Source organism: Ranitomeya variabilis, chromosome 1 (assembly GCF_051348905.1).
Source record: "Ranitomeya variabilis isolate aRanVar5 chromosome 1, aRanVar5.hap1, whole genome shotgun sequence".
NCBI classification, from domain to species: Eukaryota; Metazoa; Chordata; class Amphibia; order Anura; family Dendrobatidae; genus Ranitomeya; species Ranitomeya variabilis.
The window spans coordinates 1047705958-1047778046 of record NC_135232.1 but is presented as its reverse complement, the minus strand read 5'-3'; the positions used below and the strand labels follow the sequence as shown (position 1 = coordinate 1047778046).

At 43.2% G+C, this 72089-nt stretch overlaps 1 protein-coding gene across 5 annotated transcripts; it reads left to right on the top strand.

Annotated features, from left to right (window-relative positions):
- Positions 1 to 31044: 31044 nt before the first annotated feature.
- PDGFRA (platelet derived growth factor receptor alpha) lies at positions 31045 to 66226 on the top strand. 5 transcript variants are annotated; one of them, XM_077279757.1, is made up of 23 exons: positions 31045 to 31180; positions 44987 to 45050; positions 46272 to 46571; positions 46679 to 46945; positions 49053 to 49183; positions 49935 to 50109; positions 50522 to 50711; positions 51716 to 51831; positions 51921 to 52047; positions 52145 to 52338; positions 53070 to 53164; positions 53271 to 53403; positions 53520 to 53624; positions 53857 to 53967; positions 54976 to 55129; positions 55328 to 55494; positions 58528 to 58637; positions 58724 to 58846; positions 59132 to 59243; positions 59811 to 59910; positions 60005 to 60110; positions 61191 to 61426; positions 64474 to 66226. In XM_077279757.1, the coding sequence occupies exons 2-23, from the start codon at positions 44999 to 45001 to the stop codon at positions 64619 to 64621; spliced, it is 3252 nt and encodes a 1083-aa protein (XP_077135872.1). In that variant the 5' UTR covers positions 31045 to 31180; positions 44987 to 44998; the 3' UTR covers positions 64622 to 66226. The 5 variants fall into 5 exon arrangements, with proteins under 5 accessions (XP_077135872.1, XP_077135873.1, XP_077135871.1 ...); XM_077279758.1 differs by lacking the exon at positions 31045 to 31180 and adding an exon at positions 31839 to 31911; XM_077279756.1 differs by lacking the exon at positions 31045 to 31180 and adding an exon at positions 34350 to 34462.
- Positions 66227 to 72089: the final 5863 nt, after the last annotated feature.

Genomic DNA, 72089 nt, shown 5'->3' with positions numbered 1-72089 from the left:
CTAGTCTTCATTCAAAGTGCACCAACAGCTATGTGTTACAATAATTTATTTGAGGAACTAATGGAATGGCCATTTCTCCAAAGTGTTCCAAAACCCATTTTCCAGTATGACAAGGACAGGACGCATGTTACTCGTGCTGCTGTATGCGTGGCCTACGGCTTGTCACGGTCAGCTGCAGCCGCTGATGCGGCCCAGCCCATAGACGCCCCCAAGCTGACCGACCTCAGAAGGCGTTGGGCGCGCATCCCCCGAGGACCCTTTATACTGTCGAGGGGGACCCGGGCCTACCCGAACTAGGGGAGGGCAGAGACCGGGGTTCTGTGGCAGCTGAGCATGTGGGCAAGGAAAGAGACACGTAGGACTTGATTACACCGCACAACTTCAGGTATAGAGAAAGTAAAGTTTACTAAAGTAAAGTCACATAGTACATAAACAAAATATAATGATGTCAGGCTCCCGATTCCACACCTCCCAGAAGGGTACCACCCAGTGGACCCCGAGGCACCAACGGATCACCGAGGCACACAGGCAGGACATCAGGACACAGGCAGGACATCAGGGTACACGAGGTCATCAGGATGCAGGCAAGACTTAAGGACACAGACAAGACGTCAGGACATCAGGGTACATGAGGTCATCAGGACGCAGGCAAGACATCAGGGTACTGACAGGACATCAGGACATCTGGACCCAGGGTCACCGGCAAACATCAGACAAGAGTAGTTTGGTTCTGAACATACGACACAACCTACAGGCACCACCAGTGCTCCAGGCAGCGGTCATCAGGTTCCAGACTGCAGTCGTCAGGCTCCGGGCATCGGACCTAGGAAGGAACTCAAGCGTGATGGTGCAAGCACCGCCGTACTGGACATGGGCCAGACGGGGTTAACACCGCATGGTAGTCAGAGCACAGAATACTAGATGCTCAGCAGAAACATCGGTTACAAGAGACTCAAAGTCACTGGGTGTGAGACTCCAGATGCAGAGGGATTCCAGGAACATAATCACAGCTCAGACAGGTTCACGTACAGGACAGGTACAGGATCAAGGATTCGGACCTGGATATACCACCTCCAGGACAGGCGCCAGAACAGGACAAAACAGGAATCAAGGCAAGGACTTTGGTACCAAAACATAGACAGGAGAAGTTCAGCAACACAAACACACATAGCAAAGTTCAGGAGCTTTGTGAGTAGCTCAGGCCCCGCCCATAGGGCAGGGGAACTTTATATAGGAGCTGCCCCTCAGCAATTGGGTGGGGACAGCATTTCAAGTACACATACTAACCCTGATAAAAGCAGGGGAGGTGTGGCCGCACACGCCCTAGCACAAACAGAAACCATTACAGCACAATCAGTGTAGGAACTGTGGCTTAGGGCATGTGGCTGTGACTGCATGCACTGACACACATGGAAAGTCATGCACCAGCTGCAAATGACCTAACAACCCGCGGACAGCTTCCACAGCGGCAACCAGGGACTGCACAAGCGGATGATCATGCAGCAGAGCAAAGACCAAACCACCCATGTATGGCTACGCAGCAAAGCCGTGAACGGAGAAGGCTCCATACAGGTAACAGCCAACAGTGTTGTGAATTCCGTTCTCGGACTCCCTCCTGTGGTCATGAATGGTACTTTGGTTAGTTCTGCTCTTGGACTCCCTCTGGTGGCTTTGAGCGGAACTGCTGGTCACTGAGGTTGGCTTTGTCAGCTGCTCTCGTTTATTGCTTGCTGGCTTCCCTATTTAACTCCACTCAGATCGTTACTTGATGCCAGCTGTCAATGTTTCAGTATTGGTTCAGATCTCTCTTGGACTTCTCTGAGGACCTGTCTACTCCAGCAGAAGCTAAGTCTTTGCTAGTTCATTTGTTGTTACTGCTTCCTGAATATATTTCTTAGTACTGCTAATTTCTAGTCCAGCTTGCTATCATGATATTCCCTTGCTAGCTGGAAGCTCTGGGGTGCAGAGTGGCACCTCCACACTGTGAGTCGGTGTGGGGAATCTTTTTGCTTACTCTGCGTGGTTTTTTGTAGTCTTTTGTGCTGACCGCATAGTTCCCTGTTCTATCCTCTGACTATTTTAGTGAAGTCTGGCCTCCTTTGCTAAAACCTGTTTCATTCCTGTGTTTGTGACTTTCCTCTTAACTCACAGTCAATATATGTAGGGGGCTGCCTTTACCTTTGGGGAATTTCTCTGAGGCAAGGTTAGGCTTCTATTTCTATCTTTAGGGGTAGTTAGCTCTTAGGCTGTGAAGAGGCGTCTAGGGAGAGTTAGGTACGCTCCACGGCTATTTCTAGTTTGTATGATAGGAGTAGGGTTTGCGGTCAGCAGAGTTCCCACTTCCCAGAGCTTGTTCCGATTACTAGTGTACTCATCAGGTCATTCCGGGTGCTCCTAACCACCAGGTCCATAACAGTACAGCTGGCCAACAAAGTGTTAATGCATCTCAAAAGAGGGATAAGAGAAGTTCTGAACCCATTTTTTTTTCTTTGCAGTGTGTTTTGTCTCTCTTTTCCCCTTAATCTCTGGGTGGTTCAGGACTCAGGTGTAGATATGGATATTCAAGGTCTGTCCTCTTGTGTGGATCATCTCACTGCAAGAGTACAAAGCCTTCAAGATTATGTAGTTCAGAATCCGATGTTAGAGCCTAGAATTCCAATTCCTGATTTGTTTTCTGGGGATAGATCTAAGTTTCTGAATTTCAAAAATAATTGTAAACTGTTTCTTGCTTTGAGACCCCACTCCTCTGGTGACCCCATTCAACAAGTAAAAATTCTTATTTCTTTGTTGCGTGGCGACCCTCAAGACTGGGCATTCTCCCTTGCGCCAGGAGATCCTGCATTGCTTAATGTAGATGCATTTTTTCTGGCGCTTGGATTGCTTTATGACGAACCGAATTCAGTGGATCAGGCAGAGAAAATCTTGCTAGCTTTGTGTCAGGGTCAGGATGAAGCGGAGATATATTGTCAGAAGTTTAGAAAATGGTCTGTGCTTACTCAATGGAATGAGTGTGCCCTGGCAGCAATTTTTAGAAAGGGTCTTTCTGAAGCCCTTAAGGATGTTATGGTGGGATTCCCCACGCCTGCTGGTCTGAATGAATCAATGTCTTTGGCCATCCAAATTGATCGGCGTTTGCGTGAGCGCAAAATTGTGCACCATTTGGCGGTGTCCTGTGAGCAGAGGCCTGAGCTTATGCAATGTGATAGAACTTTGACCAGAACTGAACGGCAAGAACACAGACATCAGAATAGGCTGTGTTTTTACTGTGGTGACCCCACTCATGCTATCTCTGATTGTCCTAAGCGCACTAAGCGGTTCGCTAGGTCTGTCACCATTGGTACTGTACAGCCTAAATTTCTTTTGTCTGTTACTCTGATTTGCTCTTTGTCATCCTACTCGGTTATGGCATTTGTGGATTCAGGCGCTGCCCTGAATTTGATGGACTTGGAGTTTGCCAGGCGCTGTGGTTTTTTCTTGGAGCCTTTGCAGTATCCTATTCCATTAAGGGGAATTGATGCCACGCCGTTGGCCAAGAATAAACCTCAGTACTGGACTCAGTTGACCATGTGCATGGCTCCTGCACATCAGGAAGATATTCGCTTTTTGGTGTTGCATAATTTGCATGATGTGGTCGTGTTGGGTTTGCCATGGCTACAGGTTCATAATCCAGTATTGGATTGGAAATCAATGTCTGTGTCTAGTTGGGGTTGTCAAGGGGTACATGGCGATGTTCCATTGGTGTCAATTTCTGCTTCCACTCCTTCTGAAGTCCCTGAGTTTCTGTTGGATTACCAGGATGTATTTGATGAGCCCAAATCCAGTGTCCTACCCCCTCATAGGGATTGTGATTGTGCTATAAATTTGATTCCTGGTAGTAAGTTTCCTAAGGGCCGACTTTTCAATTTATCTGTGCCAGAGCACGCCGCTATGCGGAGTTATATAAAGGAGTCCTTGGAGAAAGGGCATATTCGCCCGTCTTCATCACCGTTGGGAGCAGGGTTCTTTTTTGTGGCCAAGAAGGATGGTTCTCTGAGACCCTGTATAGATTACCGCCTTCTCAATAAAATCACGGTCAAATTTCAGTACCCTTTGCCTCTGCTGTCTGATTTGTTTGCTCGGATTAAGGGGGCTAGTTGGTTCACCAAGATAGATCTTCGAGGGGCGTATAACCTTGTGCGTATTAAACAGGACGATGAATGGAAAACAGCATTTAATACGCCCGAGGGCCATTTTGAGTACCTGGTAATGCTATTCGGGCTTTCAAATGCTCCATCTGTGTTTCAGTCCTTTATGCATGACATCTTCCGAAAGTATCTGGATAGATTCCTGATTGTATATTTGGATGATATTTTGGTCTTTTCAGATGATTGGGAGTCTCATGTGAAACAGGTCAGAATGGTATTCCAGGTCCTTCGTGCTAATTCCTTGTTTGTGAAGGGGTCCAAATGTCTCTTCGGAGTTCAGAAGGTTTCCTTTTTGGGCTTCATTTTTTCCTCTTCTACTATCGAGATGGACCCTGTTAAAGTTCAGGCATTTATGATTGGACTCAACCTACATCTGTGAAGAGCCTCCAGAAATTCCTGGGCTTTGCTAATTTTTACCGTCGCTTCATCACTAATTTTTCTAGTGTGGTTAAACCTTTGACTGATTTGACAAAGAAAGGTGCTGATGTGGTGAATTGGTCCTCTGTTGTGAATTCCGTTCTCGGGCTCCCTCCTGTGGTCGTGAATGGTACTTTGTTGAGTTCTGTTCGTGGGCTCCCTCTGGTGGCTTTGAGTGATACTGCTGGTCTTTAGCTGGGCTCCAGCTGCCTCGTTTTCCTGCAGTGCTGGTTGCCTATTTAACTCCACCTAGATCTTTACTTGTTGCCAGCTGTCATTGTATTCAGTATTGGTTCAGTTCTCTCTGGGACTTCATGTGTGACCTGTCTCCTCCTGGAGAAGCTAAGTTCATGCTAGTTCATTTTTGCTCATTGCTTTTGGAAAATGTTTCTCAGTATATGATAAGTTCAGTCCAGCTTGCTTATATGCTATTTTCTTGCTAGCTGGAAGCTCTGGGGAGCAGAGTTGCTCCCTCACATCGTGAGTCGGTGTGAGGGTCTTTTGTACTCTCTGCGTGGATATTTTGTAGTATTTTATACTGACCGCACAGTTACCTTGCTATCTTCATACTATTTAGTACTAGTGGGCCTCTTTTGCTAAAACCTGTTTTCATTCCTATGTTTGTATTTTCCTCTTAACTCACCGTCATTATTTGTGGGGGGCTGACTTTACTTTGGGGAAATTTCTCTGAGGCAAGTGAGGCTTTTGTTTCTCTCTAGGGGTAGCTAGCTCTCAGGCTGTGAAGAGGCGTCTAGGGAGAGTTAGGTACGCTCCACGGCTGCCTATAGTGTGTGTGATAGGATCAGGTTTGCGGTCAGTAAAGTTCTTGCGTCCCCAGAGCTTGTCCTATATTTCTGGTTTACCTATCAGGTCATTCCAAGTGTTCCTAACCACCAGCAACATAACAGTACAGCTGGCCCGAAAGTGTTAATGCCTCACAAAAGAGGGATAAGAGAAGTCCTGAGTTCATTTTTTTTTCTCTGCAGTGTGTTTTGCTTCTCTCCTCCCCTTAATCTCTGGGTGGTTCAGGACTCAGCTGCAGATATGAACATTCAAAGTCTGTCCTCTAGTTTGGATCATCTCACTGCAAGGGTACAAAGCATTCAGGATTTTGTAGTTCAGAATCCTATGTTAGAGCCTAGAATACCAATTCCTGATTTGTTTTATGGAGATAGATCTAAGTTTCTGAATTTCAAAAACAATTGCAAATTGTTTCTTGCTCTGAAACCCCGCTCCTCTGGTGACCCTACTCAGCAAGTTAAAATTATTATTTCTTTGTTACGTGGCGACCCTCAAGACTGGGCATTCTCCCTGGTGCCAGGAGATCCTGCATTGCTAAATGTAGATGCATTTTTCTGGCACTTGGATTGCTTTATGAGGAGCCTAATTCAGTAGACCAGGCAGAGAAAACTTTGCTGGCTCTGTCTCAGGGTCAGGATGAAGCGGAGGTTTACTGCCAGAGGTTTAGGAAGTGGTCTGTGCTCACTCAATGGAATGAGTGTGCCCTGGCAGCGATTTTCAGAAAGGGTCTTTCTGAAGCCCTTAAGGATGTTATGGTGGGGTTCCCCACGCCTGCGGGTCTGAATGATTCAATGTCCTTGGCCATTCAGATTGATCGGCGTTTGCGGGAGCGCAAACCTGTGCACCATCTGGCGGTGATCTCTGAGCAGAAGCCTGAGTCTATGCAATGCGATAGGATTCTGACCAGAATTGAACGGCAAAATCACAGACGTCAGAATGGGTTGTTCTTCTACTGTGGTGACTCCACTCATGCTATCTCTGTTTGTCCTAAGCGCACTAAAAGGTTCGCTAGGTCTGTCACCATTGGTACTGTACAGCCTAAATTTATTTTGTCTGTTACTTTGATTTGCTCTCTGTCATCCTACTCAGTTATGGCTTTTGTGGATTCAGGCACTGCCCTGAATTTGATGGATTTGGAATTTGCCAGGCGCTGTGGTTTTTTCTTGGAGCCTTTGCAGTTTCCTATTCCACTAAGGGGAATTGATGCTACGCCATTGGCCAAGAATAAGCCTCAGTACTGGACTCAAGTGACCATGTGCATGACTGCTGCATATCAGGAGGATATTCGCTTTCTGGTGTTACATAATTTGCATGATGTTTATTGTGAATTAGACTTTTTTGGCTCCCTCTTGTGGTCACTAGTGATATGACTCTGGGATTGTCTTTCCTCAGTTTGGCACCCACCTGGGTCGTTAGTCCAGGGGTGTTGCTATATAAACTTCCTGGTTTCTCAGTCCTGTGCCTGGCATCGTTGTAATCAGTTCCTTTCTGTTTGCTCCTGTCTGCTGGTCTTGGATCTTGCAAAATTAAGCTAAGTCCTGCTTCCTTGTTTTTTGGTTATTTGCTTTGCTCTTATTTTTTGTCCAGCTTGTACTAAACGTGATTCCTGATTTTGCTGGAAGCTCTAGGGGGCTGGTGTTCTCCCCCCGGGCCGTTAGACGGTTCGGGGGTTCTTGAATATCCAGCGTGGAAATTTTGATAGGGTTTTTGCTGACCATATAAGTCATCTTACTATATTCTGCTATTAGTTAGTGGGCCTCTCTTTGCTAAATATCTAGTTCATTCTTACGTTTGTCTTTTCTCCTTACCTCACCGTTATTATTTGTTGGGGGCTTGTATGCAACTTTTGGGGTCTTTTCTCTGGAGGCAAGAAAGGTCTATCATTCCCTTCTAGGGTTAGTTAGTTCTCCGGCTGGCGCGAGACGTCTAGAACCAACGTAGGCACGTTCCCCGGCTGCTGCTATTTGTGGTGCTAGGATTAGATATATGGTCAGCCCAGTTACCACTGCCCTATGAGCTGGTTTTTTGTGTTTGCAGACTTGGTATGTACTTTTGAGACCCTCTGCCATTGGGGTCATAACAGTATGCCAGGCCAAGGTTGAATGTTTAATGCATTGCAGAAGTGGGATTACAAGAAAGGAAAGTCTGAGTTTTTTTTTTTTTTTTTTTTCTTTCCTCTCTTTTTTCCTCCCCTTTACCTCTGAGTGGCTTGTGCTTGCTGCAGACATGAATGTCCAGACTTTGATTACAAGTGTGGATCAGCTTGCTGCTCGTGTGCAGGGCATACAAGATTTTGTTACCAGTAGTCCAATGTCTGAACCTAAAATACCTATTCCTGAACTGTTCTCTGGAGACCGATTTAAGTTTAGGAATTTCAGGAATAATTGTAAATTGTTTCTATCTCTGAGACCCCGTTCATCTGGAGACTCAGCTCAGCAAGTAAAAATTGTTATCTCTTTCTTACGGGGCGACCCTCAGGATTGGGCCTTCTCGCTAGCACCAGGAGATCCGGCATTGGCAAATATTGATGCATTTTTTCTGGCACTCGGATTGCTTTACGAGGAACCCAATCTTGAAATTCAGGCAGAAAAAGCCTTGCTGGCTATTTCTCAGGGTCAGGATGAAGCTGAAGTGTATTGCCAAAAATTTCGGAAATGGTCCGTGCTTACTCAGTGGAATGAGTGTGCTCTGGCCGCAAATTTCAGAAATGGCCTTTCTGAAGCCATTAAGAATGTGATGGTGGGTTTCTCCATTCCTACAGGTCTGAATGATTCCATGGCGCTGGCTATTCAAATTGACCGGCATTTGCGGGAGCGCAAAGCCGCGAATCCTCTGGTGGTGTTGTCTGAACAAACACCTGATTTAATGCAATGTGGTAGAATTCAGACTAGAAATGAACGGAAAAATCATAGATGTCAGAATGGGTTGTGTTTTTACTGTGGTGATTCTACACATGTTATATCAGCATGCTCTAAACGCCTAACTAGGGTTGTTAGTCCTGTCGCCATTGGTAATTTGCAACCTAAATTTATTTTGTCTGTGACTTTAATTTGCTCATTGTCCTCCTACCCTGTTATGGCGTTTGTGGATTCAGGTGCTGCCCTGAGTCTTATGGATCTGTCGTTTGCCAGGCGCTGTGGTTTTGTTCTTGAGCCGTTGGTAAATCCAATCCCTCTTAGAGGTATTGATGCTACGCCATTGGCGGAAAATAAACCACAGTTTTGGACACAGGTAACCATGTGCATGACTCCTGAACATCGGGAGGTGATTCGTTTTCTTGTTCTGCATAAAATGCATGATTTGGTCGTTTTGGGTCTGCCATGGTTACAGACCCATAATCCAGTCTTGGATTGGAAGGTAATGTCTGTGTCAAGTTGGGGCTGTCAGGGAATTCATGGTGATTCCCCGCCGGTGTCTATTGCTTCCTCTACTCCTTCGGAAGTTCCTGAGTATTTGTCTGATTACCAGGATGTATTCAGCGAGTCCAGGTCCAGTGCTCTTCCTCCTCATAGGGACTGTGACTGCGCTATAGATTTGATTCCAGGTAGTAAATTTCCTAAGGGAAAATTATTTAATCTGTCTGTACCTGAGCATACCGCAATGCGTTCGTATATCAAGGAATCTCTGGAGAAGGGGCATATCCGTCCATCCTCTTCCCCTCTTGGTGCGGGATTCTTTTTTGTGGCCAAGAAGGACGGATCTTTGAGACCTTGTATTGACTATCGGCTTCTGAATAAAATCACTGTTAAATTTCAGTATCCTTTGCCTCTGTTGTCGGACTTGTTTGCCCGGATTAAAGGTGCCAAGTGGTTCACCAAGATAGATCTTCGTGGTGCGTACAACCTTGTGCGCATTAAGCAAGGAGATGAATGGAAAACTGCATTTAATACGCCCGAAGGTCATTTTGAGTACTTGGTGATGCCTTTCGGGCTCTCTAATGCTCCTTCAGTGTTTCAGTCCTTTATGCATGATATTTTCCGGAAGTATCTGGATAAATTTATGATTGTTTATCTGGATGATATTCTGTTTTTTTCTGATGATTGGGACTCGCATGTAGAGCAGGTCAGGATGGTGTTTCAGGTTTTGCGTGAGAATGCTTTGTTTGTTAAGGGCTCAAAGTGTCTCTTTGGAGTACAGAAGGTTCCCTTTTTGGGTTTTATTTTTTCCCCTTCTGCGGTGGAGATGGACCCAGTCAAGGTCCGAGCTATTCATGATTGGACTCAACCCACGTCAGTTAAGAGTCTTCAGAAGTTCTTGGGTTTTGCTAACTTCTACCGTCGTTTTATCGCTAATTTTTCTAGCGTTGTTAAACCTTTGATGGATATGACCAAGAAAGGTTCTGATGTTGCTAACTGGGCTCCTGCAGCCGTGGAAGCCTTTCAAGAGTTGAAGCGCCGGTTTACTTCGGCGCCTGTTTTGTGCCAGCCTGATGTCTCACTTCCCTTTCAGGTTGAAGTGGATGCTTCTGAGATTGGGGCAGGGGCCGTTTTGTCGCAGAGAGGCCCTGGTTGCTCTGTAATGAGACCATGTGCTTTTTTCTCTAGGAAGTTTTCGCCTGCTGAGCGGAATTATGATGTTGGCAATCGGGAGTTGTTAGCCATGAAGTGGGCATTTGAGGAGTGGCGTCATTGGCTCGAGGGTGCTAAGCATCGTGTGGTGGTCTTGACTGATCACAAAAATCTGATGTATCTCGAGTCTGCTAAACGCCTGAATCCTAGACAGGCCCGCTGGTCATTGTTTTTCTCCCGTTTTGACTTTGTGGTCTCGTATTTACCAGGTTCAAAGAATGTGAAGGCTGATGCTCTTTCAAGGAGCTTTGTGCCTGACTCTCCTGGAGTCGCAGAACCTGTTGGTATTCTCAAAGAGGGAGTTATCCTGTCAGCCATTTCTCTGGATTTGCGACGTGTGTTGCAGAGATTTCAGGCTGGTAGACCTGACTCTTGTCCACCTGACAGACTGTTTGTTCCTGATAAGTGGACCAGCAGAGTCATTTCCGAGGTTCATTCCTCGGTGTTGGCAGGGCATCCGGGAATTTTTGGCACCAGAGATCTGGTGGCTAGGTCCTTTTGGTGGCCTTCCTTGTCACGGGATGTGCGGTCATTTGTGCAGTCCTGTGGGACTTGTGCTCGAGCTAAGCCTTGCTGTTCTCGTGCCAGCGGGTTGCTCTTGCCTTTGCCTGTCCCGAAGAGGCCTTGGACACACATTTCCATGGATTTCATTTCAGATCTTCCGGTGTCTCAGGGCATGTCTGTCATCTGGGTGGTATGTGATCGCTTTTCCAAGATGGTCCATTTGGTATCTTTGCCTAAGCTGCCTTCCTCTTCCGATCTGGTTCCTTTGTTCTTTCAGAATGTGGTTCGTTTACACGGCATTCCTGAGCATATTGTGTCTGACAGAGGATCCCAGTTTGTTTCCAGGTTCTGGCGATCCTTTTGTGCTAAGATGGGCATTGATTTGTCGTTTTCGTCTGCCTTTCATCCTCAGACTAATGGACAAACGGAGCGAACTAATCAGACTCTGGAGGCTTATTTGAGGTGTTTTGTTTCTGCAGATCAGGATGATTGGGTGACCTTCTTGCCGTTGGCTGAGTTTGCCCTTAATAATCGGGCTAGTTCCGCTACTTTGGTTTCGCCATTTTTTTGCAACTCTGGTTTCCATCCTCGTTTTTCCTCGGGACATGTGGAGCCTTCTGACTGTCCTGGGGTAGATTCCGTGGTGGATAGGTTGCAGCGGATCTGGGATCATGTGGTGGACAACTTGAAGTTGTCACAGGAGAAGGCTCAGCGTTTTGCCAACCGCCGCCGCGGTGTGGGTCCCCGACTTCGTGTTGGGGATTTGGTATGGCTGTCTTCTCGATTTGTTCCTATGAAGGTCTCCTCTCCTAAATTTAAGCCTCGCTTCATCGGTCCTTACAAGATATTGGAAATCCTTAATCCTGTGTCCTTTCGCTTGGATCTTCCGGTGTCGTTTGCCATTCACAACGTGTTCCATAGGTCTTTGTTGCGGCGGTACGTTGTACCTGTGGTTCCTTCTGTTGAGCCTCCTGCTCCGGTGTTGGTTGAGGGCGAGTTGGAGTACGTGGTGGAGAAGATCTTGGATTCTCGTCTCTCCAGGCGGAGGCTTCAGTATCTGGTCAAGTGGAAGGGCTATGGTCAGGAGGATAATTCCTGGGTGGTTGCCTCTGATGTGCATGCGGCCGATTTAGTTCGTGCCTTTCACGCTGCTCATCCTGATCGCCCTGGTGGTCTTGGTGAGGGTTCGGTGACCCCTCCTTAAAGGGGGGGTACTGTTGTGAATTAGACTTTTTTGGCTCCCTCTTGTGGTCACTAGTGATATGACTCTGGGATTGTCTTTCCTCAGTTTGGCACCCACCTGGGTCGTTAGTCCAGGGGTGTTGCTATATAAACTTCCTGGTTTCTCAGTCCTGTGCCTGGCATCGTTGTAATCAGTTCCTTTCTGTTTGCTCCTGTCTGCTGGTCTTGGATCTTGCAAAATTAAGCTAAGTCCTGCTTCCTTGTTTTTTGGTTATTTGCTTTGCGCTTATTTTTTGTCCAGCTTGTACTAAATGTGATTCCTGATTTTGCTGGAAGCTCTAGGGGGCTGGTGTTCTCCCCCCGGGCCGTTAGACGGTTCGGGGGTTCTTGAATATCCAGCGTGGAAATTTTGATAGGGTTTTTGCTGACCATATAAGTCATCTTACTATACTCTGCTATTAGTTAGTGGGCCTCTCTTTGCTAAATATCTAGTTCATTCTTACGTTTGTCTTTTCTCCTTACCTCACCGTTATTATTTGTTGGGGGCTTGTATCCAACTTTTGGGGTCTTTTCTCTGGAGGCAAGAAAGGTCTATCTTTCCCTTCTAGGGTTAGTTAGTTCTCCGGCTGGCGCGAGACGTCTAGAACCAACGTAGGCACGTTCCCCGGCTGCTGCTATTTGTGGTGCTAGGATTAGATATATGGTCAGCCCAGTTACCACTGCCCTATGAGCTGTTTTTTTGTGTTTGCAGACTTGGTATGTACTTTTGAGACGCTCTGCCATTGGGGTCATAACAGATGTTGTCGTGTTGGGGTTGCCATGGCTGCAGGTTCATAATCCAGTATTGGATTGGAAATCAATGTCTGTGTCTAGCTGGGGTTGTCAAGGGGTACATGGTGATGTTCCTTTGGTGTCAATTGCCTCTTCTACTCTTTCTGAAGTCCCTGAATTTTTGTCGGATTACCAGGATGTATTTGATGAGCCCAAATCCAGTGCCCTACCTCCTCATAGGGATTGTGATTGTGCTATAAATTTGATTCCTGGTAGTAAGTTCCCTAAGGGTCGACTGTTCAATTTGTCTGTGCCAGAGCATACCGCTATGCGGAGTTATATAAAGGAGTCCTTGGAGAAAGGACATATTCGCCCGTCCTCGTCACCATTGGGAGCAGGGTTCTTTTTTGTGGCCAAGAAGGATGGTTCTTTGAGACCCTGTATTGATTATCGCCTTCTTAATAAAATCACGGTCAAATTTCAGTACCCTTTGCCTCTGCTGTCCGATCTGTTTGCTCGGATTAAGGGGGCTAGTTGGTTCACCAAGATAGATCTTCGAGGAGCGTATAATCTTGTGCGTATAAAGCGGGGCGATGAATGGAAAACAGCATTTAATACGCCCGAAGGCCATTTTGAGTACTTGGTGATGCCATTTGAGCTTTCTAATGCCCCTTCCGTGTTTCAGTCCTTTATGCACGACATCTTCCGAGAGTATCTGGATAGATTCATGATTGTATACCTGGATGATATCCTGGTCTTTTCTGATGATTGGGAATCTCATGTGAAGCAGGTCAGGATGGTATTTCAGGTCCTGCGTGCTAATGCTTTGTTTGTGAAGGGCTCTAAATGTCTCTTCGGAGTCCAGAAGGTATCCTTTTTGGGCTTTATTTTTTCCCCTTTTACTATCGAGATGGATCCAGTTAAAGTCCAGGCCATTTATGATTGGACTCAACCTACATCTGTGAAGAGTCTTCAGAAGTTCCTGGGCTTTGCTAATTTTTACCGTCGCTTCATCACTAATTTTTCTAGTGTGGTTAAGCCTTTGACTGATCTGACCAAAAAGGGTGCTGATGTGACGAATTGGTCTCCTGCGGCCGTTGAGGCCTTTCAGGAGCTGAAATGCCGTTTTTCTTCGGCCCCTGTGTTGCGTCAGCCGGATGTTTCTCTCCCTTTTCAGGTCGAGGTTGATGCTTCTGAGATTGGAGCAGGGGCTGTCTTGTCTCAGAGAAGCTCTGATGGCTCTGTGAAGAAGCCATGTGCCTTCTTTTCTAGAAAGTTTTTGCCTGCTGAGCGTAATTATGATGTTGGCAATCGGGAGTTGTTGGCAATGAAGTGGGCATTTGAGGAGTGGCGACATTGGCTTGAGGGAGCCAAGCATCGTGTGGTGGTCTTGACGGATCACAAAAATCTGACTTATCTCGAGTCTGCCAAGCGATTGAATCCTAGACAGGCTCGATGGTCGCTGTTTTTCTCCCGTTTCGATTTTGTGGTCTCATACCTTCCTGGTTCTAAGAATGTGAAGGCGGATGCCCTTTCTAGGAGTTTTGTGCCTGATTCTCCGGGAGTCCCTGAGCCGGCTGGTATTCTCAAAGAGGAGGTAATTCTGTCTGCCATCTCCCCTGATTTGCGGCGGGTGCTGCAGGAGTTTCAGGCTGATAGACCTGACCGTTGTCCAGCAGAGAAGCTGTTTGTCCCTGATAGATGGACTAGCAGAGTTATTTCTGAGGTTCATTGCTCAGTGTTGGCTGGTCATCCTGGGATTTTTGGGACCAGAGATTTGGTGGCTAGGTCCTTTTGGTGGCCTTCCTTGTCACGGGATGTGCGTTCTTTTGTGCAGTCCTGTGGGACTTGTGCTCGGGCTAAGCCCTGCTGTTCTCGTGCCAGTGGGTTGCTTTTGCCCTTGCCAGTCCCGAAAAGGCCTTGGACGCATGTTTCCATGGATTTTATTTCAGATCTTCCTGTCTCTCAAAGGATGTCTGTCATCTGGGTGGTTTGTGATCGCTTTTCTAAGATGGTCCATTTGGTACCCTTGCCTAAATTGCCTTCCTCCTCTGATTTGGTGCCATTGTTTTTTCAACATGTGGTTCGTTTGCATGGCATTCCGGAGAACATTGTGTCGGACAGAGGTTCCCAGTTTGTCTCTAGGTTTTGGCGGTCCTTTTGTGCTAAGATGGGCATTGATTTGTCTTTTTCTTCGGCTTTCCATCCTCAAACAAATGGCCAAACCGAACGAACCAACCAGACTTTGGAAACCTATCTGAGATGCTTTGTTTCTGCTGATCAGGATGATTGGGTGACCTTCTTGCCATTGGCTGAGTTCGCCCTTAATAATCGGGCTAGTTCGGCTACTTTGGTTTCGCCTTTTTTCTGCAATTCTGGTTTTCATCCTCGTTTTTCTTCGGGGCAGGTTGAGCCTTCTGACTGTCCTGGTGTGGATTCTGTGGTGGACAGGTTGCAGCAAATTTGGACTCACGTAGTGGACAATCTGACGTTGTCCCAGGAGAAGGCTCAACGTTTCGCTAACCGCCGTCGTTGTGTTGGTCCTCGACTTTGTGTTGGGAATTTGGTTTGGTTGTCTTCTCGTTATGTTCCTATGAAGGTTTCTTCTCCTAAGTTTAAGCCTCGTTTCATTGGTCCTTATAAGATTTCTGAAATTCTCAACCCTGTCTCATTTCGTTTGGTCCTTCCAGCTTCTTTTGCCATCCATAATGTGTTCCATAGGTCGTTGTTGCGGAGGTACGTGGCGCCTATGGTTCCCTCCGTTGATCCTCCTGCTCCGGTGTTGGTTGAGGGGGAGTTGGAGTATGTAGTGGAAAAAATTTTGGATTCTTGTATTTCGAGACGGAAGCTTCAGTACCTGGTTAAGTGGAAGGGCTATGGTCAGGAGGATAATTCCTGGGTTGTTGCCTCCGATGTCCACGCTGCCGATTTAGTTCGTGCCTTTCATTTGGCTCGTCTTGATCGGCCTGGGGGACCTGGTGAGGGTTCGGTGACCCCTCCTCAAGGGGGGGGTACTGTTGTGAATTCCGTTCTCGGACTCCCTCCTGTGGTCATGAATGGTACTTTGGTTAGTTCTGCTCTTGGACTCCCTCTGGTGGCTTTGAGCGGAACTGCTGGTCACTGAGGTTGGCTTTGTCAGCTGCTCTCGTTTATTGCTTGCTGGCTTCCCTATTTAACTCCACTCAGATCGTTACTTGATGCCAGCTGTCAATGTTTCAGTATTGGTTCAGATCTCTCTTGGACTTCTCTGAGGACCTGTCTACTCCAGCAGAAGCTAAGTCTTTGCTAGTTCATTTGTTGTTACTGCTTCCTGAATATATTTCTTAGTACTGCTAATTTCTAGTCCAGCTTGCTATCATGATATTCCCTTGCTAGCTGGAAGCTCTGGGGTGCAGAGTGGCACCTCCACACTGTGAGTCGGTGTGGGGAATCTTTTTGCTTACTCTGCGTGGTTTTTTGTAGTCTTTTGTGCTGACTGCATAGTTCCCTGTTCTATCCTCTGACTATTTTAGTGAAGTCTGGCCTCCTTTGCTAAAACCTGTTTCATTCCTGTGTTTGTGACTTTCCTCTTAACTCACAGTCAATATATGTAGGGGGCTGCCTTTACCTTTGGGGAATTTCTCTGAGGCAAGGTTAAGCTTCTATTTCTATCTTTAGGGGTAGTTAGCTCTTAGGCTGTGAAGAGGCGTCTAGGGAGAGTTAGGTACGCTCCACGGCTATTTCTAGTTTGTGTGATAGGAGTAGGGTTTGCGGTCAGCAGAGTTCCCACTTCCCAGAGCTTGTTCCGATTACTAGTTTACTCATCAGGTCATTCCGGGTGCTCCTAACCACCAGGTCCATAACACAACAGTATCCCAGCTCAATTAGGGGGAAAGGAGCAAAGGGTTAAAGCAAAGACATGCATTGTCACGCCGAAAACCAGATACAGACAGAACGGTGTGACAAAGCTATGTGCACATGTTGCGGATTTTGATGCGGATCTGCTGCGTTTTTGGACGCACAGAATTGCATCAAATCCGCAGTGTAGTGCACTACCAATGTTATTCTATGTGAAATGAAGAATTGTTGTGCACATGCTGTGGAAAAATCAACGCAGATTTGCAGCGTTTTATTTTCCGCAGCATGTCAATTGTTTTTGCGGATCTGCAGCATTTCTACACCTATTGACTTCCATTGATTCAGGCACATCCGCAGCAAAACCACAGGTGTAAAAACGATCTGCGGATTTGCTGCGGATGTGGGTGCGAGAAACGCTGCAGATCGGGAGGAGGGAAGTGTGTGGGCAAAGTGTGGGCAGAGACTATGTGCGTGTCTGTGTCTGTAGGTCTGCATGTATATGTGTGTGTGTGGGTCTGTGTGTGTCTCTGTGTGTGTGCGCGTGTGTGTGTTCGTGTCTGTGCAAGCAGCCATTGTCTGATGGGACTACTGCTCCCATCCAGCTATGAATGCTCACAGTGACAGAATTGCCGATGATGGGAAAGTAGTCACATCAGACAATGCATGTGTTCAGTATTAAAAAAAGAAAAAAAAACATACAGAACATACAGAAGACATACAGGATATACATTACAGACTGTACATACAACATATAACATACAGTACATACTCACCAATCACCTAGTCCCCAAAGCCCTCGATCTCCTGTAATAAAAATAATATAATAAACCAACATATATTTACCTTTCCGCTTCAGTCCAGTTAATAACAAGTGTCCCACTACGATCTCCCGTGTAGAACAGTGACATGGGGCAATGGCAGTGCTCTACAGGGCCTCCGCGTTGAACTGACAGGCAGAGGTAATCCCTCTGCCGCTGCCGGGAGAGAGGTCACCCAAGTTCATTCTCTCACCGGCAGCGCTGTGTGAGAAAATTCCCACGCAGCATTGCTGTAAAGTGAGCCTGAACTCAGGTAACCTCTTCAGTGATGCACTGCAGGAGCCATTATCTCCTGTCAGTGCATCATGGGAGGCCCTGTAGAGCAGTGACATGACCCGATGTCACTATTCTATAGGGGAGATGGTCGTGAGACACTCGTTATTAATTGGACTGCGTCAGAACAGGAAGTATACTGTTGGTTTATTATTTTTTATTTTTTTGCAGGTGATCGATGGCTTCGGGGAGTAGGTGGTTGTAAGTATGGTGAAATTAAGACTATTAAAACACTTTTTTCTGGCTGTGTCTTTATTTAACTTTATTTAACTGGGCTTAATGTCACCTTACAATCAAAGGTGACATTAACCCCCTATTACCCCATATGTCACTGCTACAGGGCAGCTGGGAGCTGGTATTTGTAGCCGGGGGGGCAATATCCATGTACCCTCTCTAGGCTATGAATATCAGCCTGCAGCTCTCTGCATAGCCTTTCTGGCTATTAATTATAGGGGGACCCCACGTAATTTTTTTGGGGAGTCCCCTATTGCCAGTAAATACGGCTGTGGACTGATATTCATAGCCTGGGAAGAGCCATGGGTATTAACCCCTTCCTAGGCTAGAAACATTGGCCCCCAGCCATCGGCTTTCCCTCTCTGGTGCAGAAAATTGCATGGTAGCCCACGCCATTTTTTTCCCTTTTTTTTAAATTAAAGATATTGCATGCAGATTTTGTGTGTGTGTCTTTATTTAGCTATTTATGTACCATTTTATTAGGTTCATTTCTAAACATCGATCTTGGTATTATCTATCTATCTATCATCTATCTATCAATCATTTACCTACAGTATAATCTATCTATCATCTATCTATCTATCTATCTATCTATCTATCTATCTATCATCTGTCTGGGGATGTCCAATACCTATGATGTCTTTTATAAATAACTATCTTCAAGCCTTAGCCACTATTGTAATTTGCTCTAATATAACATTCCCTACCTTTCTCCCTAAACAGTTAATCCTTATATCTGTTTTATTTTTCTTTGCTTCTTATGAAGTGATGTTTCGTTTAAGGGAAATATTAAATGGGATGTCCCAGCTGGATGTCCTCCACTGGAACAGAACATCATCAGAGGGCGGTCACTTACCACAGCTTCTGTCACCGCCATCCCCAGATGACTTCCTATTTTTGGGGGGAGGTGTGATGGAGAAGTTACAGCTTCAGTGCAGAGTTGCCAACTTCTTTTATTTTTTCTGGACAGCTTATCGAAAAAATACAGACAGACAATATTTTTTGTGGACACATTGGAAAACTCTAATAAATCATGGGGTCACTTGGGGAATAGTGATCACAAAATAATAAGTTTTCATGTCTCCTTTAATAAGATGTGTAGTAGAGGGGTGACAAGGACACTAAACTTCAGGAGGGCAAATTTTCAACGGATGAGAGAGGATCTTGGTGCAATTAACTGGGACGATATCCTGAGACATAAAAATACACAAAGAAAAAGGAGAGACGTTTATTAGCATCCTGGATCGGACCTGTGCACAGTATATACCGTATGGGAATAAACATACTAGAAATAGGAGGAAACCAATATGGCTAAATAAAGCTGTAAGGGGTGCAATAAGTGACAAAAAGAAAGCATTTAGGGAATTAAAGGAAGTAGGTAGTGATGAGGCATTAAATAAATACAGAAAATTAAATACATTCTGTAAAAAGCAAATCAAGGCAGCAAAAATTGAGACAGAGAGACGCATTGACAGAGAGAGTAAAAATAATCCCAAAATATTCTTTAACTACATAAATAGTAAGAAACTAAAAAATGAAAGTGTTGGCCCCCTTAAAAATAGTCTGGGGGAAATGGTGGATGAGGATGAGGAAAAAGCCAATATGCTAAATGACTTTTTTTCATCAATATTTACACAAGAAAATCCCATGGCAGACAATATGATCAGTGATAAAAATTCCCAATTAAATGTCACCTGCTTAACCCAGCAGGAAGTACGGCGGCGTCTAAAAATCACTAAAATTGATAAATCTCTGGGCCCGGATGGGATACACCCCCGAGTACTGCAGGAATTAAGTACAGTCATTGATAGACCATTATTTTTAATCTTTAAAGAGTCCATAATAACAGGGTCTGTACCACAGGACTGGCGTATAGCAAATGTGGTGCCAATATTCAAAAAGGGGACAAAAACTGAACTCGGAAATTATAGGCCAGTAAGCTTAACCTCTACTGTGGGTAAAATCCTGGAGGGCATTCTAAGGGATGCTATACTGGAGTATCTGAAGAGGAATAACCTCATGACCCAGTATCAGCACGGGTTTACTAGGGACCGTTCATGTCAGAATAATTTGATCAGCTTCTATGAAGAGGTAAGTTCCGGACTGGACCAAGGGAACCCAGTGGACGTAGTGTATATGGACTTTTCAAAAGCTTTTGATACGGTGCCACACAAAAGGTTGATACATAAAATGAGAATAATGGGGATAGGGGAAAATATGTGTAAGTGGGTTGAGAGCTGGCTCAGGGATAGGAAACAAAGGGTGGTTATTAATGGAGCACACTCGGACTGGGTCACGGTTAGCAGTGGGGTACCACAGGGGTCAGTATTGGGCCCTCTTCTTTTTAACATATTTATTAATGACCCTGTAGGGGGCATTCAGAGTAGAATTTCAATATTTGCAGATGACACTAAACTCTGCAGGGTAATCAATACAGGGGAGGACAATTTTATATTACAGGATGATTTATGTAAACTAGAAGCTTGGGCTGATAAATGGCAAATGAGCTTTAATGGGGATAAATGTAAGGTCATGCACTTGGGTAGAAGTAATAAGATGTATAACTATGTGCTTAATTCTAAAACTCTGGGCAAAACCGTCAATGAAAAAGACCTGGGTGTATGGGTGGATGACAAACTCATATTCAGTGGCCAGTGTCACGCAGCTGCTACAAAGGCAAATAAAATAATGGGATGTATTAAAAGAGGCATAGATGCTCATGAGGAGAACATAATTTTACCTCTATACAAGTCACTAGTTCGACCACACTTAGAATACTGTGCACAGTTCTGGTCTCTGGTGTATAAGAAAGACATAGCTGAACTAGAGCGGGTGCAGAGAAGAGCGACCAAGGTTATTAGAGGCCTGGGGGGTCTGCAATACCAAGATAGGTTATTACACTTGGGGTTATTTAGTTTGGAAAAACGAAGACTAAGGGGTGATCTTATTTTAATGTATATGAGGGGACAGTACAAAGACCTTTCTGATGATCTTTTTAATCATAGACCTGAGACAGGGACAAGGGGGCATCCTCTACGTCTGGAGGAAAGAAGGTTTAAGCATAATAGACGCGGATTCTTTACTGTAAGAGCAGTGAGACTATGGAACTCTCTGCCGTATGATGTTATAATGAGTGATTCATTACTTAAATTTAAGAGGGGAGTGGATGCCTTTCTTGAAAAGTATAATGTTACAGGGTATATACACTAGATTCCTTGATAGGGCGTTGAACAAGGGAACTAGTCTGATTGCCGTATGTGGAGTCGGGAAGGAATTTTTTTCCCCAATGTGGAGCTTACTTTTTGCCACATGGTTTTTTTTTGCCTTCCTCTGGATCAACATGTTAGGGCATGTTAGGTTAGACTATGGGTTGAACTAGATGGACTTAAAGTCTTCCTTCAACCTTAATAACTATGTAACTATGTATAGTAACAAAATTGCTTCTAACTCCACTGCCTCTTTCCTTTAAATGAGCTGTCATTAGGGGTTGGTGATAGAGGCAGGGTGAGTGACACTATTGTAGCTCCATAATGGCAAGTTGTTTGAGGGTGGTGATAGAAGCTGTGAGGCACCGCTTCCTAACCTCCTTCTGTCACAGAACCCTGATAACATCTCTTTTCAGAGAAAGAGGTGGTGGTGGTGTCAGAAGCAGAGACTGTGGCAGCAGCAGCTGAAGATGCGGTTACTTCTCCATCACCACACTTTCGAAACAGGACGTCATAAAGGGACTTTGGTGATATAATCTGTGGTAAGTGACTGCAGCGCTGCCCCTGATGATGTCCTGTTCCAGTGGGTGACATTGAGCTGCAGAGAGGTGATTGCAGAGTCCTTCACCTGTGACCTCCTGTTTGAAACACCCCTCAAACGAAACATCACAGGTAGCAAAAAACCACAGATAAAGGATTTTAGCTAGTAGTGAGAATGTTAGGGGATTTTATAATAAATCAAATTATAAATATCTGTCTTTTAGTCCTAACAAATTTTGTAAAGGGCATTATAGGTATTAGACAACCCATTTAAATAGCTTGCAGTCCCACCCAGTCTAAGCAGGGGGCAGCACAAATAGAAATGAACTCCGGAACTCTCAGACGGTACTACACGTACTAGAGAACACAGGACTAATGACATCCAAGGCACAGCGCCGCCTGGCAGAGACAGGAGAGGCAGGCATCAATACAAATGTCACATAAAGGGGTACATTGATAATGGGTAATAAGTATATTTGCACTGGTGATTTACTGTAGCTCTCCTTATACCTGTATGCAGGGGTGGGATTCAAATTTTTAACAACAGGTCCTCTAAGTCGCGGCGGCTGGAATTTTGGCCACGCCTATTTTCAATAACCCCGCCCATACTAATAAGCCACGCCCAGTGGCACGATTCACATGATGCTCCATACTGTACAATGGCCACACATGATGCTCCATACTGTATAAAGGCCACATATGATGCTCCATGCATACTGTATAATGGCCCCCCCTCCCATCATGTATGCATGGCTCATCTCCCCCTCCCTATATGCATAGGTAACTCATCCCCCCCCCCGTATGCGTGGCTCATTTCCCCCTCCCTGTATGCATGGGTGGCTCAGGCACTGGCTCATCTCCCATCCCCCCCCCCCCGTATGCGTGGGCCACGCATACAGGGGGGGGGGATGGGAGATGAGCCAGTGCCTGACCCACCTATGCATACAGGAGGGGGAGATGAGCCACGCATACAGGGGGGGGAATGAGCCACGCACTGGCTCATCTCCCCCCCCCCCGGCGTATGCGTGGCTCATCGCCGGCTCCCCAGTCCCATCTTGTATCATGGCTCCCCGTCCACCGCGGACCTCCTACATGCTCGCCGCCGGCTCCCTTCATCCTCCCTGGCTGCCTGGAATGATTCATGATTCATCCCGCTGCCCCCCCCCCCCATGCGTGGCTCATCGCCGGCTCCCCGACGCTCCCAGTCCCATCTTGTATCATTCATGGGCATGGCTCCCCGTCCTGGCCGTCCACCGTGGACCTCCTCCTCCCCGCCGGCTCCCCCGTCCTCCCTGGCTGGAATGATTCATACTCACCTGAGTCACCTCACAGGCTCACACACCGCGTAGCAGAGGAACGGAATCCTCCACCTCGCTCTGTCCCTGCGCAGCACTGCACCGTCCTCCTCGTCCTGTGTGAGCGCCGCGGTCAGGTGGTAACAGTCATTTAAGATGATGAATATTCATGAATATTCATCACCTTAATGAGGCGGCACCATGTGACCGCTCACACAGGGCGAGCTACAGTCGTGCAGTTGCTGAGAGCAGACCAGCCGGCACCGCTGGAGCAGGTGAGGTGAGTATGAGACAGGGAGCAGGAGGCATAAGCGGCGACGGGGGTGGGGGGGTCATTTTCAATTACCGGAACGCTGGCAGATAGAAATTTTAGTAAACGGCTGCCCCGTACCGGGTCGTACCGGCTGAATCCCACCCCTGCCTGTATGTATACCATACAACTATACCAAACATTTGGTTTTTTTTTTCAAAATAGTAATTCTGGTGACAACTATTGACTGCTGAAAACTACTTTGTACTTACATGGCAAATACAGAGTTTATACAGGAAAAGTTATTGCAGTTCTCCAGAGTGCATACACTATAATTGAGAACTCCAGAGCACAGATTTACAATTGCTACCACACATGAATCCAATTAATGAATATGAATTAAAAAATATCTCTCTCAAAGTTGGGCATGATCAATTATTCTTTCACTTTGATCAGTAGCAGATTTGTTTTATGTGTACAGTAACCATAATGTGCAAATAATCATGTACAGTACATTGATAATATCTCTGTCAAATGAGCATCTGTAAAATGACTGTGTAACATATTGTAAATTCATTGTGACCATTGCATTGTACAGAAATAGACATTTTCCCTCCTGTGATGGTACAACCGGCGTTTTAAAAAAACTTAAGTTAAGCGTGAATATTAGTGTATGAACATCTTTACATGTCAGGAAAGGCAGAATTGTTTATTGGAAACTAATTGCTTATGGCTATGGTGAAAAATGGTACTGAATGTTAACAATGTAACATTTTAAAGTAAGCATCTCCAAGATATATTAGAACCCGCGGTAAATTGACTTTTTGAATTCTAAATTTGCAGGAATCATTAGTGTTTCCATGTTGCATTTGGAGAGCCCCTCAAGTGCCTAAACAGTGGAAACCGCTCATAAGTGACACAATTTTGGAAACTAGACCCCTCAGGGAACTTATCTAGATGTGTGGTAATCGATCACCTTAAACCCTCAGGTGCTTTGCAGAAGTTTATAAAGTTGAACCGTGAAATAATTTTTTTTAAAAATCACATTTTCTACCAAAAATGTTTTTTAGCCCCAAATTTTGCATTTTCACAAGGGTAACAGGAGAAATTTCCCCATACAATTTGTTGTGCAATTTCTCCTGAGTAAGCGCATACTCCATGTGGGGAAAAACCACTGTTTTGACGCAGGGCTTGGAAAGGAAGCAGCGCCATTTGAATTTTTGAATGCAGAATTTGCTGGAATCATTAGCGGATGCCATATTGCATTTGGGGAGCCACTGATGTACCTAAACAGTGTAGACCCCCATAAATGACCCCATTTTGGGAACTAGAACCCTCATGGAACTTATCTAGATGTGTGGTGAGCATGTGGAAGGAACCCCCAGGTGCTTCATAGAAGTTTATTATGTTGATCCACAAAAATAAAAAATCTAATTTTTCCCTTAAAAATGTTTTTTAGCCTCAATTTTATTATTTTTGCAAGGATAACATGCACCATACAATTTGTTATGCAATGTCTTTTGAGTAAAAGGATACCCAATATATGGAGGAAAACTACTGTTTGGGTGCACAGCAGGGCTCAGAAGAGAAGAAGAGCCATTTGACTTTTTGAATGCAAAATTTTCTGAAATCATTAGCAGATGCCACGTAGGGTTTGGAGAGCCCCTAATTTGCCTAAACAGTAGAAACTGCTCACAAGTGATACCATTTTGGAAGTCAAACCCCTCAGGAAATATATCTAGATGTATGCAGATCACTTTGAACCCTCAGGTGTCTTACAGAAGTTTAGAACCTTGAGCTGTGAAAATTAAAAAAAAACATTTTTCACATAAAACTGTTTTTTAGCCCCACATTTTTTTATTTTCACAAGGGTAACAGAAGAAAATTGGCTCCAAGATTTGTTGTGTTGGAAGGCAGATTTTGATGGAATGTTCTGTTGGGTGTCATGTCACGTTTGGAAACCCCCCACAAGTTGCCTTATTCTGGAAACTAGGCCCCTCAAGAAATTTATTTAGATGTGTGGTGAGCACCTTGAACCCACAGGTGCTTCACAGAAGCTTATAACATTGAGACATGAAAATAAAAAATATTTTTTTTTTCCCACAAAAATGTTTTTAGCCCCCAATTTTTCATTTTCACAAGGTTAACATGGGAAACTAGACCTAGACTAGATCTGTTGTGCAATTTCTCTTGAGTACACCAACACTCCACATGTGGTCGACAACTACTTTTGAGGCACAGTGCAAAGCTCAGAAGAGAAAAAGCATCATATTGGGGTTCATATTTTGCTGGCCTGGTTTGAGGGTGCCATGTCACATTGGTAGAGCCCCTGAGGTGACAAAACAGTAGAACCCCCCCATCAGTGATCCCATTTTACAAACTACACCTTTCAATTAATTAATCTACGGGTGCAGTGATCATATTGACACCACAGGTGTGTCACAAAATTTTATATCATTGGGCAGTGAACAAAAAATAATTATATTTTTACCACCAAAATTTAGTTTTAGCCCCAGATTTTACATTTTTCACACTGGGAAATGGGTAAAAATGTACAGTACTGCTTAGCCACATAGCGAGACTGACGGAGCCTAGTTTCCTCCTGGAGCGCAGATTTTGCTTGAATAGTTTGAGGACTCCATACACAGATCCCCTAAGTGCTAAAAGAGCAGAATTCCCCCCTCTAGTGACCCCATTTTGGAAATTATACCAATTTGGGCATTTATCTACAGGTGTATTGAAGATTTTGACTCCATGGGTATTTTTCCAGAAACAAGCAGCAGTGGATGTTGATGAGTGAAAATTGCAAAGTGTCGTTGTAGTGCCCAGTATATTGCAGTTACCAGTAGGTTGTAGTCACCAGTACATTGCAATGCTCAGTACGTTGTGGTGGCCAGCTCTTGCTTCTGGAGACACGCACCTGTAAATTAGGTGGGCTGTCATCGCTACAGAAATGCAAAACATGCGGAAGCTACCGCATTTTTCACCTTGTAAGATGCACTTTTTTCCCCTCAAAGTGGGGGGGGAAAATGGGAAGTGCGTCTTACAAAGAGGACATGCCTTACCGATATTTTGGGTGTAGGCAGCAGACTGGGATGAGGGGGCATCCACGTGTCGTGCCCGGCGGTTGCTGGCTGGTGCTGCACATGTCTCTGGTGCTCAGCGGTGCTGCGTTGGTGTCCGGCGCTGCCCAGGGCTCTGCTTACATTTTGCGACAGGCCAGAGCCCCGGTAATTCCGCAGTTCCCTGTGCGTGTGCGGTGGACTTCGGGAATATGGCTGGGGCGGCACATGCATAGACGGTGATCTTGGGATCAAGATCTCGAGAGATGAGATCTTGGTCCCGAGATCACCATCTAGGAATGCGCCGCCCCCGGCGGCGGCCATATTCCCAGTGTCCACTGCACGTGCACAGGGAACCGAGGAATTACCGGGGTTCTGGCCTGTCGCAAAATGTCGGTAGAGCCCCGGGCAGCGCCGGACACCCAACCAGCACCGATAGGCACTGGAGACACCCACAGCACCGGCCAGCAACTGCCGGGCACCCGGAGACACCCAGCAGCAGCACCGGACATGCACCAGCACCGGACATGCACCTGCACAAGACCCCGCACCAGCGCGCCACACATCGGAGCCCCCCTCATCTTAGCCTGCGGCCTGCAGCATCACCCCACTCCTGCCTCCTCCAGCAGCGACCCTGGGACCACGCTTCACCGCACCCACCACCCCAGGTAAGCAATAAGACGAATGGATTATATGAAGCGCCACCATTTTATTAAAAAAATATTTTTTTCTTATTTTTCACCTCAAAATATGGGGTGCGTCATATAATCCGGAGTGTCTTATAATCCGAAAAATACGGTAAATGTGGTTTAGGCACACTGGGGCTCAAAAGGGAGGGGGACATTTGGATTTGGGAGTGCAGAATTTTCTGAATTTCTTTTCGGGGGCGAGGAGTTATAGCGCTTTTCAAGAGCCTTTGTACTACCAGTATTGTTGAAACCCCCTATATTTCCGTTAACAGATGACGATCCTGAGTGGGAACTTGCTTTTTTTGTGGATTGAATTGAAGCTTTTAATTGGGAACATTTTACATAATGTTTGGGATCACATTTTTATGCGCTTTACGCTGAGCACTTACATCGGGGTTTCCATCTAAATCTCCAAGTGACCTGATTCAAATTAAATCCCCCACGGTATCCATTCACTATAATGCGGCAGCAGAGTTATTCTGGACTCCATCTGGCCCCTGTTCAGCATTAACCTTTTTTTCTGAGGTGGCGGACCATGCTTTTATGCATACCTAAAAAGAAAGCCAGACACTGCTGGATCATAGGCGACCAGACGGTGTCCACAGTGCATCCATCTGCCTCATTATAGAGAATCTTCTGCCGGGGTTCCTTCTGAATCACATATTTCAGAGATTTACATGGAAGGCTTCCGGTCACACCACTCCACTGAAACTGCCCTAACTAAGGTCACCAATGACCTATTAACCGTCAAGAGCAAGCGACACTACTCTATCCTCCTCCTCCTGGACCTGTCCTCTGCCTTTGACACAGTGGACCATTCCCTATTACTACAGACCCTCTCATCCCTTGGCATCACAGACTTGGCCCTATCCTGGATCTCGTCATACCTAACTGACCGGACATTCAGAGTCTCCCATTCACACACCACCTCCTCACCTCGCCCCCTATCTGTCGGAGTCCCGTAAGTTTCAGTTCTAGGGCCCCTGCTCTTCTCCATTTACACCTTTGGCCTGGGACAGCTCATAGAATCTCACGGTTTTCAGTATCATCTCTATGCTGATGACACACAGATCTACATCTCTGGACCAGATATCACCACCCTACTAACCAGAATCCCTCAATGTCTGTCCGCTATTTCATCCTTCTTCTCCGCTAGATTTCTAAAACTTAACATGGACAAAACAGAATTCATTGTCTTCCCCCCATCTCACACGACCCCCCCAACGAACCTATCCATTACAGTAAACGGCTGCCCACTCTCCCCAGTCCCACAAGCTCGCTGTCTCGGGGTAATCCTTGACACTGATCTCTCCTTCAAACTGCATATCCAAGTCCTTTCCACTTCCTGCCGCCTTCAACTCAAAAATATTTCACGGATCCGTACATTCCTAAACCAAGAATCTGCAAAAACCCTAGTCCATGCCCTCATCATCTCCCGCCTCGACTACTGTAACCTCCTGCTCTGTGGCCTCCCCTCTAACACTCTCGCACCCCTCCAATCTATTCTAAACTCAGCTGCCCGACTAATCCACCTGTCCCCCCGCTATTCCCCAGCCTCTCCCCTCTGTCAATCTCTTCACTGGCTCCCATTACCCAGAGACTCCAGTACAAAAGCCTAACCATGACATACAAAGCCATCCACAACCTGTCTCCTCCATACATCTGTGACCTCGTCTCCCGGGACTTACCTACACGCAACCTCCGATCCTCACAAGATCTCCTTCTCTACTCCCCTCTTATCTCCTCTTCCCACAATCGCATACAAGATTTCTCTCGCGTATCACCCCTACTCTGGAACCCTCTACCACAACACATCAGACTCTCACCTACCATCGAAACCTTCAAAAAGAACCTGAAGACCCACCTCTTCTGACAAGCCTACAACCTGCAGTAACCACCGATCGACCAAAACGCTGCACGACCAGGTCTATCCTCGCCTACTGTATCCTCACCCATCCCTTGTAGATTGTGAGCCTTCGCGGGCAGGGTCCTCTCTCCTCCTGTACCAGTTGTGACTTGTATTGTTCAAGATTATTGTACTTGTTTTTATTATGTATACCCCTCCTCACATGTAAAGCGCCATGGAATAAATGGCGCTATAATAATAAATAATAATAATATCTCACAAGGAATCAAAATATCATAAGGGATGATTTCCCTCACATCTCTGTATAAGGTTGTTTTGAAAACATGATCAACATGGGTTGTTCAATTCTGCAAGACGTAGTTAAAATTAGGCCGGTGTCCCACTTGCAACTGCAATGCGAGTCTCTCGCCTCAATACCCGGCACTGCCGCCGAGGCGACTTAGGCATTTTTTTTTTAGCACGCCAAAAATACTCGATTATGACACCTTAACCGAGCATGCTCGGCTCATCACTAACGATAACCTCTGTGCAACAGACTGCACTCGGTTCTCACTTGCAAGAACACCAGGCTTGGAATTGGCACAACATAGTTAGTCTGAAGAAGGGGTACACATCCCAAAATGTGTTAGGAAAAAAGGAATCAGCTAAATTCTCATCATCCATGTGTGATTTTTCCTTATCTGAGCTGGGAGAGAGGCCACTTTGACATTATTTTTTCTTCTTGTACCAGTTCACACGTTGGTGATACTGATATTAGCATGTGGACCACAACATTGTTTACATGAATAAATCAGGATGAGAGGACACTAAGTATAGATAAACCAGTGGCAGTGCGGATCTTGTTATTTGCCACAACTATTTCTGCATCATTAAGTATTATCTGTGGGTTTTCCGTAGTCACTGATAATTACTAAACAGTTAAATTACAACCTTTCTCCAGTATATAGTAATGCCCCGTTCACACAAGCCGCAGTGCCACATTCATGCACATTGTTTAGAAAGAATACGGTATCCTGTTAGCATTCCAAAGTGAAATCTACTCATACATTAGCCTCCAATGATTTCCTGAAAAAGCATATGGAAGCAATAGCGTGTTTCTGCAGTCACCCAAGCTGAAGATATATTAGTGGGGAGTAAGCAAAAAAAAGCTGGAGGCGATATGCTGGCCATCTAGGAAAAACTAAATATATATATTCAGCACATCAATTGTTCACTCAATTCATTGTATTATGTATGTTTATAATAATATCATTCTCCCGGAATTCCAGAAGTTTGCATAATGCAAAAAAAATTAAAACAATAAAATATTATGTATGCAAGAAATGCAACTCCACAACATCATCCCATAGGTAATATTATGCACAGAGCACCACTATGGGTCTGAAACCTTGTTTATGACTTACAGGTTACATCCAACATCATGTATTAAAATGCTGCGTCCAAACTTTACTGATTTTTTTCAAACACATGTTTACAATTATTCTTATTCTGCTTGTACTTTCCTAATTTTGGAGCAATAGCGCCCCCTGCCTATCAAAACAGGAACGTTGGATTTGCATTCAGATTTCAGACTGATGGGTTTGTGCTTCAGCTGCAGTAAATGCAATTCTTCATAGTGATTGGAATCAGGGTCCTAACTATAATTAGTGAAGGGGCTGCAATCGCACCTTGGCCCTGGAGCCTTGAGGGCCCCAAAAGCCCATTCTGATTAAAAAAAAAGACTGTTAGAGACTTGCAATAATTTGGGGCAGCATTGGAGCTGTAAGTTATGCCACTGATAGGAGTTGTAAGGCCACGTTCACACGTTCAGTATTTGGTCAGTATTTTAAATCAGTATCAAAACATGGAGTGGAACAGTCCGAGGAAAAGCATAATAGAAACATATGCACCACTTCTGTATTTATCACCCACTCCTGGTTTTGGCTTACAAATACTGATGTAAAATACTGACCAAATACTGAACATGTGAACGTGGCCTAATAGACTCACTTAGATCATAAATGCAAGGCCACGTTCACACGTTCAGTATTTAGTCAGTATTTTACATCAGTATTTGTAAGCCAAAACCAGGAGTGGGTGATAAATACAGAAGTGGTGCATATGTTTCTATTATACTTTTCCTCGGATTGCTCCTCTCCTGGTTTTGGCTTACAGATACTGATGGAAAATACTGACCAAATACTGAATGTGTGAAAATCGCCTAATAGTTATCAGTTTTTATAGACTTTTTTTTTTTCTTTTCCATAATTTTTTTTTACTATACCTTATCATCACATACTACAAAAAGTAACAAGATTGAGTTTTAACCCTTTGTGGGGGCCGCACCGCCATTGTTTATGGTAAAGCCCCTCCATCCACATAGTACTAAGACATCCACATAGTACTAAGAGCAGCTTGTTTATAGCAAGGCTTTTGTAAAGGGATGTGTTTGTGTAGGAAAGTCAGCTAGTCTACAGGGGGAGTAACTTTTTGTATAAAGAGGAGGTCTTGCTTTTCTGACATCTCTCAGGATGATTTTTTTTTTTTTTTGAAGGATGGGCTATAGCATTGGATCAATTGCAAGACTCTAAACTCCAGTCTATTACAGTGCAATCTAGAGGAAGGTGATCCACAGGATTCTCGGGATTATACTTATTTTACGCACAGTAGATTTCATATTGACATACATCATATACTGAAAAGGTAAGGTAGCTTTTTATCAATATGCACACATTCTAATCATACAGTTTCTCTTTTGCAGTCATACATTTCCTAGACATGATACAATTAACTCCAGGGGTTGTTAGCATGGAACCTTATAATTGACCTACAGCTTTATAGCTAAGTTGTTAACCTTCTGAGGTTCTGACATTAGGTCGAACAATGGGTTAACCTCATTGTCCCTTTACCAAGTGGAAAGTTTAAGACACAAAGGACCAGAAACTTTGGATCTGCTACTTGGAATGGCTGATGGCTGATGCTGCTGAGATGTCTACAGAAAGTCTTCTGTGCAAGAATATCAACTTTCTTACTAGGATCCTCTGGATGTACAATGAGCAATTGCTTTGCTGGAGCTAAGAAGATGATTTCATGCTGGTGAAGGTCTCAGGAAGGACCACATCTGCCTGGGGGTCCTGTGGATGGTTCTTCTTTAAGGCTTGCATGCACATTCTACTTTGGGGCATAAGCGATTTGCGGCTAATGGCAACCACATTGTGAAGGGAAGGCTCCCTGCATAGTTTTTGGAACGTGGATTTCTGGAATTCAGAACTGGATTGCAAATTTAATTTTTTCAATGTTTTGAGGATCGTTTCCAACTTTTTCTTAATATCTCTTGTAAACCATACATCAGGGAAAGCACCAACTATTAGGGGATATAGCAGCATTCTGGGATTCTGTGGTGTGCACTGAGAAACTCCCATCAAAGACCTAAGGTAAGACTGTTCCATTCTGTTTCACCATGGAAAGATATTCCTTTTGTAAAGTTTCCATCCTGATTTCCTCCCAATGACTTTGTGACTTTTCTTCTTTGCGCCCTTGTACTTTGTGCAGCGTCTTTCAGGTCTCCCACCACCATTTGTTTGCATCTTCTTACCATGATTATTCCTTTACAACAATTAGAGGACTAGAAAGGAAGTAACTGGTGCATGTATGGTATTTTCAGATCCCACCAAAGCAATTAACTACAACCTCCTTTTTTTTCCACATTGGGAATCTTTGGTTGCTATCTCCTTTTATCCTGGAGATCATTAATCCCATGCAATGGTGGAGGATGGCTGTTTATATGCATGCAGTAATGAGGTGGCTGATCTGTGGGGAAGGTTTACCAATGGATCAGGCTTTTACAATTGTGCTCGGTTTGGCAGGAACCCTATAGAAATGGGCCAGGCTAGTTGGCTGGTGTGCGCTATGCAGAACATTGTTGGATGTTCCTTCTGTGGGTTAGCATCCAAGTAAGGCTGCCGTCACACTAGCAGTATTTGGTCAGTATTTTACATCAGTATTTGTAAGCCAAAACCAGGAGTGGGTGATAAATACAGAAGTGGTGACGTGTTTCTATTATACTTTTTCTCTAATTGTTCCACTCCTGGTTTTGGCTTACAAACACTGATGTAAAATACTGACCAAATACTGCTAGTGTGACGGCAGCCTTACACTGTGATACTTCATGTAAAGTCCACCAGAGCTAAGAACTTGGAAAGTTGGTGTATCCAGAATATTGTCCTTTAAGAGAAAACAAAGATCATAATGCACTGTTAATAACTAGTCTTTAAAGCTTATTATGGAGATTTGTTTGGGGGTTGGTAATGGTCAATGATGTATCTTCTAGGCTGAAGACTCCCAAGTTATTCCCAAAACTTTCCCTGGAAGAAAAGTCCATAGATGTCATGTTGTCATCACTTTGGTGACTCCTATTACCTCCATCTATTCTCAGCCTAATCTAGAGCTATCCTGTCTTTTCCATTACTCCCAGAGAAGAGGGATAGATAAGATAAGAACATTTTAGGAGCCTCCTTGAGTTCTATATAAAGGTTCCAACAAGAAACAGAACATCTGTCTTCAGCTGAGACCTCTTATGGGACTGTGAGCAGCAGGACACTGCTTCCATTCACACCTCTTACTCCAGATCTATACATTGCCCTACTCTGCTCTTCATATTGTGTTGCCTGTACAGAGTTGTAGCAGAGCTGAGTTTATCACATCCCCCTGCATTTGCTCTAGTTTTACATGATAGTGCAAATAACACTACTGCATTACCATAAGTGACATTACCATAAGTGACTTTTCACCCATCACATACTATGTTAAACAACTTAAGCTCTGCTCCATCTGGATGTGTGTATTGTGCCCAGACACTGGGGATGGGGATGGAATCAGATGAGATGGATAAGACCCTAATTTACTGGGGTGGTCCTATTAAGTCACAATAATTGGTTGGTATTGGACTACACGTAGCAAATTTATAGAAAGAAGTAAGATGGGACCAGAACCACTGGGACAACTGGTTTCATTATATACCTTTTTGGCGGGGAGGGGAAGAATGGAGTACTCAGATTTTGGATAAACTGAGTTTATAACATTTAATATGGAGTCATTTAGAGCCATGAGGATAATGGAAGATGATGGATGAAAGGCAGGGAAATCAGTGTATTCAGTATTATTTTCTGGCAGGGATAATACAATACTTACATCTGATTGTAACAGGGTGAAATAGGATTTATATGGCCACTGATAATAATAATCCTGACCTGGTGCAATCCGTAAAATCACTACAATATTAGATGTTTTTGGGAAACTTTTTGGGGTGTCGCTGATGGAAACTTCTGTGCGTAAACAAATTGATGGCATTAAAGTTGGCTCTGGACATTGCAGCAGACTGATCTAGAAGGAGACGCCAGATCTGGGGTATGGAAAACATTATGAGGGTCCAATTTACTCCCCCTCCTTCCAGATGTGCCACACTACGGAGGGGGAGGGGGCTGCATTCGCCTGTACTGGCTCTACTTACATTTTGGATACTCCAGAAAGGGAGGTTGGGAATAGTTCTTGTTTATACTCCAAGGTGTTTGGAACATTTTATGCCAGGAAATTACCTAGTCTACAGAACAGTGGGTACAATTCTCAACTTAGTTTATTTTGTTTAATAAAGGTTTTTTTTCTCATTATACCCTTGTTGGTAATAACTATAAGAACAATTGAATGAAATGGATAGTGATGAACATTTTGGCTCCAGTTGAGATATACAGTAGTTCTTGATAGAGGGGGGGGGGGAATAAGAAAAACAAATTACCCAACAGTTGTGTGGGCAGCTAACACAATGATAAAGTGAGGCACAGCTATAAGTCAGGGTGGTGCCTGGCGGATGTGCTGGATAACACTGGAGCCAGAGCACAAAAGTTCCCTGGAGAGAACTCTGCGCTAACTTTAACACCCTGCTGATAGCATCCTACTGCAGGGTTATGCCGCCACCTAGTGGTCATGAAGGTGAAGTTTACCTTCTTTGCACTTATTTATTTTTTAATTCTATTTTCCGTTGTTTTTACATATGTATTATAGTCACCTATTACTAGGATTTATTTATATTATCTGAAGCTATATATGGTTTATGTGACATTTTATAAATATTCTTATTTTATATGTAATTGTTTTTATTTACTTATACATTTTTTTCATATGTTTTCAATTTATTCATTTATTCCAAACACTTATTTCTACTTACTGCTACAGGGTTTTTTTTTTCGTGCCCTTTTATTCATTCTATAGTAATGGTTCTTGTAGGGTATTTTGTAGCATTCCCAAGTAAGTAATTTGCAAAAATCTAATAATTCTTGGGTTGGAAGCTTGGGCTCAGGACCCTCACACATTTTGGTATCTGTTGAACTATATGTTAGGGCTTATTCACCCCTCAGTATTTTGCATCCATGTTTGTATGCCAAAACCAGAATTATAACTTAAAGAGAAAAATAATAATTGAAATATTGACACCTGCTCAGCGTTTTGGAGACGCTCCTGGTTTTGGCAAATACTGATGTGTGAATACAGCCTCACTAATGTCTTTATTATCTGTACATGTCACCTCTAAATAGTTTTGGGGGAATATGTTGGCGCTATAGAAATAATAATTATTATTAATTAAAGTGGGAGCCTGAAATTGTTACATGGCGCTGACCTGATTTATTAGGGGTACTTTGACTTCAGCTCTTACCAGCCTGCCAGTAAACAGACACCTGGAGAATGAATCCTGATTCCTCATGTTTTCTCAGCTGGGAGAAACTTCAAGCAGCAGGACAATGTCCAGTTCTTTTCTGCCTCTGCTCAATCCATTTATTTTGTAGCAGCAAGTCCCAGGTGACCGGTTAAGTTCTGATTTTGGGGTCAAATCCTTTTTTTTTTTTTTTCCATGGTGTTCATAAATTAAGGATACAACCGTTACACGTGTAAAATTGGCTTCAAGTGGATGTTTTGCTTTTCATCCAATTAATCAAACTGATGGCAAACGTATCAGATTGCATCAATACTTTTCAGTATTCTGCATATTTGCAGATTTCTAGTGCTGCTATATGTAGCTTTATCAGGAGCGTCTGTGCGTTCTCTCCGTATACAAAAGTCATAGCGTACGGAGAGCGCAGGGACCAACGCCAGCCAATCATGTAGTCAAGGTAGATCAGACATCTGTGCTTTGTGTGTGTGCACCATCTGTGATTTTCAGGGATTCATCACATACCTTTTCGGTTAGGGTCACATGACCGGTTTTCTCAGCCAAGAAAATTGGGCCAATTATGCTAATCATACTCTGATCAGACTAGTGTGATCCAATTTTCTCAGGTGTGGAGAAAAAAAAAGTGTCTCCACCTTCTCCATTCAGTAAGTTCATGAAAATCGGACCCCACTCGGATGCCCCACGAACCCATAGACTTGAATGGTCGAGTGCGATCCGAGAATCAGAGGTAGATCGTGCATGTTGTGACATGTACGGCCTCATTGAATAACATGGGGGACGAGTGCTATCCATCAAAACGACGTATTGCACTCGTCTGATTTTTACGGGGCTATACTTGAGCCATTATACCCTAGGGCGCTATAAGTCAGTGAATTTTGCAGACAGATGTCCCTGCAGAAATCATGGAGATCCGTTTTTTACCAGCATCACAGATGTATACCCCTCCTCACATGTAAAGCGCCATGGAATAAATGGCGCTATAATAATAAATAATAATAATGAGAAGTGCCATTACAAGTGTGTGAAAGTCACGGAGAGCACACGGACGCCATCAGTGCAGAGTCTGCGCGCTGCCTGTAATTTACATTGTAATGTGTGGGAAAAGATTTGCAATTCTTTTATTTTTTCATATATCAAAATCACTGATGGTGAAAACTGACCTGGACCAAACATTGAGGAAACTGCCATCCAAACACTGATGACACTTGTACCATTTTATTTTTTTTTGCACAAATTTGCTCCAGTTTACCAATCAGACTTGTCCATTAAACTCAATGTGTGTTAAAAAAAGAATGCTAGATATATATAGACACCATCCGTATGGTATCCGTTTTTTACAGATCCATTGCAATTAATAACATAGAAAACAGTATTTAAACTTTTAATGGATGACATCTGTAAAAATGGACACAAGGATGACATACTGATGGCATATAGATATATGGATGAAAAATCATTATTTTTTTTTCTGGATGATTCCAATATGCCCATCTAAACCCAACCTAAAATAGATGTGGTGAGTGGTGACCCCTAATCATTACCACCATGTATCTGTCCATATCTCCCAGGTTATATCTAACCTCTCCCTACACTACCACTATCATTGGTGTTTGGGCATATATCCGTCTGGTATACTCATGCATTACCCGTATTTCATTTTTACCACCACTATTTGCATAATTACATATTTTTTTAGGGATGCTATTTACAGTTTGAGTAAACGGCAAACGTCCGGAAATATATAAAAACATAGAGCACAAATATGGCATAAAATAGATTATTCTGGGCACACAGCTCTGAACTAAACAATTGGTAGGATATTACCGACAAAACAGCATTATGTTCACTGTCTGTTCACACTTGCTTTTGTCTTCTTTTCACTGATTGCATTTTTTTTTTTCTGAAAGTCCAAAAGCAGCCAATAGAAGTGTGCCTCTGTTTCCATTTTTAGGTGGTAAAACATCAATAAAACACGAATATAATCCCCCAATGTCTGCCCTGGGATAACAGAAAAGTCCAAACTGCTAACTAAAATGTAATTGATTCCATTATAGAAAACCATTGTAGTCTTGGATTTATGTTTTATTTTTTTCTAAAAATGGATTTCACATTCATGTTTTTTTTTTTTTTTTTTTTAATATATATATATATATATATATATATATATATTAGTTGCTATGCTACAATGCTAAAAACCCCAGTGCAGAGATTCTATTTAGATTTAAAAAAAAAACAAACATTTTTTGTTTTCTTTTTTCCAATCCGCATCCTATGATTTTCTTTTTCTGCTAAAGAAACAAACACATGTCGAAAATCAGACAATTATCTGGGGGACTTTCCTATTTTGCTTGCAACAGATCTGTATTCCACATAGTGCAAAAAATGCTGAACGGCGCCTCCACCACTGGTGTGAACAGAGCCTGGCAGCGTCCATCAGTCACAGTCTAAAGGCCCCGTCTCACATAGCGAGATCGCTAGCGAGATCGCTGCTGAGTCACTAGTTTTGTGACGCAACAGCGACCTCCATAGCGATCTCGCTATGTGTGACACGTACCAGCGATCAGGCCCCTGCTGTGAGATCGCTGGTCGTGTCAGAATGGCCTGGACCTTTTTTTGGTCGTTGAGGCCCCGCTGACATCGCTGAATCGGTGTGTGTGACACCGATCCAGCGATGTCTTCACTGGTAACCAGGGTAAACATCGGGTTACTAAGCGCAGGGCCGCGCTTAGTAACCCGATGTTTACCCTGGTTACCAGCGTAAATGTAAAAAAAAACAAACAGTACATACTCGCCTTCTGATGTCCGTCAGGTCCCTTGCCGTCTGCTTCCTGCTCTCACTGACTGCCGGCCGTACAGTGAGAAGTGAGAGCACAGCAGTGACGTCACCGCTGCGCTCTGCTCTCACTGTACGGCGGCTCAGTCAGAGCAGGAAGCAGACGGCAAGGGACCTGACGGACATCAGATGGTGAGTATGTACTGTTTGGTTTTTTTTACATTTACGCTGGTAACCAGGGTAAACATCGGGTTACTAAGCGCGGCCCTGCGCTTAGTTACCCGATGTTTACCCGGGTGCTGCAGGGGGACTTCGGCATCGTTGAAGACAGTATCAACGATGCCGAAGTCGTTTCCCTGATCGTTGGTCGCTGGAGAGCTGTCTGTGTGACAGCTCCCCAGCGACCACACAGCGACGCTGCAGCGATCAGCATCGTTGTCTGTATCGCTGCAGCGTCGCTGTGTGAGACGGGGCCTTTAATGTCTTAACTTGTATTGTCTATTGTCTTAACTTGTATTGAATTTATTGTCTGTACATGTCCCCGCTAATTGTAAAGTGCTGCGGAATATGTTGGTGCAATATAAATAAAAATTATTATTATTATTATTAATGGAAACAATTGCAGTGTGAACAGTCTCCATATTTTGCATCGGGCCCTGAAGTTTAAATAATGAAGTATAAAACCAGTCTATATTTTACGCTCAGAACAAACATAATGATAAATGACTCGTTATATAATATATTGGCTTGCATTGAAAGGATGCTTATTTATTTATTTATTGTTTATTATGCTTGCTTATTTGTACAGAAAATAATCACATACAGTAGTTTGGCTATAGCACCTGTAACTTGATGCAAGCAGTGCAGCAGCCACAAAAATTCCTTCTAAATTTAACATGTCCTATATTCGCCTATCGTATAGGAATACAATAAATGAATCTGTAATAATATTTCAACCCGTTATATTTACATCATAATTACATCATGCTATTTTTAATGGATTCATTCACTCAGCACATGGCGTTATATTTGAAAGTGGCACAATCCAGTAGTTTTAGAATAAGGGAGCAGTAGACTCGGTTGGCGCTGCGCCCTGGTGAGACACTGACTGGCATCCAGCTTTGGAACATCTGTATTATCATGTGTGTTAACAGTGACCTCTAGTGGTTAGTGTGAGGACAGCTGCAGTTGACTTTACAAAGTTTTCCATGACATTTTTTTCCTCCAAGGTCCGTGCCCAGGGTATAAAAGCTTTAGAATATACATCGTACAAAGTAATCTTGTCACGGTGGTTCATTTTAGGAATTTTAACAAAAAAATAAATGTCTAGTACATCACCGTGGACTGCATGTATTACATCAGTATAGTGTACATGCAGATGACATTTTGAGAGTAGTTGGCTATATTGCAAAGTTCATCATATGACGACAGCTGCTTTTCCTCCATTGAGGCCTCCATGAGTTGTATTGTGGTTCAAGAAGAAAACTATATACAAGTAATATACATAGTTGAAATTTAGAAATGTGATGCTGAATGTATGTGTTAGGCCACATTCACACGTTCAGTATTTGGTCAGTATTTTACCTCAGAATTTGTAAGCCAACACCAGGAGAGGAACAATCAGAGGAAAAGTATAATAGAAACACGTCACCACTTCTGTATTTGTCACCCACTCCTGGTTTTGGCTTACAAATACTGACAAAATACTGAATCTGTGAACGTGGCCTAAAAAACAGTATACAGCACAATGTACATTTGTTTTGTAGTCAACGATCAATTAAATTTTTTAGTAAAGTGGAGGCAAAGAAATACTGTCACTTAGGGCCTAATTCATATGTTCAGTATTTGGTCAGTATTTTACCTCAGTATTTGTAAGTTAAAACCAGGAGTGGAACAATCAGAGGAAAAGTATAATCGAAACACGTCACCACTAGTGATGAGCGAATATACTCGTTACTCGAGATTTCTCGCGCACGCTCGGGGGTTCCCTGAGTATTTTTTAGTGCTCGGAGATTTAATTTTCATCACCTCAGCTGAATGATTTACATCTGTTAGCCAGCATAAGTACATGTGGGGGTTGCCTCGTTGCCAGGGAATCCCCACATGTAATCAAGCTGGCTAAGAGATGTAAATCATTCAGCTGAGGTGAGGAATACTAAATCTCGGAGCACTAAAAAATACTCGGAGGACCCCCGAGCGTGCGCGAGAAATCTTGAGTAACGAGTGTATTCGCTCATCACTAATCACCACTTCTGTATTTATCACCCACTCCTGGTTTTGGCTTACAAATAGTGAGGTAAAATACTGACCAAATACTCAACATGCAAATGTGGCTTAAAGGGGTTGTCCATTACTAGGACATCACCTTCTTGAACTAAATGCTTGGCACTGATAAAATAAAAAACCTGTACTCCCCTCCCGTGCTGGCACAGTTCCAGCGGTGTTGGCACTCGCGGTCCTTGGAGCTCTGGTGTGGTGTTATGACATGTCACCGTGAGCTCCAGGACCGTGAGTGCCAACACCACTGGAATGACGCGGGCACGGGAGGTGAGTATAGTTTTTTTAATTTATTTTATCAGGGCCATTTAGTTCAAGAAGTTGTCTTAAGGTACCGTCACACTCAACGACGCTGCGGCGATATAGACAACGAGCCGACCTAAACTAGATCGCTGGAGCGTCGCTGTTTAGGTCGCTGTAGAGACGTCAAACACAGCAACTCCAGAACGATGCAGGAGCGATCCAGTGACGTAACGGCGACTCACTTCTCGTTCTCGCTGGTTGTTAGCTCCATGTCAAACATTGCTGGCGTCGTTGCTTTTGATGTCAAACATGACGATACACGCCGACCTGGCGACGAAATAAAGTTCTGGACTTCTAGCTCCGACCAGCGATGGCACAGCGGGATCCAGATCGCTGCTGCGTGTCAAACACAACGAGATCGCTATCCAGGACGCTGCAGCGTCACGGATTGCTGTCATTCTCGTTGCAAAGTTGCTGAGTGTGACGGTACCTTTAGTAGTGGACAACCCCTTTAACTTTCCAAGTTGATCTGATTAGTAGCCAACAGAAATGTGTATAAAGAATGGCTGTCACTATTGTAATTGTCCCCATGTGTAGTGGTCTGCTGCGTTGGGTGAGGTATATGCAGCAGGCGGAGGAACATGGATGATACTTTGTTAATGTATCACAATTATTGCTTTAGATCTTGATTTGCATGTTATTATTATTACAGTGTAGTAATTATTTTTTATCTGATCAGTTGTGCCCAGGCTTTTTTTAGATAAAGGATTTTGCTTTGTTGATAAAGAGCAGCCAAAATGTGATAAGAGAGAGACAGAGTATCATGGGGCTTCTTTGAAGTCGGGGAGGTTATCTCACCCCATGGGCGCAACTACTCCATGTAGGTTAACCACAATTTCTTACTTTAGATTTTGGTCTTTTTATTTTTGGCTGATTTAGACCGATTTTACTTGTTGTTATAAAGGGGGGCAATGTGGCACAAGATCTTATTGGTTACGGCTCCATGAACTTTGTATTGTACGTCCTCCCCAGGTCACAACCAGATTTCTCCCCATACTCCCAAGACATGCAAAAGGGGCTTAGAAAAATGGTATATGGACAGAGACTGTTGAGCTGCTATCTAAACGCATCGCATTAACAAAAAAATACATATATGAAATTGAAAATGTAAAGGGGTGAGGTTTATTCTCCTCTGAGGAGGGCACTACAATGATTCCCCAGGACTGAGACCCCCCTTATGTAAATGACAGCAGAGCATGGCCTCCTGCATCTACAGGACCACATATTAGTAATGCTTCTCGTTATACTATATACAGTATATACAATCTGGTTAGCTGCATCCCTTTGGTCGCACTCGTCATGTCCATGGAAAGTTAAAATAAAACATTTTTCTGTCTTTACATGGAGGGTGATGACCCAAGCATGTAAACGTCAAGTGTTTCCATAAGCATTAATGGTAAATTGTTATAAAGTATTAATGTTATTTATGCATTGCCTATATTGCATCATTAATTCAACAGCACGATACAGAAAGTATCACCAGTGGGGCCCACAATCCAGTTTCCCTATCAGTATGTCTTCAGAGTGTGCGAGGAAATAGGTGAAAACCCACGCAAACACGGGGAGAATATACAAAACTCCTTGCAGATGTTGTCCTTGTTGGGATCAGGACCCAAAACTGCAGTGCTAACCATATTGCCAATCCTGCTACTTCATTTTCCCTTAAAAATATATATATATATTTAAAATTTTTGGCTAAAACTCAATTTTGCATTAGCTTTTGATTAAATTTGTGGACCATTTAATTTCTGCAGCCTCTAAGCATCACTGTACATAGCAAACTGCAAAAGTAGTTAAATGTGAATTAGTCAGTGAGCTCATCTAATAGCAGAGTTCATAAAAACTAGCCATCTTCTGAAGAATAATTTCTGAGCTTAGTTATGACCACATCAAAGTTCTGCTTATTCAGGAGAAGCAAGGTATAAAAGTTACAGTCCATACAGCCAGACTAGCTCACTGATGGATTTGACTGTTAGGCTGTGTGCACATGTTGCATTTTTAACACGTTTTTTTTCATGCATATTTGTCACAATCTGAAGGGTTTTCTGATGGCAGCAAAGTGAATGAGAATCCTGAAGTCTCATACACACGTTGCTTATTTGTGACTTGCAGATTTGGTGCAGATTTAAATCTGCAGGATGCCAATTCTTTCAGTGTTTTTGCTGCAGATTTCACTCATACTAAGGCCGGTTTCACACGTCAGTGGCTCCGGTATGTGAGGTGACAGTTTCCTCACGTACCGGAGACACTGACACACGTAGACCCATAAAAATCAATGCATCTGTGCAGATGTCATTGATTTTTTGCGGACCGTGTCTCCGTGTGCCAAACACGGAGACATGTCAGTGTTCGTGGGAGCGCACGGATTACACGGACCCAATAGAGTCAATAGGTCCGTGTAAAACACGGACCTCACACGGACATTCTCCGTCTGGGGTCCGTGTGGCGTGCCGGAGACAGCGCTACAGTAAGCGCTGTCCCCCCCACTGGTGCTGAAGCCGCGATTCATATGTTCCCTGTAGCAGCGTTTGCTGCAGAGAAAATATGAATAATAGTGTTTAAAATAAAGATCTATCTGTCCGCCACCCCCCCACCCCCTGTGCGCCCCCCCCGCTGTTCTGAAAATACTCACCCGCTCCCACGTTGGCTGTTGCTCCTTCCTGGTCTGGCCGCGGCTTCCACTGTATGCGATCACGTGGGGCCGATCATTTACAATCATGAATAGTCGGCTCCGCCCCTATGGGAGGTGGAGCCACATATTCATGACTGTAAATGATCGGCCCCACGTGACCGCATACACTAGAAGCCGCGGCCAGACCAGGAAGCAGCGAGGGAGGCGGGTAAGTATTTTCTGAACAGCGGGGGGGCGCACAGGGGGTGGGGGGGCGGCGCACACATAGATCTTTATTTTAAACACTATTATTCATATTTTCTCTGCAGCAAACGCTGCTGCAGGGAACATATGAATCGCAGCTTCAGCACCAGATGCAGGGGACCAGACGCGTGGGTACCACACGCTCCGTGTGGTACCCACTCGCCATACGGGCGGCACACGTGTGCCGCACGTATGGCCTATGTGAGTTCCCAGGCACACGGACACGGATAACTCCGGTACCGATTTATTCCGGTACCGGAATTATCTGGACGTGTGGGACAGCCCTAAGGAGTAGGGAAAAATCTGCATAAAAAACGCATGTAAAAAAAGTGTGCAGTTTTGCCGCTGCGTTTTTCCTGCCAAGAGATGCAGAAATTTCTGCACCAAATACTTAAAGTGTGCACATAGCCTTAAGGTGTTTATTGTTTTAATAATACTAAAATATTATTTTAAAGTCTGTGGTGAAACCTAAAAATGAACAGCATTTTTTAAAAATCCGTTTCCTTTTTTGAGTGAATTTAACAAATAAAAAAAATCCACAAAAAATGCTATGAAATGTATGATGATTTTTACAAAAGCAAATGCTAAAAAACAGTGTGTGATCTAGGCCTTAAATGGAATCTGTCATGTGAAACCAGGTATATTGTTCTCTGAAACATGCCCCAGCATTTCAGAGAAGATATAGTTAGAATTTGGAGGGGCCATAGTAACAGATGAGACTAGTTCCGAACAGCCCCGCACAGCTTTTCCATGTGCCGCTCCAGGTGATTGACCAATGAGAAATTTCTCAATCAACTGGAGCGGCGCTGGGAGAAGTCGGTCTGGCAAGGCACCTGACTAGTGACGTCTCTGACTAAAGGTCCCGAATCTTCTATCTATATTTTCTCTGAAACAGTTTCAGAGAACAATATACCTGGTTGAATTTGTCCAGCCAGGCTTTTATGACAGGTTCCCTTTAAGAAACAAGAAGCTTGATAGAAGAGGTAGGGCTATAGTTACTGGTGACTGATGAATGGTATCCTGTTACGTCTGTAGTAATAAATACACAATAGTAGACAGTACGATACTCAACATGGAACCCAGACTTTCACATGGTGCCAGCAAATGCTGAGCCATAAGGACTGTCATCAGTGAATATTACCTTTTAAAGGGGTTGTCCAGCCTTAGGCTACATATTCAGTCATTGTGTGTGACTGCAGACTTGTGAATCCTCACATCGCATGCCCGTGAGGATGCTCCGGTGCTGACATCGGGAGTGGGCGGTCATGTGATCAGAATCATGTGATTTGCATACTCCCGGCCACATTCCAACTAGACTGTGTCCGATCTCGCTCAATTACCTTACATTGAGCGAGGCTGCGCACATGTCTAGTCGGCATGTGACCGCATGTATGTAAATCTCATACCTGCGGCTGCCAACGCTGGCACTGGAGAATCCTCACACCATACGATGTGATTATTCACAAGTCTGCAGTCCTAAGTTTGGACAACCTCTTTTAATATATTACAGGTCGATGCAATCACATGTACTAATAATTTTTCTCTTTTCATTAATTGCAGTTTCCAAAAATAATGGCATCCGCCACAAGGACGTCCCTTATTTTGGGATGTGTCCTAATTGTCGGTAAGTGCTGTATATATCTGTATGTCTCTTAGTTTGAAAATTTACTGCATTATTATAACAATGCACAAATACAATTAGAATAATTAATCTACACTACATCTATACATAAGGAAATTAAGCTGTGATTATGATTCATTGGTCATATATTACTCGAATGCCCACTAGGGCTGTGGGGTACTTGGGCCGGGTCCGGTGGTCATTAAAGGGGTAGTCACTGTGGCGGTCACCCGGTCCATGGCCCTGGATGTCCAAGTTTAAAGGGAAGGTCTTTAAATAAGGTTTATTTAGAATAAAGAATGTTCGTGATGCCACCTGTGGTATTCGGTCAGGGATGACCGATGCTGCTTAAAGGGGTCCACTAGGGATGGTATGGCTTCCCACAGGTGAAGCTGGATCCCCAGGGCTCCCGTTGTAGTAGGCAAAGATGGAAGATGGTGTGGTGCCAGAAAGAATCAGAGGACACAAAGTTGCACTCTTTACCTTTTACTGGGGGTAAACAGCCACAGCCCAGGGTTCTGGTAACAGGTGATGGTGAGGTCCAGGCAGCCTGGAAACGATTAGGAATCCCCTTAGCCTGGTGGGATTGGGAGCCTTCCAAACTGTGCTGTGTTATAGTCCCTTGCTGCCTGAGTCTTCTCTCAAGGTCCTCTCTCTCTGTCCTAGGACAGTACCCGCATGACAGGCAACTCGAGCCTTTCCACAGGTTTCTCTATTTACGGTGACTCTGGGCTCTGTATGCTGCTGTGCCTTCCGGTGTAGTTGTGGGCAAGTAACTTTCAATCTCCTGCCCTCTGGTTTCTGCAGTGGGGCATACAGTCCATACAGATTCCCGGTATCCAGTTCCTGCGCTTCAGCGTGGAGGGAGCTCAGTCGTAGCTCTCCTCTAGCTCCTCACTTCTCCTCTGCTCCTTCCTACTTCACATACTCTACAGACTAAACTAACTCCTCCTTCAAGCCAGAACATATATAGGGAAATTCCCCTGAAACCGGGTCTAGAGCTCCCCCTTCTGGCCTGGAGTTTTTGACTGTACAAGTTACCTGTTAAAGGGATCCTCCTCGTTTCCAGGCATAGCATCACCCTCCCCAAGAGGAAGGCAATACCACTGTGGTACCCGGACTCCTGGTGTGCCACATTACAGCTTTGCGTTTGCTTTTTGTCATAGATTAACCATAATTTGAATGTTGAGGGTTAAACTTACCGTTTGTCGCTTTGTATTCTAGGTCCGTGGCTTATCCGTGGTCAACTTTCCTTACCTGTAATCACAACAGCAACTAACGTATCAGTCATACGGTTGGGTGATTCCTTCTCCATAAAGTGCTCTGGAGATAGTGAATTAAGTTGGGAATATCCCGTCTCGGAAGATGTGGAAATTCACAGTGAAGAAAACAACAGTGGCTTATTTGTGTCTGTGTTAGAAGTGAAGAACGCTTCTGCCCATCATACTGGAAACTACACCTGTTATTATACTGACGTCCAAACTGAAGAGAACCAGGGCACGGACTTATATGTTTATGTTCCAGGTTGGTTTATTCTCCAAAATGAGGAAAACAGAATTACATTTGTACAAGGGGCAGTCCTGGTACAGACAGATAGTATGCCATGTCCTAATGTGCTTGTGTTTTTACAGATCCTGCAGTGCCGTTTGTCCGATCTGGCATGTTGGAGCACTTTATTTTAGTACCAGAAGGTGAAATTGCGACTATTGCCTGCAGGATCACCGATCCCAATGTCCAAGTGATTTTAAGGAACAAAGATGAAAACAAGATTGTAAATGCAGTCTATGATAGCAAACAAGGCTTTCTGGGGTTTTTCCCATCGGGTGCCTATGTTTGTGAGACAACAATCAATGGCACGTTCATCAACACCGAAGACTTCATAGTGCAGACCTGGAAAGGTATATACAGCATCTACAAAACTACTTTCACTTACATAAAATCCATCCACTACATAAAGTGTAGATATGTCGTCCACATCCCTTCACCATCTATAAAGGAACTTTTGTAGTTATATGGACTATAATCATATGATCTGTCATGGAGATGAGCAAATTGATACATAACAAATTGCATTAGCTCGGAATCTCCCCAAAATATCAGGTCCTCGAGGACCCCACCTTTTTGGAATTTGATTATCATGGTTACCATTTTGCTGGATACTTTTGAGGTCCAGGAAGGGGTTAAATAAAAACCATTTTAGGCCGGGTTCACACGTCAGTGGCTCCGGTACGTGAGTTGACAGTTTCCTCATGTACCGGAGCCACTGACACACGTAGACACATTGAAATCCATGCATCTGTGCAGATGTCATTGATTTTTTGCGGACCGTGTCTCCGTGTGCCAAACACGGAGACATGTCAGTGTTCGTGGGAGCGCACGTATTACACGGACCCATTAAAGTCAATGGGTCCGTGTAAAACACGTACCACACACGGACGTTGTCTGTGTGCAGTCCGTGTGCCGTGCAGGAGACAGCGCTACAGTAAGCGCTATCCCCCCACATGGTGCTGAAGCCGCCATTCATATCTTCTCTGCAGCAGCATTTGCTGTAGAGAAGATATGAATAATCCTTTTATTTTTGTTTCTCGTGTTTAACATAAAGATCCATGTCCCCACCCCCCTCCCACCCCCTGTGCGGCCGCCCGCTGTTATTAAAATACTTACCCGGCTCCCTCGCAGTGTCCTGTCCTGGCCGCAGCTTCTACTGTATGCGGTCACGTGGGGCCGCCCATTACAGAAATGAATATGCGGCTCCACCCCTATGGGAGGTGGAGCCGCATATTCATGACTGTAATCGGCGGCCCTACGCGACCGCTCATAGAAGATATGAATGGCGGCTTCAGCACCACGTGGGGGGGACAGCGCTTATCTCTAGCGCTGTCTCCTGCACGGTGCGTGTGGTACCCAGTCGGCACACGGGCGGCACACGTGTGCCGCACGTGTGCCACACTGATGTGCCGCAGAAACGCACGGGCACACGGATAATTCCGGTACCGATTTTTCCGGTACCGGAATTATCAGGACGTGTGGGACAGGCCTTACACTCTCCTGTCCTATGCCTCACCTGACTCCTTACACTGCTTTCACTGCTGCAGCTCCTTGGTCCTTCGCTTCAGTGTTCGGTTCTTCCAATGCTAAGGCCAATGATTGACCTCACATGGTCAAGTTAGGGATGACACAAGTCATCCGTCCTCCATGTCGAGAGAGCCATAGACCAAAGAGGAAGACTGGGAAGCTGAAGTGGTGTAAGGAGCCATGTTAGTTATTAAGCCCTTCCCTTCTTTTATTACACTTTGGGGGTGTTGTGTGACCTTCAGAGCATGATAGACGTCTTTTAATGGCAATTGCGGTAGTTTCAATTTAGACTGAATCAAATCTGACAGATGAATCGAGTGAAATTTTAGGAGATTTTCTCATCTCTTTTCTGACATGAAGGGTAGGAAGTAAGTAATCAAAATGTAAATAAGTAACTTTAGACACTGTTATAATGTAGACAATGTAAAAACAAATAATTTTGTGTGGGTAAAGTGTTCAATTTTTTTCCTGTACTAACGTACAGCTGGCCATGATGTTCATGTTCTCCATAATAAAATATAAGCCAGAGGAGAATCGATAAGGTTTCTCCTATGTTTTGGACCCTTTCAATAATAATAATCTTTATTTTTATATAGCGCTAACATATTCTGCAGGGCACATTATCATCACTGTCCCCAATGGGGCTCACATTCTAAATTCCTTATCAGTATGCCTTTGGAATGTGGGAGGAAAGTGGAAAACCCGGAGGAAACCCACGCAAAACACGGAGAGAACATACAAACTCCTTGCAGATGTTGTCCTTGGTGGGATTTGAACCCAGGACTCCAGCGCTGCAGTGCTGCATTGCTAACCACTGCTACCCACTTTTTCTTCACTTTTTGGCTATTAATCTGCAGATAATGGAAGAAATGTTCATAAGTTTGACTCTTTTTATTGCTGATGTATAATGTTATTCTTGTTTTCTTACAGTAAATGAAAACCTAAGTGTGGAGATGCAGGCAACAAAGACAGTGTTCAGATCAGGAGACGCCATCATTATTTCCTGTGTTGTCCTAGAAAATGAGGTTGTTGAATTCCAGTGGAACTATCCAGGACAGCAGGTAAGTCATGATGTAAGGTTAGGGGAGTCTTCATAATGGAGCTTAAAGGGAACCTGTCATGTAAAATAATGCTATTAACCTGCAGATATGGGGTTAATGTGGTGCCGGCACTAAGAGCCCCTCTGCCTGGAGGAAATGACTGCTATCCCCCCCAGCAGCCTTGCTTGCTCTTTCAATCACCGCTCTGTGTATAGAGAGCGGCGGCTGTAACCGTGCCCCCCGGCACTGACTGACAGCAGCTCAGCATTAGAGCCGGCTGTCAGTTAGTGATGGGAGCGCAGTTACAGTGGTCGCTCTCTATACACAGAAAGGTGACTGAAACGGTGCCAGCGCCGCCTCTAAGACTGGCAGCCGAATGCTGCTGTGTGGAATAGAGATAATGTCCTCCTGGCACTGAGTCTCTGTGCCAGCACTGCATAATGTCATAACACTATTAACCTGCAGATTAACCCCATATCTGCAGGCTAGTAGCATTATTTGACATGAGAGGTTCCTGATAAATGATATTGCTCTCTGATTCCTATTTTCCCGCAGACACCACTAGGGGGTGCTCCTTACATAGAGATTTTTTTATGACTTCTGTTCTGTTGAGCTGAGTACTAGCTCGGTATTTCTACGTACAGTGAGCTCCTCCTAGTGGTGACTGCAGATAGTCAAAGTTTTATTGTTTTTTTTCAGCAGGGCATTTGGCTATCTATGTAAAAAACAAAGTTAAAAGGTATAATAAAATTCATATTTCCTGTGATTGTAGCGAGGAGTTGGTGTAAAGAAAGTCGAAGAAACCAAGATTCCTGAGTTGAGGCTGGAATATACTCTTACCATACAAAATGCAACAGTCATGGATTCTGGGGAATATGAGTGTGTGGTCACCAGTGCTATAGATGAGGACATTATAGAAGTGAAAAAAGTCAATATCACGGTTCACGGTAAGTAAGAGGTGATTATATAGTTGAGCAAAAGAAAACATTGCTTATCTGTGATAAATGCTTTAACAATTTTTTAAACCAGCGAAAAAGATCGGATGGATCTGACAAACCTTTTAATGAATCCAATAATCATATACATGTCATCATTCTCAAGTGAATGTTGAATGAATCTGGTAATATCTACGGATTAAAGATTAGTGAAAAGTTTGCAGTGTGCACCGTGCAGTTGGATCAGTTTGGCTGAATTACACTTTTATCCTTCATTATTGTTTTTTGTGCTTTACTATGATGATTTGGATGCTAAAAGAAATATTTTTTATTCTAAAACGGAATCGACAACTATTGTTGTTTTTTTGGGGGATATTGGTAATTGTAAATGGTATAACATTGATTTTTTTTTCTGCAATTCTAGATAAAGGTTTTATAGACTTGAGTCCTAATTTTGGATTATTGGAATTCGTCAACCTTCATGAAGTGAAAAGTTTCTCGGTGGACGTCCATGCTTATCCAGTCCCCAAAATATACTGGTTAAAAGACAATGTAACACTTAATAAGAGTCTGACAGAGATCACCACCAGCACAGTGCCCACAGAGGAAGCCCAGTAAGTTTGGAGATTTTTATTTACTGACCTAATACTCTGCTTTATACAGGCGGTGCAACACATCTGAAGGATTTATTCTAATAGGTTCCTGATTGGCATACATCATATCAATTTTTCCCTCACTTATGACTCTACAAATGTTGCAAAACTACACCTCACAACCTTCTGGGAGTTGTTGCTTTGCAGCATCTGTAGAGCGGCAACCATGACATTATATAGAACTTGATAACACGAGAGATTAGATAAGTACAGTTTTTGTGGCAACTAGCAAACAAGGAAGTCATCCAGTTCAGGGGAGGACATACAATTGGTGCAATCAGTGAGGCCAAATCGGGGACCAAGAGGTAAGAGGGCCCATTTCACCTTCAAAGTCGGCAGAATTATGATGATCCATTGGACAGCTAAGGGGCCACATGCTGTTCTCAAACAGGGGCCCTCTTCTGTCTGTGTCCGCTCCTGATCCAGGTCCCCATTTCCCAGAGGATCCCAAAAATGGGGTAGAGTCTACTTCATCAATTAGAATATGACCAGCACCTCCATTCCATGTTTCCTAATCAGCATATATTAGTGTGATATCCCAGGAATTATCCGCCCGCTCAGCTCATCCGGTAATCCATACCTCCATCATCAAAAGATATTTTAGCTGCATTCACCATAAACTTTTAGATTGTTTATTTCAATTCAGTGTGTTCAGGGGCAAAAGAGGACCGGAACTCCCAGCTCCCACATGAGGCCTTGACAAAGCATTCCTGTATGCGAAACGTCGTTTGCCAAGCTGAAGCGACAGTCCTCCTTCGTAACTGTATATGATGAATTTAAATAAAGAACCTAAAAAATTATGATGAGTGCCATTGAAACACCTTATGATGATGGATAGGTCAAAGTCTTCTAGTTGTATATTGCCACGTGTCCTTTCCTGTATGAAAGTGTCATTAGGTTCAAAACAGACAATATAAAACTATAAGTAAATGATTACAATTCAACCTAGTTCTTATTTTACACAGATACATAACCATGTTGCAACTCATACGGGCCAAGGAAGAAGACAGCGGACTTTACACACTTGTGGCTCAAAATGATGCCGAAATTAAAACTCACTCATTTGAATTGCAGATTAAAGGTGATTTTTTTTTTTTAGTAGAAAATCTTAGAGTAAAAAAAAGTAATAAAACTGAAACTTTTAAACTGTCTTATTTCCAAATGTTCTAGTTCCAGCATTGATATTGCAATTGGCGGATGATCACCACGGATCAACGGGTCACCAAGCTGTAGAATGTCTGGCTAAAGGAATGCCTGTTCCTGATGTGGAATGGTTGGTCTGCAAAGACATCAAAAAGTAACTATTCTGACTGTTATAGGTTAAGCCAATGATATTTATATTATGATTATGGGGAACTGTACATTTGTACCAATTAATATATTATATATTACAGGTGCAATAATGATTCCTTCTGGTCCATTCTGGTAACCAACGGTTCGGAGATCACAATGGAGACTCATCAGGACAATGACAACTTAGTAAAAAGCCAAGTGAACTTCAAGAAAGTGGAAGAAACCGTGGCAATCCGATGCATAGCAAAGAATGATCTCGCTGCTGTTGCAAGGGAGCTGAAGTTGGTTGCACCCTGTAAGTCACTTACCAATTACTCTGTTCAGAAGTACTATAGTGGACTAGTATTTTATACAAATTTCTGTCTTATTCTCACTGTGGTATAAATCATATATGAGTAACGTATCCTTACCTGCTGACATGTTATATTAAAATATAAAAAAAGAGGGCATGACATGAGTTATTCACCGTTACAATGCTACTATAATGCTATATTGGGGGTGATACATTAAAGTGAATCCGACACCACCAAATTTTACAAAATAGATTACATCTAATATTAATTAAACCTTAGACCCAAAGAGGCTGGTGTACTTACTATGAAAAATTAGGTTTGTAATCTTCGGGTCGAGCAAGAAAGAAAAGCTTTGGTTCTCCCAAGTGTATTGAATCTCCACACGTAGGCTGATTGGCATCTGCTCAGTGTTCCTCCAGCTGCTGAGATCTCGCACTGCTCAGCACAAGCTGCAGCTATCAGTCAGGCTATGTAGGCTCAGTCACACTGAACACACTTCTACTCATGAGCTCTCTAACTGTTTTGCTGGAAACAATTTTAAAGAATTTCTGACATGGATTTTCCAAGTAAGTACACCAGGTTCATCAGGTGTTAAATCTATTTATTTAAGATAGAAACTTATATTTGGGATTAACCTCCTTTAATTTTGCTTATGATGTTAGTTTTATTTTGCACTTTTATTTTGTCTGTTGAACTGAATTGCAGGTTAATCTATTATTTCTTTTCTTTGAAGCCCTGCGCTCAGAACTGACTGTAGCTGCCGCAGTGCTGGTACTGCTGGTGATAGTCATCATCTCACTCATAGTCCTTGTCATCATATGGAAACAGGTAAGAGACACATGTTTGGCTACAATATCTATCTATCTATCTATCTATCTATCCTGCACGTAGTTGATATAATTGACTATTAAACATAATATGTTTCATTTTTCAGAAACCAAGGTATGAAATTAGATGGAGAGTCATAGAGTCAATTAGCCCTGATGGTCATGAATATATATACGTAGACCCAATGCAACTTCCCTACGATTCCCGATGGGAATTTCAAAGAGATGGACTTGTTCTCGGTAAGAGAGTTTTTTAATAATGAAATTTTATTGAAATACATTGCTTTCTTTAGCATAAGTAGCGTTACATGTGATTTTCTAGTGTTAATTAACGTACATGATTTAATCTTATGCAGGTCGAATCCTCGGATCTGGTGCCTTTGGCAAAGTAGTAGAAGGCACTGCATATGGACTTAGCCGTTCGCAGCCTGTGATGAAAGTAGCTGTTAAAATGCTGAAGCGTAGGTTCAAATTATATATTTATTGATTCTATCTTGCATCAATTTATCTGATATTTATCTATCATCTATCTGTCTATCTATCTATTTTACTATTCATATTAGAATGAATTCACACAACCGCAGATTCCCTGAGCCTCACTTTTGCCTTCGAGGCTCAGTTTGAGAAGTGCGGCCATTAGCCTAATTCTTCTGGAGTAAGTTTAACTCTATTCATTTGTATTTTTCTCAACAGCGACTGCTAGATCAAGTGAGAAGCAAGCTCTTATGTCTGAACTCAAGATAATGACTCATCTCGGCGCTCATCTGAACATAGTGAACTTGTTGGGAGCTTGTACTAAGTCAGGTAAGTAATGACTGTATAATCTACATAAATACGTCATGAAGGGGTTTCATCACGAGAAGAATTTTTATTAACATCATCCCTTCTTGGGGCTGCGTTACCTTTATTTGCCCCAAATTTATCAAAGTGTCGCACAATGAATTTGGTGCATCTCTACTCGCCACACCGTAGTGGAGTGAGAATTGTGACTTTTTTACTTTTTTTGCAATTTTTTTTTTTTTAAGTTGTAAATCATGAATTTGGCTTACAGCTTATTTGCTTAGCTAACCACTTCCACTTTTCAAATATGTAAACAGTAGTGGAAAATAAGGTAAAAGTCACAACTTTTCTTGCAAAACTGGTGTGAAACATAATTTTCAACTTTTTTGACAATGGAAAGGTAGCGCAAAAGCAGATTTTATTGCTCGCTGAGTTGGTGCAAATCGATTTGCAGGACCCAATCCAGTGGCCACGTCTATAATCTGTAGTCTCTGGATGGGAGTCCTGAGCACTGCCTCTTACTTGACGTCATCCCAGGCTCTGTAGATTAGCCGCTAATCAAAAGAAAACACATGGATGCCATAACGTAAGAGGTGGTTCGTAGGGCTCCTGTCCAAGGGTCCTGTCCGTAATCTAACCAGGAACTGCAAATTGATTCACATCAGCTCCAATCGCTGATGTCTGGGTCATGACATATACATACAGGGGGTACCTTCTCATAGTAGATAGATTTGGAAGTTGGATCTAGGTCTAGTGTCCTCCCAACCGGGCATTGTCCAGATGGAAATAACTACTTACATTTATTACCTTTATTGCCCTAGAAACCCACCATTGCTTCCTCCCATTTCTCCCCTTGTATTAGTCCCTCTAGGTCCCCAATACTGTTCATTGACTTTTGCCTTGCTACAAAGACAATAAATAAAACTCCCGTGATTGTGGATGTACTGATAAAACTACTGGTGTGTTATCTTCCACAATAACTAATGTTCTAATACAAGTCTTATTTATAACATGAGACTCATTATATTCCAGGACCTATTTACATCATTACTGAATACTGCTTTTATGGAGATCTGGTGAATTATCTGCACAAGAATCGGGATAATTTTCAAAGTCGACACCCAGAAAAGCCAAAGAAAGATCTTGATATCTTTAGTTTGAACCCAGTCGATGAGAGCACAAGGAGGTAAGATATTATCCGTGCACTATTAATTTATGTTGGCTTCACTATGAGCACTTTTCAGTAGATTGGGGCTTCTCAGATTTCTCCCAACATTGAATGTTAAGTCAATTAAAACAGGAAATCTGGAACTTGATATAATCTCTCTGTATGGCCCTTCAATCCTGGTGAGCAACTCCAAAAGTATATTACTTTACATTTCAGCTATGTGATTTTATCTTTTGAAAACAATGGTGACTATATGGACATGAAGCAGGCGGACACCACCCAATATGTGCCTATGTTAGAGATGAATGAGGCTTCCAAATATTCTGACATTCAGAGATCTCTGTATGATCGACCCGCATCTTACAAGAAGAAACCTATGGCAGGTAAATTCTATGTAGATGAAAATTAATGTACCGTATATACTCGAGTATAAGCCGACCCGAGTATAAGCCGACCCCCCTAATTTTGCCACAAAAAACTGGGAAAACTTATTGACTCGAGTATAAGCCTAGGGTGGAAAATGCAGCAGCTACCGGTAAATTTCAAAAATAAAAATAGATGCTCCATACTGTTCATTATGGCCCCATAGCTGTGCCATATAGTGCTCTACACCGTTCATTATTGCCCCATAGCTGTGCCATATAGTGCTCTGCACCATTATTGCCCCATAGCTGTGCCATATAGTGCTCTGCACCGTTCATAATTGCCCCATAGCTGTGCCATATAGTGCTCTGCACCGTTCATAATTGCCCCATAGCTGTGCCATATAGTGCTCTGCACCATTATTGTCCCATAGCTGTGCCATATAGTGCTCTGCACCATTATTGTCCCATAGCTGTGCCATACAGTGCTCTGCACCATTATTGCCCCATAGCTGTGCCATACAGTGCTCTGCACCATTCATTATTGCCCCATAGCTGTGCCATATAGTGCACTGCACCATTATTGCCCCATAGCTGTGCCATATAGTGCTCTGCACCATTATTGCCCCATAGCTGTGCCATATAGTGCTCTGCACCATTATTGTCCCATAGCTGTGCCATACAGTGCTCTGCACCATTATTGCCCCATAGCTGTGCCATACAGTGCTCTGCACCATTCATTATTGCCCCATAGCTGTGCCATATAGTGCACTGCACCATTATTGCCGCATAGCTGTGCCATATAGTGCTCTGCACCATTATTGCCCCATAGCTGTGCCATATAGTGCTCTGCACCATTATTGCCCCATAGCTGTGCCATATAGTGCTCTGCACCATTATTGCCCCATAGCTGTGCCATATAGTGCTCTGCACCATTATTGCCCCATAGCTGTGCCATATATATATAGTGCTCTGCACCGTTGCCCCATAGCTGTGCCATATAGTGCTCTGCACCATTATTGCCCCATAGCTGTGCCATATAGTGCTCTGCACCATTATTGCCCCATAGCTGTGCCATATAGTGCTCTGCACCATTATTGCCCCATAGCTGTGCCATATAGTGCTCTGCACCATTATTGCCCCATAGCTGTGCCATATAGTGCTCTGCACCATTATTGCCCCATAGCTGTGCCATATATATAGTGCTCTGCACCGTTGCCCCATAGCTGTGCCATATAGTGCTCTGCACCATTATTGCCCCATAGCTGTGCCATATAGTGCTCTGCACCATTATTGCCCCATAGCTGTGCCATATAGTGCTCTGCACCATTATTGCCCCATAGCTGTGCCATATAGTGCTCTGCACCGTTGCCCCATAGCTGTGCCATATAGTGCTCTGCACCATTATTGCCCCATAGCTGTGCCATATAGTGCTCTGCACCGTTGCCCCATAGCTGTGCCATATAGTGCTCTGCACCATTATTGCCCCATAGCTGTGCCATATAGTGCTCTGCACCATTATTGCCCCATAGCTGTGCCATATAGTGCTCTGCACCGTTGCCCCATAGCTGTGCCATATAGTGCTCTGCACCGTTCATTATTGCCCCATAGCTGTGCTGCTGCTGCTGCAATAAAAATAATAAAACACATACTCACCTGTCTTGCCTGCAGCTCCTCGGCGCCATCTTCCCGGCGTCTCTCCGCACTGACTGATCAGGCAGAGGGCGGCGCGCACACTATATACGTCATCGCGCCCTCTGCCTGAACAGTCAGAGCGGAGAGAGAGACGCCGGGAAGATGGAGACAGCGCCCAGCGTGTGGAACGAGGAGAGGTGAATATGACATACTTACCTGCTCCCGGCGTCCCGCTCCTTCCCCGGACAGCTGGTCTTCGGTGCTGCAGCCTCTTCCTCTGTCAGCGGTCACCGGCACCGCTTCATTAGAGAAATGAATAGGCGGCTCCGCCCCTATGGGAGGTGGAGCAGCCTATTCATTTCTCTAATGAGCGGTCCCACGTGACCGCTCAGGGGAAGAGGCTACGGCACCCGGAGACCGTGGGACGGGCAGGGGGAGCGCCCGGAGCCCCGGAAGCAGGTAAGTATATGACAGTGCTCACCCGCCGACCCCACCACCGATCATGACTCGAGTATAAGCCGAGAGGGGCACTTTCAGCCCAAAAATTTGGGCTGAAAATCTCGGCTTATACTCGAGTATATACGGTATATGTTTTATATTTTGAAGAATATACTGTAGATATAAAGATAGATAGTACAAAAAAGATGAAGACAGCACTCCCTCTGGTCTATAAGACAATATGGGCTTCCACGACGTTTCGGTTCAAGGTGTATTGAGGATCGGTCTATGCCTGGAAGGACTGGCACCCATTTTTCACATACTGCTTGCTTAGTGCTGCTTTTCAACTTTTTATATAACTAGATTGATGGAGAGATAATGGATGGATGGATGGATGGATAGATAGATAGATAGATAGATAGATAGATAGATAAAAATAGAAACAATTAAGCAGCAATAGTAGTGTGCTGCCAAATGCACGCCTTAAGAAGATTACAAAAAACCATAAATAACTAACCAAAAAAGGAAGGAAGCACTCCAAAAGTTTGCTAGCCCATAAAGTACAATGCAACATTTCGACTCAATGTGTATGAGCCCTTCTTTTTTGGTTAGACAGATACGAGAGAGTTACAAATAAAAAAAAAAATAGTTAGGCAGATGGATATAAGCGAGTGACAGATATAGATAGATAGGTAGATAGACATGAGAGAGTTACAGATAGATTGATAGGCACAGATAGCTAGCCAGATAGATATAAGAGAGTGACAGAAAAGATAGATAAAAAGATTGAGGCCTACAGATATGAAAAAGTTACAATAGATGGATACATAGATATGAGAGTGACAGAAAGGATAGATAGATAAATGAGATAGATATGTGATAGATTAGATAGATATAGAAGAAATGCTGAAAACTATATGTAAATAAAGCTTCACTTTGCAAAAATTGTGTCCATGACCGTTATCACTTTCCTTTCTATAGAAGTGAAAAACCTCCTGTCGGATGATGGCTTTGAGGGCCTGACTCTACTAGATTTACTCAGTTTCACATACCAGGTTGCCCGCGGCATGGAGTTTTTAGCATCTAAGAATGTAAGTACAGTACACAAAGTGAAATCCTCTGTGTACCTTATAATATAAAGTCCCTAATCTCGATGTTGTTGCTTATGCCCCCGCAGTGCGTACATCGTGACTTGGCAGCTCGCAACGTCCTGCTGGCACAAGGGAAAATTGTGAAGATCTGTGACTTTGGTCTAGCTAGAGACATCATGCATGATTCCAATTATGTATCAAAGGGCAGTGTATGTATCATGGCTACCCATCATTTACGATGTAACATAGAGGGAACAGTATCATTACTATGACCACATTTCATTTTAGAGCAGAAATGACGGGTGTACATAGTTCAAAGTACAGTAAATTACATGTCATTCATCTGCAGACCCTAAATCATTCATGCCATTAAAACTCTTGTACAGAACTACTCCCAAAGTTTATTGGATCTGGTCATAAAACTGAAATATTTGTGTGCAAACAGTTGGTGTACTCTGGGTAACATTAAGTTCATGATGTCTTCTTCTACACAGACTTTTCTCCCGGTGAAGTGGATGGCACCAGAAAGTATTTTTGATAACCTCTACACAACTCTGAGTGATGTGTGGTCATTCGGTATTCTGCTTTGGGAAATATTCTCTCTTGGTGAGTAAATAGTGATGATTCATGTAAGAAGATGGTGTTTTTGCTTGTTTATGATATGGTATGATGAGTTGTTGGGTTACATTTATCCAAATTGACCTACACCTCATTGTGTGACTTTTTCTTCAGTGAAGCATTTCTAAGGCTGGTTTCACATTTGCGTTTCCCTGATCTGCAGACGGCTGCGGACTTCCTCCGTGAAGCCCCGCCCTCGGCCGCACCTCCGCCACTAGCTCCGCCTACTTCTGCATGCGGCCCGCATGTGGCCTGCGTACCTATCTTTAACATTAGGTACGCAGGTCGTGCGGCTGTATGCGGAGGCTGCCGCATGCATCGTTTTGACCGCATACAGCCGCACGACCTGCGTACCTAATGTTAAAGATAGGTACGCAGGCCGCATGCGGGACGCATGCAGAAGTAGGCGGAGCTAGCGGCGGAGGTGCGGCCGAGGGTGGGGCTTCACGGAGAAAGTCCGCAGCCATCCGCAGATCAGGGAAACGCAAATGTGAAAGTACCCTAAATCTGTTTTACAACTTGCCGAAAAGTCTTTACAATGTCCTTTACTTCTAGGTGGCACCCCATACCCAGGAATGGTTGTAGACTCCACTTTCTATAACAAGATTAAAAGTGGCTACAGAATGACAAAGCCTGATCACGCTACTCATGAAGTGTAAGTAGATACTTCCACAGAATACCAGCCTGACAGCTCCATAGTCCTTGTGATGATTATACGTCTCTACAGTATGGTTGTTCTGTGTCTGTAGATATGAAATTATGGTGAAGTGCTGGAACAGTGAGCCAGAGAAGAGACCCTCGTTTTATCATTTGAGTGAAATAGTTGAAAGCCTCCTCCCTGGGGAATACAAAAAGGTAATGATCTATCCCATGGATAATGGTTTATATTGTTCTTTACATCAATCCAAGCCAAAGAACATGTAGTGCTTGGCAGACTATGGGGCCCGGGGTTTCACTATTTCTAAGTCATTGTCATATGTTGTGAATGTCCAAATCAAGAAGTTTGGAGGCATGCTACTCTGTAAATGATGTTCGGTAAACTAAACTAGGAATAAAAACTTCATAAACTGGACATAGACATTGGGAATCTTATGGTTATTTGGTCAGTCCATATTACACCTGATCCTTTCATTAGCCCAGGGCTCGGGGATAATTGCAGTTACATATTATAGTGTTACATAATGTAGAAATTATATAGTGTTAACATAAAACATTTTATGTATTCCTGAGCCAATGTATTGTCAGAGATTTGGTATACATCTTATTGTAGCATCACATTCAAATTTCAATATGATACAACTAAAACACAACTGAATAACTTTAATTATAACATTAATAAGGCTGCATACCTTGGCCGTCCAACAGCCTTGTATTCTGACACTGTCATTATCACCATTTGTACTTATGTTCCATCAATGGTGGGGTGTTTTGCTGCTGGACACTTATGGAGCCTCTCATCATGATGGAAGACTTTAAAGGCTTAGCCAAATAAAAAATGGCTTGGTTTATCCACTTTATCGTAGAAAATGAGCAGCTTTCGACCTAGACTGATATCACCACCGTATGGTGACATATGGTGGTAGATACCAGTCCTGCAGAACACGTTAAAAGATTACATTACAGCTTTAGATAGAGATGGACGAATTGCGGTGTGATGCACAAATATCGTTGGGTCAGCAGTGGCTAATCAAAAGCGGTGTCGGGGATACCAGATGACGATTGACATGTCATGACTGGTGGTTGTTCAGGTTGGACCCCACCATGTGAGTGGTCCTGGTTCTACCCCCCACTCACTGCCAATTACACTACTGGAAAGATGCTAAGAAGAAGATACAAGGCTTAATGTTTGAGTGGTATAGCATTTGACGTTAGATGTTACATTTGTAGGCATTAAAAATGCAGTCTCACAATTGTGTTTTTTTTGCCCTTTTATAGTGTTACGAGAAAGTTCTCCATGATTTCTTAAAAAGTGACCATCCTGCCGTCACTCGTATGAGAAGCGACAGTGACAATTCGTATATCGGTGTGACCTATAAAAATGAGCACAAAATGAAGGACCGAGAAAGCGGCTTTGATGAGCAGAGACTTAGTGCTGATAGTGGCTACATCATTCCCCTGCCAGACATTGACCCAGTTTCAGAGGATGAATCCGGCAAGAGAAACAGGCACAGGTACTTTACCTACAGTTATTGGATGATTTTGTGGATGATTTTAAACATATAGACACTTGGGTGTAATACAAGTTTACATGTAACTAGAATACAATTTAGCTTTAGCCTCAAACAGATTCTACTATTATCAGTGCAATACACATATAAAATGGTACAGAGGGGAGCGGACCTTGTCCTTGCGGACTTACATTCTATGGGATAATGGGGAAGAGACAGAAGGTCAGAGGTGCTGCAGCTCTGGTGGTGGAGAGGCGGCAGCTTGGGTGGTTGGTGAGGCGGCAGCTCGGGTGGTGGTGAGGCGGCAGCTCAGGCGGTGGTGAGGTGGCAGAATGGTTATTGCATGTATGCTTTCCTGAAGAGATGGGTTTTCAGGTTCTGTCTGAAGGATCCGAGGGTGGTGGATAATCGGATGTGTTGAGGTGTGGAATTCCAGAAAATGGGGGATATTCGGGAGAAATCTTGGAGGAGGTTGTGTGAGGAACGAATAAGTGTGAAGGAGAGTAGGAGGTCTTGGGAGGATCAAAGATTACGTGAGGGAAGATATTGGGAGATTAGTTCAGAGATATAGGGAGGGGACAGGTTTTGGATGGCTTTATAGATCAGTGTTAGTAGTTTGAACTGGATTTGTTGGGGAATTGGGAGCCAGTGGAGGGATTTTTTTATTGCCGTTATTTGAAGATAAGAAGCAAGTGACAAAAATAATGCTTGTTAATTATCTTCAGTTCTAAAAATCAGATAACCTTAGAGCAATGTACTAAAGATGATGCCCTATGTGACAGATCAGTAAATACACCCTCGATGTAAGAATAATGTGATAAATGTTACAATATCAAAAGTAATGGAGCTACATGTCAGGAGCCTGTAGACACAAATTGTCAGTGTCAGAACTGCTGCGTGATCTTTTGTGAAAGTTTCGCTGCCAGAAATTAAAATTTTAATTTGAAGATTGTACAGCCATTCTGCCATGGATTTTCATATTAAGTATACCAGCCTCATCAGGTACAGTGGGGCAAAAAAGTATTTAGTCAGTCAGCAATAGTGCAAGTTCCACCACTTAAAAAGATGAGAGGCGTCTGTAATTTACATCATAGGTAGACCTCAACTATGGGAGACAAACTGAGAAAAAAAAATCCAGAAAATCACATTGTCTGTTTTTTTAACATTTTATTTGCATATTATGGTGGAAAATAAGTATTTGGTCAGAAACAAAATTTCATCTCAATACTTTGTAATATATCCTTTGTTGGCAATGACAGAGGTCAAACGTTTTCTGTAAGTCTTCACAAGGTTGCCACACACTGTTGTTGGTATGTTGGCCCATTCCTCCATGCAGATCTCCTCTAGAGCAGTGATGTTTTTGGCTTTTCGCTTGGCAACACGGACTTTCAACTCCCTCCAAAGGTTTTCTATAGGGTTGAGATCTGGAGACTGGCTAGGCCACTCCAGGACCTTGAAATGCTTCTTACGAAGCCACTCCTTCGTTGCCCTGGGGTTTGCTTTGGATCATTGTCATGTTGAAAGACCCAGCCACATTTCATCTTCAATGCCCTTGCTGATGGAAGGAGGTTTGCACTCAAAATCTCACGATACATGGCCCCATTCATTCTTTCATGTACCCGGATCAGTCGTCCTGGCCCCTTTGCAGAGAAACAGCCCCAAAGCATGATGTTTCCACCACCATGCTTTACAGTAGGTATGGTGTATGATGGATGCAACTCAGTATTCTTTTTCCTCCAAACACGACAAGTTGTGTTTCTACCAAACAGTTCCAGTTTGGTTTCATCAGACCATAGGACATTCTCCCAAAACTCCTCTGGATCATCCAAATGCTCTCTAGCAGACTTCAGACGGGCCCGGACATGTACTGGCTTAAGCAGTGGGACACGTCTGGCACTGCAGGATCTGAGTCCATGGTGGCGTAGTGTGTTACTTATGGTAGGCCTTGTTACATTGGTCCCAGCTCTCTGCAGTTCATTCACTAGGTCCCCCCGCGTGGTTCTGGGATTTTTGCTCACCGTTCTTGTGATCATTCTGACCCAACGGGGTGGGATTTTGCGTGGAGCCCCAGATCGAGGGAGATTATCAGTGGTCTTGAATGCCTTCTATTTTCTAATTATTGCTCCCACTGTTGATTTCTTCACTCCAAGCTGGTTGGCTATTGCAGATTCAGTCTTCCCAGCCTGGTGCAGGGCTACAATTTTGTTTCTGGTGTCCTTTGACAGCTCTTTGGTCTTCACCATAGTGGAGTTTGGAGTCAGACTGTTTGAGGGTGTGCACAGGTGTCTTTTTATACTGATAACAAGTTTAAACAGGTGCCATTACTACAGGTAATGAGTGGAGAAAAGAGGAGACTCTTAAAGAAGAAGTTACAGGTCTGTGAGAGCCAGAAATCTTGATTGTTTGTTTCTGACCAAATACTTGTTTTCCACCATAATATGCAAATAAAATGTTAAAAAAACAGACAATGTGATTTTCTGGATTTTTTTTTCTCAGTTTGTCTCCCATAGTTGAGGTCTACCTATGATGTAAATTACAGATGCCTCTCATCTTTTTAAGTGGTGGAACTTGCACTATTGCTGACTGACTAAATACTTTTTTGCCCCACTGTATAAGCGATCTATTTAGTAATGCATGTAGTTTGCAATGTGTATATCTTGTGACATTATGTCAATTATGACACTACTCTTACAAAATTATGCCGTACCTTTTATCACAAAATCTATTAGCCGTGCAGCCAATGCTAGTGCCTAACTAGCACTCCTCATATAGCATTATACCTTGATCACTGTGTTTGTATGTACATTTCTAGCAGTGGTCACCCCACAGGGCCGCCCATAGGCACAGGCCGACTGTGCTTAAAGGTAAATTCAGTCATATATATCACATGTCTAGCGTGTGTTATACAAACTGATATTCAAAAAGTGAATCTTGAAGATACATGCAAGTTTATGAATCTCGATTTGGGTATCAACTGCTTTATCATGTTCATTTATCAAACATTTCTGTATTTATTTTTATTTATTTCCACATTTCTTCTTATTTTCCAGCTCCCAAACATCTGATGAAAGTGCAATTGAGACAGGATCCAGCAGCTCCACATTTGTCAAGAGAGAGGACGAGACCATTGAAGACATTGAGATGATGGATGACATTGGTATAGATTCATCAGATCTAGTTGAGGACAGTTTCCTTTAAGATGTATATCTCTGAAGTCATTTTACTAACCGCATCATGAAATGATACAGAAAAGACTGTGAAGTCCAAGGATTCTATTTTTTTACTCAAAAAAACCACTTTGTTGCAATGGACAACATGAGATTGGGCAGTTTGCCTTGCCAACCATTCATCAAGAGCACAGGTACGAGCAAGGACATATTGCCTGTTTTAGAAGCCGCATTTTTAGACTCTTTCCAGTGCATTTTATCAAACGGTACATCATAGCATCTCAATATATTTTTCCTATATATATATATTTTACATTTGTGGATGAACATGAGAACAGTGGCTTTGTACTTCCAGGGCATTCTTGATTCCAACAGAAACCAACCTGCAGCTTAATTTCATCAATGTATGTATGTAAATAATGAAGAAATGGACGTGTTATTTGGACTGACTTCATGAGACCACTCGGGATTTCTATGTGCTATATTTTGTACCAGGAGCTGCTGTTATACAATTGTCAAAGACGTTTCGAACCACTTAAAGGGACTAAAGACATCTCAGAAAATATGCATTTCTTCAAACAGGCAAATATAAGCGTAATAGGGCGAGTCAATGCCCCAATCGCCTTTGGCACCATCCTTAATGTTGTTTTGTGTAAGTAACACAAATATCAGTATTAATACTCGATTATTTTTGTAAATCATCAATACTATTATTTCTAATCAAACTGACTTTAAGGACTACCTTAACTAACGTGAACCTGTGGGTGTTTTTTGTGCATTAATATGGTACTTCTTACAGATTAAATAATGGTTAAAGCAGAATAATATGTAACAGAACTGACTTTTGATTTAGCAGTAAAGTATTGACCCCTTCCGTAGGAAAAGCAGCGGAAATAGATCGTGATTTGTTCTAGCATAGTATTTTAAGCCCTTAACTACATAGATATGTCATTTTATAAGGTGGACTGGATTATTCTCCATCGGCTGTTCGAGAATCTATAGGTAGTATAGCAATAGACAGGAACATTTACTGCAAAGGTTTGAGATCTCCAATCTTTATGACCTTAATGGGTACTTAAAAAAAATCCTAGGTCTATTAATGAATATGATGAATGCGTTATATAAACCTTTTATATTTCTATTAGTAAGAGGTTATTGAAAAAAATGATCAGAATTTGTGGTTTAAAATGTGAGAACATTTTGAAAATGTTATTGTGGTTCTTAAAATTACAGCAGGACAGTTATCAGTATTATTTTTTATATTTTTTTATCGACTCTAAAAGGAACCTTTGGTAAAATTCCTTTAGTCTAGTATTATCAGACCTGATTTTGGTTATTGAGATGGTCATCAATTCTTGCATAAAACTTACATGTATTTATAGACAACCTCCAAGGCTGACCATAGTGCAATGCGGACATGAAAAAAGCGACGAGAGTCTCACAATTGGTTAACAATTCTACCAGATTGTTTTGCAGTTCTGTGATGGATTATCAGGGCGCCAGGTTGCTAGACTAAATTAATTTTACTGTATCTAAAAATAAAAAAATTGTGCTACCTTACAATGACCATAAAGAGGAGCAGTGATACACACTTTGCACATATGGGTAGGTCATATACGATCAATTGTATACGTTTTTGCAGTTTATTAAACAGATACTTCTAATCATTAACCACATGTGAATACAGGTTCTTATAACACAATCCAGCTGATATACAATAGAAACTGGAAAATGGTTCAAGGAACCTGTTAAAAAAAGGACCAAATGAATTTTTATTTAACAGTGTTCGGATTGTGAGTTCGTCGTACATTCCACCAGCTATTATAACGTTATTTGTTGTAGTAATTGGAAAAAGTACTGCCATATTGTTTTATCATGGAAAATGCAATCCCATATGCTCCAGGAAACAGGAATTGATACTTTTTAATGGGTTTTGCTTCAAAAAGTCCTACTCTGTTATGAAGGACGTAAGCTAATGTGATGTTATACATCAATCTGTATATTTTATTACAATATAGTCCTTAAATACTGCCAAACAATTATGTTAAGCTGTATCACTGCCTTTGTTATATGTGTTTTGACTGTGATGTACTCCACAGATGCGTTAACTGTTGCACTTTTAAATGTCCAAAATTATATTTTAGAATAATAAAAACCTATGTGTTTCTAAGATGGAACAATGGACACTGAGTAAATAGAAGTTATTTCATTTTATCACAATGTTCCTTATATACCTCCATATTAATCATCTCCATTCCTTTGGCTGTAAAGTCTGCTGTCCATAGGTATGATTGTATGTTTGACTTGATAGAATCATTTTATTGTGTGTACCCCAATCAAGGATGGTGCAGTCAATCAATATTGACTTATAGAAATCAGAGAATCATAGAGTGTTAGGGTTGGAAGGGACCTCCAGGGTCATCATGTCAAACTGCCTGCTCAATGCAGGATTCACTAAACCATCTCAAACAGGTGTCTGTCCAGCCTCTGTCTGAAGACTTCCATTAAAGGAGTTCTTTGATCACCCTCACCGTCAAAAAGTTTTCTTTCTAATATCTAGTCGGTATCTTTTCCCTTTGTTTCATTCCACTGCTTCTCGTGTCGTGTTTCTATGTGCAAATGAGAATAAGGATAGTCCCTCTTACACTGTAAAATCCCTTCAGATATTTGTAGACAGCTATTAAGTATCCTCTTAGCGCGTTTTTTTTTTTCAAGCTAAACATTCCCAGATCCTTTATCCATTCCTCGTAGGACATACGCTAGTTTGCGGTTTGCTCACCATCCTGGTAGCTCTTCTCTGAACTTGCTCCAGTTTTTCGATGTGTTTTCTAAAACGTGGACACAGTATTCTATATGAGGTCTCACCAAGGAGGAGTAGACAGGGATAATTACTTCACGTGATCTAGACTATATACTTCTCTTAATACATCCCAGAACTGTTTGCCTTTTTTGCTGCTGCATCACACTGTTTACTCACGTGCAGTCTGTGATCTAATAGTGTGCCCGTATTTTTCACACATGCTGTTGCTTAGTTCCATTCCTCCCATTTTCATTTTTCTTGCCCAGATGTAGAATCTTGAATTTCTCCCTGTTAAATACCATTTTATTAGTTGCTGCCCATTGTTGAGGCTTATCTATATCTTTCTGAATCCCTTCTCTGTATTCTGTAGTGTTGGCTATCCCTCATAGCTCTGCATCGTCTGCCCATTTGATCAGTTTACCTTCAGGTCCCTTATCTAGATCATTTATAAAAATTTTGAACAACACTGTGGCCAAGACAGACCCTTGTGGTACCCCACTTGAAACACTTTTCCAATTGAATGTGCTATCATTTATTACCATTCTTTGAGTATGATCACGAAGTCAGTTATGAATCCCCCTAACCGTAGCCTTGTCAATCCCATACTTGGTTATTTTTTTCAATGAGGATAGTATGACATACTTGTCAGTTACAGATAGAGATTGAGGCACAGAGCTTGTCCTTTAGGCTATGTGCACACGTAATCTGGTCCACTGCGGATTTTTCCGCAGCGGATTTGATAAATCCGCAGTGCAAAACCGCTGCGGATTTATTGCGGATTTACCGCGCTTTTTCTGCGGATTTCACTGCGGTTTTACAACTGCGGTTTTCTATAGGAGCAACTGTAAAACCGCTGCGGAATCCACAGAAAGAAGTGACATGCTGCGGAATGTAATCTGCTGCATTTCTGCGCGTTTTTTCCCGCAGCATGTGCACAGCGTTTTTTGTTTCCCATAGGTTTACATTGAACTGTAAACTCATGGGAAACTGCTGCGGACCCACAGCTGCGGAAACTATGCGGATCCGCAGCGTTTTCCGCAGCGTGTGCACATACCCTTACACTTCAGTATAGAGGCACAGAGTTTGCTAGTTAAAGGGAACCGTTCAGCCCCTTTTTGGCCTTTAAGCTAAGGCCATCGCCATCAGAGTAAAGTACTGCAGTGTGCAGGTGCCGGGAAAGGTCAGAGAGGCCTGGCGCCTGCGCACTGCAGTACTTTTTACTCTGCCCTCAACAGGGCAGACAAAGTACGCCTGCGCAGGAGCCGTGACAGGAAGCAAAGAGGACGTCATCGTTTGAGGATGGGAGGCGCCAGACCCGGACCGCGACGCCCATTGGACCGGACCGCATCGGGACCGCTCCTGGGTGAGTATAATCTTACAGGTTGCATCGGGGGCTTATCTACAGCATTACAGAATGCTGTAGATAAGCCCCTGATGGCGGTGGCCTTAGCTTATAGGCCTAAAATGGGGTGACACATTCCCTTTAAACAGAAAAGTTGAGGCATAGAACTTGTATGTTACATGTGAGAATAGATGCATGGAGTTTGCTAGTTACACAGCAGAGTTGAGGTGCAGAACTTGTCTGTTACATGTCGGTATTGAGGTGCTTAGTTTGTTAGTTATATCTCAGATTTGAGATTGGTAGTTACATTTTAACACCAGGAACAGTCTCTTAGCACTCAACACAGTATAACCAGTGGTTGTGCAGGCTATCATTCCCTATTTTAATTTACATTCTCAACTACAGCAGCTTAATGTATGACCTAAGATACATGCTTTAGGCTGAAAGTGGTCCCCAACAACTCGCAATATTGAAAAGCATCAATATTTACGGAGCATTCACTCTAGCACAAAGACATAGCTAAGGGTTTGGTTCAATGGGGCAAACCTTCTGAATTGGCCCTTAACCCGGTAACCCTGATTACAAATATGGTGGTGTACTCTAACAGTGGATGTAAGAGAACCTCAGCAGATGATGCTGCAGTTACTAAAAAAATCTCTATGCAAAGACCCACACTGATATGGTGACCATATCGTGTGGTAGATACCAATCCTGCAGAACATATAAAAGATTACAGTACAGTTATTGATGATGACTTACAGCTGACATTCTTTCTGGTGGAGTCATTCACTTTTTCCATCTTTTCCATCTGGCCCAGACTGACATGACAACTTCTTCAGACATAACTCGGCTGCAGAAATTCCAACATAGACACATATGATGTCTCACATTTCAGGTACCATCCCCATCTATCCCCAACCTGCACAAACGCTTTATCCTGCTGACACCCCAATGCTGAGCTGCTGCTGCCGTATGTGTTCCTATTACTGCACCTACTCTGAGGTTCTGTGTGTCCTTTAATTTTCCTCCTACCAGGACTTTAGATCCCCATTTCATTACTCTCATAAAGTATGATGTGAACAAAAGTGCCTTACAAACACTGTAAGATACCCCCACAGCGAATTCCTCCACAGTACCCACCACACACACAATATGATGACCCTATGGTACCCCAACCCCTCAACTCCCCTGGAAAAGTATGGTGACCCCAACACCGGATGATCTCCCAACTGTGACAGCCCTCCATACAGTATGTTGGACCCCACACAAACCTTCACACTGTATAATTGCTTGCATAAAATATTATGCACCCATAGTTCTCCATACGGTATAATGCACCTCATAGTCCATACAGTATAATGCATTATCTATAGCCCTCCATATAGTATAATGTACCCCATAGTCCTCCATATAGTATAATGCACTCCTCATAGTCAATACAGTATAATACACCTCATAGTCCTCTGTATAGTATAATGCACTCCATAGTCCATATATCATAATGCATCTAATAGTTCATACAGTATAAGGCATTCCATAGTTAATACAGTGTAATGAATCCCATAGTCCATACAGTATAACGCACCCCATAGCCCTCTGTATAGTATAACACCCCCCCTAGCCCGTACAGTATAATGCACCACATAGTCCATACAGCTTCATGCATCCCATAGTCCATGAAGTCTAATGCATCCTATGGTCCATACAGCATAATGCATCCCATAGCCCATATAGTATAATGCACCCTATAGTCCATACAGTATAATGCACACCAAAGTCATCTGTATAGTATAATGCACCTCATAGTCCATATAGTATAATGCGCCACATAGTCCAAGCAGTATAATGCATTCCATAGTCCTCTGTATAGTATAATGCATCCCCTAGTCTATACAGTATAATGCATCCCATAGTCCCCTGTATAGTATAATGCACCCAATGGTCCATATAGTATAATGCACCCCATAGTCCATACAATATAATACACCCCATAGTCCATACAGTATAAGGCACCCATAGTCCATACATCATAATGCATCCCACAGTCCATTCAGTAAAAGGCACTTCAAAGTCCTCTGTATAGTATAATGCATCCCTGAGTTCATACAGTGTAATGCACCTCATAGTCCATACAGTATAATGCACCCCAAAGTTCTCTATATGGTAGAATGCATCCCATTGTCCTGTGTGGTAGATTGCACCCCATAGTCCTCTGTGTGGTAGAATGCACCCAATGGTCCTCGGTATAGTATAATGCACCCCATAATCCATACAGTATAATACACCCCATAGTCCATACAGTATAAGGCACCACATAGTCCATACATGATAAGGCACTTCAAAGTCCTCTGTATAGTATAATGCACCCCAGAGTTCATACAGTGTAATGCACCCCATAGTTCTCTATATGGTAGAATGCATCCCATTGTCCTGTGTAGTAGAATGCACCACATAGTCCTCTGTGTGGTAGAATGCACCCCATGGTCCTCAGTATAGTATAATGCACCCCATAATCCATACAGAAAATGCACTCCATAGTCTATACAGTATAATACATCCCATAGTCCATAGAGTACTATGCACCCCATAGTCCATACAGTATAATACACCTATAGTCCAAACAGTATAAGGCATTCCATAGTTCATACAGCATAATGCACCCAATAGTCCATACAGTATAATGCACCCCATAGTCCATATTGTACAAAGCACCCCATAGTCCTCTGTATAGTATAATGAACCTCATAGTCTATACAGTATAATGCATCCCATAGTCCATACAGTATAATGCACTCCATAGACCATACAGTATAATACACCTATAGTCCATACAGTATAAGGCACTCCATAGTTCATACAGCATAATGCACCCCATAGTCCATACAATATAATGCACCCCATAGTCCATACAGTACAAAGCACCTCATAGTCCTCTGTATAGTATGATGCACCACAAAGTCCATACAGTATAATGCATCCCACAGTCCTCTGTATTGTATAATGCACAACATGGTCCTCAGTATAGTATAATGCACCCCATTGTCCATACAGAAAATGCACTCAGTCTATACAGTAAAATGCATCCCATAGTCCATACAGTATAATGCACTCCATAGCCCATTCAGTATAATACACCTATAGTCCATACAGTATAAGGCACTCCATAGTTTATACAGCATAATGCACCCCATAGTCCATACAGTATCTTGCACCCAATAGTCCATACAGTACAAAGCACCCCATAGATCTCTGTATGGTAGAATGCATCTCATAGTCCTCTGTGGTACAATGCACCCCATAGTCCTCCATACAGTATAATGCACCCCATAATGCTCAGTGCAGTATAATGCACCCCAT

Bases quoted from the DNA above. Each gene is read 5' to 3' on its own strand.
- PDGFRA (XM_077279753.1), top strand. From the start codon at position 35,213: ATGAATCCTGATTCCTCATGTTTTCTCAGCTGGGAGAAACTTCAAGCA. The intron at 50,712-51,715 runs GTAAGTTTGGAG...TATTTTACACAG, and splicing joins GTGCCCACAGAGGAAGCCCA to ATACATAACCATGTTGCAAC. The intron at 55,495-58,527 runs GTAAATTCTATG...TCCTTTCTATAG, and splicing joins CAAGAAGAAACCTATGGCAG to AAGTGAAAAACCTCCTGTCG.